Source organism: Rutidosis leptorrhynchoides, chromosome 2 (genome assembly GCF_046630445.1).
Source record: "Rutidosis leptorrhynchoides isolate AG116_Rl617_1_P2 chromosome 2, CSIRO_AGI_Rlap_v1, whole genome shotgun sequence".
NCBI classification, from domain to species: domain Eukaryota; kingdom Viridiplantae; phylum Streptophyta; class Magnoliopsida; order Asterales; family Asteraceae; genus Rutidosis; species Rutidosis leptorrhynchoides.
Genome location: NC_092334.1, coordinates 516294336 through 516366424, shown reverse-complemented (window position 1 = coordinate 516366424; position 72089 = coordinate 516294336). Strand labels below are relative to the sequence as shown.

The 72089-nt window shown below is 32.9% G+C and overlaps 1 protein-coding gene across 1 annotated transcript; it reads left to right on the top strand.

The window, feature by feature from the left end:
• The first annotated feature begins 29595 nt into the window (after nucleotides 1-29595).
• LOC139892844 (cytosolic Fe-S cluster assembly factor NBP35-like) lies at nucleotides 29596-32576 on the top strand. The gene is made up of 3 exons (XM_071875971.1): nucleotides 29596-29672; nucleotides 29792-29893; nucleotides 31526-32576. The coding sequence occupies exons 1-3, from the start codon at nucleotides 29627-29629 to the stop codon at nucleotides 32431-32433; spliced, it is 1056 nt and encodes a 351-aa protein (XP_071732072.1). The 5' UTR covers nucleotides 29596-29626; the 3' UTR covers nucleotides 32434-32576.
• Nucleotides 32577-72089: the final 39513 nt, after the last annotated feature.

The window sequence follows — 72089 nt, the reverse complement described above, 5'->3', positions numbered from 1 at the left end:
TATTATCGAGTGATATCTCAACTGTTACTATTATTTGATGATGCTCGACGGTTTCTACTCTTGACTCAACCTGAACACCATAACCATAATCATCACCTTAAGATCACCAACTTCATTGACGACTATCACTCTCATACACCCATCGGTAACCATCTACTAACCAAGGCCAATAACATCATCGAACACTCATTCGATCATCAACCCATTTAACCACCATGATCGATCCTCTCATTATTACCGGTTACTATTCGATTAAATCCCACTTTCATCTAAACCATAACCCGACGCCTTCTTCTTCATCTCTCTCACTTCTATCACTATTTTTGTAATGAATACCATCGACTATTACAACAACTACAACTGTTATATATTTTTTTGTTATATCTGTTCGACCCACAACTACACCAGGATGGTTGTCTACTACAACCTAGCTTCACGTATCTTTCTATTTCTATTTACAGTCCAAACCAAGACACAACAGTTACACCTGCCACATCCCATTGAGGTCACCTATCCATCTATTTCCTCACAATATGACTTGTTCATGATTTAAACAAAACCTTCTGCTGTACGTTTTTCTGTTTCTAACTAAACCGCTGCTACTCCATTTTTTTTATATTATTTTTTTTCTTCTTCATTTGAATATACTGCTACTCCCTTCGGTTACCAACCCAAACACCATGAAAAATGCTATTTCGCTTCTATTGTTGCAGCTGCTATATATTTTTCTGTTTTCTTGAACCGTCACCCAAATTACCACGAACAACCATTGATTACTACAGCGTTTTTCTTCCGTTTCTTCTATTAAGATAAAAAGTATATGATATGATAATGATGTATGGTGTTATGATGAAAACAAAAGATGATGATGTGAACCACTTGGAGTATTACTTTTTCCTTGGCCGACAAATTTTAAACAAATTAGATCCCACATGTTGTCCCACTTGTGTTCCTATTTTAGTTCTTGTTAGTTTATATTTTTTTTTCGGTCGACCTTGAGCCATAAGACATGGGCCGTGAACCTTGTTGTTAGAACTGGACTGAGAAATAGTCATTTAAACTTATGTTGGGCTGTGAGTTGATTTTGGGCCAAATGAATTGATATGAATGATGAAATGGGTACATATGCTCATGATAACATGATTATGATGATATGGTAATGACAATGGGTATAATGTTAGTGAACTGTGAATAAATATGAATGATAATGATGATGTATTTGATATGAGATTAATCACGATATGGTATGATGATATTAAGATAATGATGAAGTGATTATGATGGTGATAATAGACATGGTCACGATGATGATATATTGTGATGATGATTATGATATAAGAATGAGGGTGATATTAGACCATGATAATGATAAGTGTTTGATGAAGACGAACTAATTAATCATGCGGGTTAATACCAAAGCAAATCGTTGGTTCGTTGATTTAAAGGTTTTAACGGGTTAGCGGGAGGTCGCGGGTTCAAACCCGGGCTTGGGCATTTTTTTGAAGGACTACTTCTTTGAGGTAGAATTTCTATTTACTTATTATTATTACTTTTATTATTATTATTATTATTATTATTATTATTATTATTATTATTATTAATATTATTATTATTATTATTATTATTATTATTATTATTGATATTATTATTATCACATCATTATTATGATTAAAAGATAAATATTATTATCACCATTAATATTATTATCATCATTATTATTAACATTATTATTATTATTATTATTATTATTATTATTATTATTATTATTAATATCATTATCATGATTATAAATATAAATATACATGATTATTATCATTATCTTGATTATCATTAATAATATTATTATTATTATCATGGTTATTGTTACTATAATTATTTTTATTAATAAGTATTATTACTATTATTATTATTATAAGATAATACAACTTTTATTTATTATTATTATTTCACCAAATAACAATTAGTTACATAAAACTATAATTAATACATATAACATATAATTTAATAAGTATATCACTAAAAATATATATATATTTGTTCAATTACAATTATTTGTGTTAATATATATATAAATGATATAGGTTCGTGAATATGAGGCCAACCCTGCATTATTCAGTGTCGTCGCATGAATATTTTTACTACAAAATATCGTATTATGAGTTTCATTTGCTCCCCTTTTAAATGCTTTTGCAATATATATTTTTGGGACTGAGAATACATGCGCTTTTATAAATGTTTGACGTAATAGACACAAGTAATTGAAACTACATTCTATGGTTGAATTATCGAAATCGAATATGCCCCCTTTTAGTCTGGTAATCTAAGAATTAGGGAACTGGCCCCTAATTGAGGCGAATCCTAAAGATAGATCTATGGGCACTAACAAGCCCTAGTCAGAGAATTTGAACTGCTTTAGTACTTCGAATTTATCATGTCCGAAGGGAGTCCCGGAATGATGGGGATATTCTATATGCATCTTGTTAAGGTCGATTACCAGGTGTTCACCATATGGATGATTTTTATCTCTATGTATGGGATGTATATTTATGAGAAATGAAAATGTAAATCTTGTGGTCTATTAAAAATGATGGAAATGAATATTGATGATAAACTAATGAACTCACCAACCTTTTGGTTGACACTTTAAAGCATGTTTATTCTCAAGATTGAAAGAAATCTTCCGTTGTGCATTTGCTCATTTTAAAGATTTTTTTTTTGAACGGCAAGCTTGCATCAGCGTATCATTTTAAAGATATTACCTGGAGTCATTCATGGCATATTTCAAAAGACGTTGCATTCAAGTCGTTGAATTCAATAAAGATTATTATTAAGTAAATGACAGATTATGTCATTTATAGGTGGATATTATGAGATGGTATGCATGCCTGTCAACTTTCGTTGTAATAAAATTTTGTCTTTTAAAAACGAATGCAATGTTTGTAAAATGTATCATATAGAGGTCAAATACCTCGCAATGTAAATATATGTTATTGTATTCGTCCTTATGGATTAGGATGAGTCGCTTCAATCAACACAAGAACCATCAGCTGAACCCATGCCAATCGACAAATAAAGGGTGAAATCTGCTCCTAGGGACAACCAACCCCTAAGGAAAGGACCCCTATTTGAGGCAGCCGATGAAGATACTGTGGCAGTTGTGCCAGATGATACTAATCAGTCAGCTGGTACTGAAGACACAGCAAGGAGTACTGTGATAGAAGACCCAGCCAGTAGTGTGCTGCTGGGTGAAACAAGTGTTGAAGACCCAGCTAAGGCGGCTGTGCTGGGTGCTAAACAAGATGATGATACTGTTGATCCTGCTGACTTCACAGTCTGGGGTAGAGGAGATCACTTATTTGTTCAATCACCTATCTCTCCTCGGACTCTTGCTTATTTTAACAGAACACATGATGAACGTATTAATCAGTTTTTAGTGAGTTCTTCGGGCATATCAGAATCAATCATGTATCCTCCATCTTCCCCAAAACCACATGATAAACACACAACTTAGGAAGATGATTCAGTTACCCGTGGTGAGCCGTATCTATTAAGGATGAATCCAGATGAAAGAGAGGCTTACAGGCTGGAGATCATTGTACCTAAATTGCTTGAGCAAAGACAAGCAGCTATTTCTAAAAGGATACGCCAAGTTAGATTGCTGCATCATCCTCTTGATCAGCCATTCTACATCACTGCCTTAACTTATGGCATTGAAATTGGCGTGTATCTAAATAACGGTGGTCAAAGGCTACATACTGATGAAGAGAAAGCTCAATTTTATGAGGCTCGGTAACTGGGTATGGATCTAAGGCAGTATCGTGATGCCCTTAGAACTGATGAGGGAAGGAAAATGATTGAAATAGTAAAGTCCCTGAATATTACTGCCGATGATTATCTTTTAGGCTTAGAAGTTGAAAGGCAAAGAAGGGAGGATGCTGATGCTGAATATGCTGAAAGGGTAAGGCTTCAGGAAGTAGAAGCTAAATTGGCTGCTGATAGAAAGCAAGAAGCTGAGTCCCTCAAGCTAGCCAAAGCTATTGTTAAGGAACAAGATAAAGCTCTTGATGAACTGGAAGCTGCTGAGAAAGCACCTGCTACTGCTCCTATAGAAACTGAACGAACAATTGAGCTGTCTGATCACTATTATAGGAGCAAGTATGGTGATGTACTGACCAAAAGATCAAATCCCAGCAAGATCATTAAAGTGCACAGAGGCACAAAAAGAGCTTTCAGTATTAGCAGGGAAGATAACATTCAAGAGAGGGTAGACTACACTGATTTGAGAACCTTCGAATTCAGTGAATGGATGGAGATATTGGAGTACTTCATTGGTAAGGCTGAAAGTGGTATTAAAAATACATTGAAGCCAGAACTCTAAGAGCTCTTCAACAAAGCAACAAAATTTAAGAATGCACCAGTAGTAAACGTAGAAGAAGTTCTCTCTCAAAAGTCTAAAAGAAAGAAATCTACTGGTGAAGGCCCACACAGAAGAGATCCCATCATTCTACCTCCTCATGTTCCAGTCTATGACCCTGCTGAGCTGCCTTATTTGTTTCCTGAAGCCTGAGCTGCCTTGAAAGTGAAAGAAGAAGAGTTATCTGGTGATGAACTAAAAAAGGATAAAGATAGGGACAGATAGCATTCTAGTGCTCAAATTGTATCTTTTGTTACTTCATTTTTCATTATGATGCTTTATAATTACTGTATATACTCTGTTGTAATGAAGATGAAATGAGTTAATCTTCAAAATCATATTTAAGTTATAAGATATAGATAACTCTGTAGTGACCCGAACTTTTCCATGTTTATATATATTAATTGAGATTGATATTTACATGATTAAATGTTTCCAACATGTTAAGCAATCAAACTTGTTAAGACTTGATTAATTGAAATATGTTTCATATAGACAATTGACCTCCCAAGTTGACCGGTGATTCACGAACGTTAAAACTTGTAAAAACTATATGATGACATATATATGGATATATATATATAGTTAACATGATACTATGATAAGTAAACATATCATTAAGTATATTAACAATGAACTACATATGTAAAAACAAGACTACTAACTTAATGATTTTTAAACGAGACATATATGTAACGATTATCGTTGTAAAGACATTTAATGTATATATATATATCATATTAAGAGATATTCATACATGATAATACCATGATAATATAATAATTTAAAATCTCATTTGATATTATAAACATTGGGTTAACAACATTTAACAAGATCGTTAACCTAAAGGTTTCAAAACAACACTTACATGTAACGACTAACGATGACTTAACGACTCAGTTAAAATGTATATACATGTAGTGTTTTAATATGTATTTATACACTTTTGAAAGACTTCAATACACTTATCAAAATACTTCTACTTAACAAAAATTCTTACAATTACATCCTCGTTCAGTTTCATCAACAATTCTACTCGTATGCACCCGTATTCGTACTCGTACAATACACAGCTTTTAGATGTATGTACTATTGGTATATACACTCCAATGATCAGCTCTTAGTAGCCCATGTGAGTCACCTAACATACGTGGGAACCATCATTTGGCAACTAGCATGAAATATCTCATAAAATTACAAAAATATGAGTAATCATTCATGACTTATTTACATGAAAACAAAATTACATATCCTTTATATCTAATCCATACACCAACGACCAAAAACACCTACAAACACTTTCATTATTCAATTTTCTTCATCTAATTAATCTCTCTCAAGTTCTATCTTCAAGTTCTAAGTGTTCTTCATATATTCTACAAGTTCTAGTTACATAAAATCAAGAATACTTTCAAGTTTGCTAGCTCACTTCCAATCTTGTAAGGTGATCATCCAACCTCAAGAAATCTTTGTTTCTTACAGTAGGTTATCATTCTAATACAAGGTAATAATCATATTCAAACTTTGGTTCAATTTCTATAACTATAACAATCTTATTTTAAGTGATGATCTTACTTGAACTTGTTTTCGTGTCATGATTCTGCTTCAAGAACTTCGAGCCATCCAAGGATCCGTTGAAGCTAGATCCATTTTTCTCTTTTCCAGTAGGTTTATCCAAGGAACTTAAGGTAGTAATGATGTTCATAACATCATTCGATTCATACATATAAAGCTATCTTATTCGAAGGTTTAAACTTGTAATCACTAGAACATAGTTTAGTTAATTCTAAACTTGTTCGCAAACAAAAGTTAATCCTTCTAACTTAACTTTTAAAATCAACTAAACACATGTTCTATATCTATATGATATGCTAACTTAATGATTTAAAACCTGGAAACACGAAAAACACCGTAAAACCGGATTTACGCCGTCGTAGTAACACCGCGGGCTGTTTTGGGTTAGTTAATTAAAAACTATGATAAACTTTGATTTAAAAGTTGTTATTCTGAGAAAATGATTTTTATTATGAACATGAAACTATATCCAAAAATTATGGTTAAACTCAAAGTGGAAGTATGTTTTCTAAAATGGTCATCTAGACGTCGTTCTTTCGACTGAAATGACTACCTTTACAAAAACGACTTGTAACTTATTTTTCCGACTATAAACCTATACTTTTTCTGTTTAGATTCATAAAATAGAGTTCAATATGAAACCATAGAAATTTGATTCACTCAAAATGGATTTAAAATGAAGAAGTTGTGGGTAAAACAAGATTGGATAATTTTTCTCATTTTAGCTACGTGAAAATTGGTAACAAATCTATTCCAACCATAACTTAATCAACTTGTATTGTATATTATGTAATCTTGAGATACCATAGACACGTATACAATGTTTCGACCTATCATGTCGACACATCTATATATATTTCGGAACAACCATAGACACTCTATATGTGAATGTTGGAGTTAGCTATACAGGGTTGAGGTTGATTCCAAAATATATATAGTTTGAGTTGTGATCAATACTGAGATACGTATACACTGGGTCGTGGATTGATTCAAGATAATATTTATCGATTTATTTCTGTACATCTAACTGTGGACAACTAGTTGTAGGTTACTAACGAGGACAGCTGACTTAATAAACTTAAAACATCAAAATATATTAAAAGTGTTGTAAATATATTTTGAACATACTTTGATATATATGTATATATTGTTATAGGTTCGTGAATCAACCAGTGGCCAAGTCTTACTTCCCGACGAAGTAAAAATCTGTGAAAGTGAGTTATAGTCCCACTTTTAAAATCTAATATTTTTGGGATGAGAATACATGCAGGTTTTATAAATGATTTACAAAATAGACACAAGTACGTGAAACTACATTCTATAGTTGAATTATCGAAATCGAATATGCCCCTTTTTATTAAGTCTGGTAATCTAAGAATTAGGGAACAGACACCCTAATTGACGCGAATCCTAAAGATAGATCTATTGGGCCCAACAAGCCCCATCCAAAGTACAGGATGCTTTAGTACTTCAAAATTTATATCATATCCGAAGGGTGTCCCGGAATGATGGGGATATTCTTATATATGCATCTTGTTAATGTCGGTTACCAGGTGTTCACCATATGAATGATTTTTATCTCTATGTATGGGATGTGTATTGAAATATGAAATCTTGTGGTCTATTATTATGATTTGATATATATAGGTTAAACCTATAACTCACCAACATTTTTGTTGACGTTTTAAGCATGTTTATTCTCAGGTGATTATTAAGAGCTTCCGCTATCGCATACTTAAATAAGGACGAGATTTGGAGTCCATGCTTGTATGATATTGTGTAAAAACTGCATTCAAGAGACTTATTTTTTTGTAACATATTTGTATTGTAAACCATTATGTAATGGTCGTGTGTAAACAGGATATTTTAGATTATCATTATTTGATAATCTACGTAAAGCTTTTTAAACCTTTATTGATGAAATAAAGGTTATGGTTTGTTTTAAAATGAATGCAGTCTTTGAAAAACGTCTCATATAGAGGTCAAAACCTCGCAACGAAATCAATTAATATGGAACGTTTTTAATCAATAAGAACGGGACATTTCAGTTGGTATCCGAGCGTTGGTCTTAGAGAACCAGAACTTTGCATTAGTGTGTCTTATCGAGTTTGTTAGGATGCATTAGTGAGTCTGGACTTCGACCGTGTTTACTTGAAAAATGATTGCTTAACAAATTTTGTTGGAAACTATATATTTTTAACATGTGAATATTATGTGATATATTAATCTCTTAACGCGTTTGATATTATGTGATAGATGTCTACCTCTAGAACAAGTCCCATTGACTCACCTAATAATAATGAAGGGTCAAATGTAAATTGGAATGATTCGTGGACTGATTCACAAGTTCCCGAAGAGGAACCGGAAGAAGAGTCGGAACCGGAAGAAGAATCGGAACCGGAAGAAGAATCAGAACCGGATGAAGAAATAGAACCGGTGGGGGAAATAATAAAACGGTTAAGTAAAAGAAAATCCTCAACCAACCGACCAAGGTTAATTATGGCCAATGGTGTTTCCACCAAGGAAGCAAAATATTGGGAGGATTACCAATTCTCCGATGAATCGGATTCCGACGAGAATTCTGATGATGTTATAGAAATTACTCCAACTGAATTTAAAAAGGCAAAAGAAAATAATAAGGGAAAGGTCATAAAAATAGAGAAATCTAATTCCAACCCCGATGAACTTTATATGTATCGTCAACCCCCGAAGTCCTTAAGTTGTAACAATGACCCGGGAACCTCTAAACCACCAGGTTTTTCTAAACCAATGTGGAAAACGACGGCTCGTATTAGGGGAACATCATATATCCCTAGAAACTTGGAAAAACGAACCAAAACCGAAGAAGAAGAAACAAGCGAGTCGGAATAAGATAGTTGTATTCGTGTGGTGTAATATATGTAATATAGTGTGCTTATGCTTTATGATATATGTAAAAATTGCTTGTATTAATAAGTATTTTTTTTATGAATCTAACTCTTGTCTATTTTACAGTATAAAAACACAAAATGGATAGACAACCCAATATTTTAAGAGACCTACCCGGAGACATGATTGATGAAATCTTGTCTAGAGTCGGTCAGAATTCTTCGGCACAACTATTTAAGGCGAGATCAGTTTGTAAGACATTCGAAGAACGTTTCAAGAATGCCTTGGTTTATAAAAGGCTTTCGTTCGAAAGATGGGGGATATCACATTGGGAAATCCATAAGTTACGATGTGTTTACTTTGACGCATATATTGCGGGGAACCCAAATGCTATTTTACGCAATGGGTTAAGAAATTATTTTGACTCAATATATCCGAATATTGGACTTCGTGATTTAGAAAAAGCGGCTAACATGCAACATAAAGAAGCATGTTATGCTTACGGATTAGTAATGTTCGCTTCTCACCAAAGTGAGAACAAGAACATCGGGCTACAACTATTAAACAAAACGTTCCCACAAGTGACGAAGTCGGTAATTGGGGTAAGAAATGAGGTTTTTAGATTGTTACGGGACTGTTGGACATTACATAACCCTCGTCCCTTTGACGACGTTACAACACGCTGTCTTATCAACGGCCATAACGGTTATGTTCCACAAGACCAAGGATGGGAAGTAATCCTAGTAAAACCAGAATGCATGACTTGTTTCTGGACGTATGAATTACGTGTCTTTATTGCCTTTGCTGAACGACTTGTGTACTAGCTAGAATTATCTTCACAACCATCTTGTATCAAATTTATTGTGTGCTATATTTCATGCTATATGTAAAATAAGCGGTATTGTAAGTTTGTAAAATATTGTGTAAAAGTTTGAACGCGAAATATTATTATAATCAGTTTTTCATATAGAATTGTAGTAGTTGAATTGTATATTAGCTACTAAGTATGAACTTAACGGGTAGGTACTACCCGAATTTAAACTTATAAAACGCTAATATGAAGAAAAAGCTTTTATAAATGAGTTCATATTATGCTACGAAATACTTTTAACTACTCTTAATATTCTGTATGATTAACTTGTTCCATTTGACTATTTTGAAGGAAATGGCACCGACTACTCGACACACCGTGAATATGAATGAAGAGGAATTCCGTACTTTTCTAGCTTCAAACATAGCCGCAGTACAGGCTGCGCTACATACCAACAATAACCTTGGATCTAGCAGTACAGGAAATTGTGTAGGATGCACCTACAAAGAATTCACTGCCTGCAAACCTTTGGAATTTGATGGAACCGAAGGATCGATCGGATTGAAACGGTGGACCGAGAAGGTCGAATCGGTGTTTGCCATAAGTAAGTGTACTGAAGAGGACAAAGTGAAGTACGCTACGCATACCTTCACAGGTTCTGCGTTAACATGGTGGAATACCTATCTAGAGCAAGTGGGACAAGACGATGCGTACGCACTACCGTAGTCAGCATTCAAGCACTTGATGAACGAGAAGTACCGTCCCAGAACCGAGGTCAATAAGCTCAAGACAGAACTTAGAGGGTTACGAACCCAAGGATTTGATATTACCACGTACGAAAGACGATTCACAGAATTGTGCCTATTGTGTCCGGGAGCATTCGAAGATGAGGAAGAGAAGATCGACGCGTTTGTGAAAGGATTACCGGAAAGAATCCAAGAAGATATAAGTTCACACGAGCCCGCCTCCATACAACAGGCATGTAGAATGGCTCACAAACTAGTGAACCAGATTGAAGAAAGAATTAAAGAACATACTGCTGAAGAGGCCAATGTGAAGCAAGTCAAAAGAAAGTGGGAGGAAAACGGTGATAAGAATCACCAATACAACAACAACAGCAATTACAACAATAATCGCAACAATTATCCCAACAATCGCAACATCAATCGCAACTACAACAAACGGCCCAACAACAACAACAACAGCAACTACAACAATCATCCCAACAACAATAATAACCGCAACAACAACAACAATCAGAAGCAGCTATGCCAAAGGTGTGAAAAGTATCACTCGGGGTTCTGCACCAAATTTTGCAACAAGTGTAAAAGAAATGGTCATAGCGAGGCGAAGTGTGAGGTCTACGGACCAGGGGTTAATAGAACAAAAGGAACAAATGGTGTCGGAATGAGTAATGGCGGAGCAAGTAGTGTCGGAGCAAGTTATGCCAATGTAGTTTGTTATAAATGTGGAAAACCGGGCCACATTATTAGAAATTGCCCGAACCAGGAGAACACGAATGGACAAGGCCGCGGAAGAGTTTTCAATATTAATGCGGCAGAGGCACAGGAAGACCCGGAGCTTGTTACGGGTACGTTTCTTATTGACAATAAATCTGCTTACGTTTTATTTGATTCGGGTGCGGATAGAAGCTATATGAGTAGAGATTTTTGTGCTAAATTAAGTTGTCTATTGACGCCTTTGGATAGTAAATTTTTACTCGAATTAGCAAATGGTAAATTAATTTCAGCAGATAATATATGTCGGAATCGAGAAATTAAACTGGTTAGCGAAATATTTAAGATTGATTTGATACCAGTAGAGTTAGGAAGTTTTGATGTAATAGTTGGCATGGACTGGCTGAAGAAGGTGAAAGCAGAGATCGTATGTTATAAAAATGCAATTCGCATTGTACGAGAAGAAGGAGAACCCTTAATGGTGTACGGAGAAAAGGGAAACATGAAGCTACATCTTATTAGTAATTTGAAGGCACAAAAACTAATAAGAAAAGGTTGCTATGCTGTTCTAGCACACGTCGAGAAAGTACAAACTGAAGAAAAGAGCATCAATGATGTTTCCATTGCAAAAGAATTTCCCGATGTATTTCCGAAAGAATTACCGGGATTACCCCCACATCGATCCGTTGAATTTCAAATAGATCTTGTACCAGGAGCTGCACCAATAGCTCGTGCTCCTTACAGACTCGCACCCAGCGAGATGAAAGAACTGCAAAGCCAATTACAAGAACTTTTAGAGCGTGGTTTCATTCGACCAAGCACATCACCATGGGGAGCTCCTGTTTTGTTTGTCAAGAAGAAAGATGGTACATTCAGGTTGTGTATCGACTACTGAGAGTTGAACAAACTTACCATCAAGAACCGCTACCCACTACCGAGAATCGACGACTTATTTGATCAACTACAAGGCTCGTCTGTTTATTCAAAGATTGACTTACGTTCCGGGTATCATCAAATGCGGGTGAAAGAAGATGATATTCCAAAGACTGCTTTCAGAACACGTTACGGTCATTACGAGTTTATGGTCATGCCATTTGGTTTAACTAATGCACCAGCTGTGTTCATGGACCTTATGAACCGAGTGTGTGGACCATACCTTGATAATTTTGTCATTGTTTTCATTGATGACATACTTATTTACTCAAAGAATGACCAAGAACACGGTGAACATTTGAGAAAGGTGTTAGAAGTATTGAGGAAGGAAGAATTGTACGCTAAGCTTTCAAAGTGTGCATTTTGGTTGGAAGAAGTTCAATTCCTCGGTCACATAGTGAACAAAGAAGGTATTAAGGTGGATCCGGCAAAGATAGAAACTGTTGAAAAGTGGGAAACCCCAAAAACTCCGAAACACATATGCCAGTTTTTAGGACTAGCTGGTTACTACAGAAGGTTCATCCAAGACTTTTCCAGAATAACAAAACCCTTGACTGCCTTAACGCATAAAGGGAAGAAATTTGAATGGAATGATGAACAAGAGAAAGCGTTTCAGTTATTGAAGAAAAAGCTAACTACGGCACCTATATTGTCATTGCCTGAAGGGAATGATGATTTTGTGATTTATTGTGACGCATCAAAGCAAGGTCTCGGTTGTGTATTAATGCAACGAACGAAGGTGATTGCTTATGCGTCTAGACAATTGAAGATTCACGAACAAAATTATACGACGCATGATTTGGAATTAGGCGCGGTTGTTTTTGCATTAAAGACTTGGAGGCACTACTTATATGGGGTCAAAAGTATTATATATACCGACCACAAAAGTCTTCAACACATATTTAATCAGAAACAAATGAATATGAGGCAGCGTAGGTGGATTGAATTATTGAATGATTACGACTTTGAGATTCGTTACCACCCAGGGAAGGCAAATGTGGTAGCCGATGCCTTGAGCAGGAAGGACAGAGAACCCATTCGAGTAAAATCTATGAATATAATGATTCATAATAACCTTACTACTCAAATAAAGGAGGTGCAACAAGGAGTTTTAAAAGAGGGAAATTTAAAGGATGAAATACCCAAAGGATCGGAGAATCATCTTAATATTCAGGAAGACGGAACCCGGTATAGGGCTGAAAGGATTTGGGTACCAAAATTTGGAGATATGAGAGAAATGGTACTTAGAGAAGCTCATAAAACCAGATACTCAATACATCCTGGAACGGGGAAGATGTACAAGGATCTCAAGAAACATTTTTGGTGGCCGGGTATGAAAGCCGATGTTGCTAAATTCGTAGGAGAATGTTTGATGTGTTCTAAGGTCAAAGCTGAGCATCAGAAACCATCAGGTCTACTTCAACAACCCGAAATCCCGGAATGGAAATGGGAAAACATTACCATGGATTTCATCACTAAATTGCCAAGGACTGCAAGTGGTTTTGATACTATTTGGGTAATAGTTGATCATCTCACCAAATCAGCACACTTCCTGCCAATAAGAGAAGATGACAAGATGAAGAAGTTAGCACGACTGTATTTGAAAGAAGTCGTCTCCAGACATGGAATACCAATCTCTATTATCTCTGATAGGGATGGCAGATTTATTTCAAGATTCTGGCAGACATTACAGCAAGCGTTAGGAACTCGTCTAGACATGAGTACTACCTATCATCCATAAACTCATGGGCAGAGCGAAAGGACAATACAAACGCTTGAAGACATGCTACGAGCATGTGTTATTGATTTCGGAAACAGTTGGGATCGACATCTACCGTTAGCAGAATTTTCCTACAACAACAGCTACCATTCAAGCATTGAGATGGCGCCGTTTGAAGCACTTTATGGTAGAAAGTGCAGGTCTCCGATTTGTTGGAATGAAGTGGGGGATAGACAGATTACGGGTTCGGAGATTATACAAGAAACTACCGAGAAGATCATCCAAATTCAACAACGGTTGAAAACCGCCCAAAGTCGACAAAAGAGCTACGCTGACATTAAAAGAAAAGATATAGAATTTGAAATTGGAGAGATGGTCATTCTTAAAGTTGCACCTTGGAAAGGCGTTGTTCGATTTGGTAAACGAGGGAAATTAAATCCAAGGTATATTGGACCATTCAAGATTATTGATCGTGTCGGACCAGTAGCTTACCGACTTGAGTTACCTCAACAACTCGCGGCTGTACATAACACTTTCCACGTCTCGAATTTGAAGAAATATTTTACTAAAGAAGATCTCACTATTCCGTTAGATGAAATCCAAATCAACGAAAAACTTCAATTCATCGAAGAACCCGTCGAAATAATGGATCGTGAGGTTAAAAGACTTAAGCAAAACAAGATACCAATTGTTAAGGTTCGATGGAATGCTCGTAGAGGACTCGAGTTCACCTGGGAGCGTGAAGATCAGATGAAGAAGAAATACCCGCATCTATTTCCAGAAGATTCGTCAACACCTTCAACAGCTTAAAATTTCGGGACGAAATTTATTTAACGGGTAGGTACTGTAGTGACCCGAACTTTTCCATGTTTATATATATTAATTGAGATTGATATTTACATGATTAAATGTTTCCAACATGTTAAGCAATCAAACTTGTTAAGACTTGATTAATTGAAATATGTTTCATATAGACAATTGACCACCCAAGTTGACCGGTGATTCACGAACGTTAAAACTTGTAAAAACTATATGATGACATATATATGGATATATATATAGTTAACATGATACTATGATAAGTAAACATATCATTAAGTATATTAACAATGAACTACATATGTAAAAACAAGACTACTAACTTAATGATTTTTAAACGAGACATATATGTAACGATTATCGTTGTAAAGATATTTAATGTATATATATATCATATTAAGAGATATTCATACATTATAATATCATGATAATATAATAATTTAAAATCTCATTTGATATTATAAACATTGGGTTAACAACATTTAACAAGATCGTTAACCTAAAGGTTTCAAAACAACACTTACATGTAACGACTAACGATGACTTAACGACTCAGTTAAAATGTATATACATGTAGTGTTTTAATATGTATTTATACACTTTTGAAAGACTTCAATACACTTATCAAAATACTTCTACTTAACAAAAATGCTTACAATTACATCCTCGTTCAGTTTCATCAACAATTCTACTCGTATGCACCCGTATTCGTACTCGTACAATACACATCTTTTAGATGTATGTACTATTGGTATATATACTCCAATGATCAGCTCTTAGCAGCCGATGTGAGTCACCTAACACATGTGGGAACCATCATTTGGCAACTAGCATGAAATATCTCATAAAATTAAAAAAATATGAGTAATCATTCATGACTTATTTACATGAAAACAAAATTACATATCCTTTATATCTAATCCATACACCAACGACCAAAAACACCTACAAACACTTTCATTCTTTAATTTTCTTCATCTAATTAATCTCTCTCAAGTTCTATCTTCAAGTTCTAAGTGTTCTTCATATATTCTACAAGTTCTAGTTACATAAAATCAAGAATACTTTCAAGTTTGCTAGCTCACTTCCAATCTTGTAAGGTGATCATCTGAAAGGACCCGTCCTAATCTACCTGGACGAAGTCATCAACATTTGGTCCCATTGCGATGATCGGCTCCAAGTAATGTCCTTATATTGAGCAAATGCACAGCGGAAGACTTAATTCGTACCTGAGAATAAACATGCTTTAAAGTGTCAACCAAAAGGTTGGTGAGTTCATAGGTTTATCATAACAATCATTTCAATATGTTAATAGACCACAAGATTTCATAATCATAAACATAATACACTCGCAAGTGTATGTAAAGCATTCTAAGTGGTTGAGCACTTGGTAACCATACTTAACATTTAATCAACGTCGCATATTCCCTTTATTATGAAATCTCACTACACCGTACCAAGTGTAGTCACCAAAACGAAGTACTGTGCAACCGTTGAATACTGGTCATCCAGTCCGGTTGGGGTTGTCAGGCCCGATAGATCTATCAACAGGATTCGCGTTTACAATACCCATGTAAATAGTAGTTACCAAGCTACAGGGAAATATGCCAGTGGTACAACTCAACGTAGAATATATTTTTAAGTACTTGTATCTATTTTGTAAACATTTATAAAGCAGCGCATGTATCCTCAGCCCAAAAATATATATTGCAAAAGCAATTAAAAAGGGAGCAAATGAAACTCACTTTTGCCTTGAAGGTATTTAATTCGACTTGGTCTCCGATAGATATCACGAACCTAACCATATATATAATATACCAACATATTTTCTTTTTAAGTAATCGTTACATATATATATATATATATATATATATATATATATATATATATATATATATATATATATATATATATATATATATATATATATATATATATATATATATATATATATATATATATATATATATATATATATATATATATATATACTTTTAATACTTCTAATATTTTCTTAGTCCGTGGTTAGCAGACCGATGTTAGTGGTCCACAATTAGTTGCTTAAATAAAATAAATAAAGACCCCATTGTATTCGTATTGATCAGAATTAATCTCGACCCATGGTACCATGTTGTCAAATGACGTGTTGCGTACATAAAGTACCGTGTTGTCAAATGACGTGTTGCGTACAATCATGAGGTCTTATGATTAATCTTCTCGTGTTGTTTACGGGTGGTCCTGAAATATATAAAATTAAATCGTAAGTAATTATATATAAAATATCATATTAATTAGAAAATATATGATTAATTTACTTTTTCTCCAAATATTTTCGTAGCTAAACTAGCTTCGGATACCCAATCTTGTTTTAGTCGTAGTTTCTTCATTACAACTCCGTTTTTGTTGGTTCAACCTGACACTTCCTTGGATCGAGTCAAATTTTAAGAATATGAACTGAAAATACCTTAGTTTATATTCGAAATGATAGGTTATAGGTCAAACTTTGGTGAAACTTATGAAAGTGATCATTTTCCATCATAAAAACAACATTTAATGATCATTTTTCTAAAAATACTTACACTTTGAGTTAAACCATGAAATTTTTATGAGTTAACATATTCATAAGAAATATCATTTTTCTAGAACATGAATTTCCAATTCAAAGTTCAAGATGGTTTTTAATTATCCAACCCAAAACAGCCCCCGGTTGCACTCCGACGACGTAGATTCAGTTTTAAGATGTTCTTTGTAAAACCAAGTTATATCTTGTTAGGTTAGCATATCATTATGATATATTACAGGTCTTGAAGTGTTTTAAAAGTCAAGTTAGAAGGATCTATTTAGTTTGCGAACAAGTTTGAAATCATTCAAACTATGTTCTTGTTGTTAAAATTTTATACCACAAAATAAGATAGCTATATGAATATGAATTGAATAAGATTATGAACAAGGTTAATACCTCAAGTTACTTGGACAAAGTTACTGAAAAATATAGGAAATAATCTTGTAATCAAAGAGTGGTGGAGTTAGATCAAAAGGTTGGAAGTAAACTTCTTCAAATGGGTGGTTATTTTGATATGTTCTTGAAAGAGTTTTCTTATGGTGTTTAAGGCTTGTAATTGAAGCTAAATGATGGGGAAAATTCTTGGAGATGATCAAGTATGAAGTTAGGAGTATTTTTAGAGAGAAATGAGGGTGTAGGTATGAGAAAATAGAGTGAAGAAATGGTGTTCATTTATAAAAACGTTTTTAGTTTATAAAGAAAGAAAAGGATTCCTAATTTTGTTTTCTTACTAATAATTCATACTACTTGACAAATCCTAGTTACCTCATATTTAGGGTAGTAATAATGTTGATTAGGATGCTGATTTGATGTGTATATACCAATAGTAAATACGTATAGAAGCTGGGTATGATACGGGTACATATACCCTAGATATACGTATAGAAATCTTGAGGAAACAGAACGAGAATTCAAATATAGCTATCTTTTGTGAATATACTTATATTGTTTTATGTATTTAAGTCCTTAAAAAGTGATTAAATACATTATATATACGATACATGTATAAGCATTATAGATTATAAGTATATATATAAAAGAATGTTACGTATAGTTATCGTTTTGAAAACTTAAGTTAGTAGTTTCAAAATATACTTATAACTCATTGTCATTAGTACACAATGAGATGTTAAACCATCCTTAGATCATGTTAAATATATATAAATACATATATATACACAAACATATAATTATCGTATGTTATATAGTTCGTGATATCATCGATCATATTGGACGGTCAAACGTTGTGTAAAAATCTTTTCAAAAACACAAGTCTCAACAATTTGGATTGCTTATCATGTTGGTATGGTTGAATTTATGTAAATATTAATCTCATAAGTATAATTTGGTCAGAAAATTCCGGGTCATTACAGTACCTACCCGTTAAAGAAATTTCGTCCCCGAAATTTGATAGAGGTTGTTATGGATAACAATAAGAAGGTTTTCATGACAAATATAAGGTGATAATGGAGTTTTATCATCATTGAGTAATGTAGATAAAACGATTCGATTATGCGAAGAATATAAATGAGACTATCGTAAAAGAGTGAGATGAGTAAAATATATTCGTCTTAACCGATGACGTAGTTATGATTGATTTCCGGGATTTAAGGAATTTAAAGAGAATCTTACGTAATAAGATTTGGTTATTTGGTGATTAAAGAAATCAGGATCTTCTTTGATTATATGCAATAATCTGTTTCGATTGCTCTGTCGGATATTTCACTATAAATTCACCCCTTCATTTTCTTATTTTCCACGACTCACACCTTCTATTCTTTCTCCCTTGATTCTTACTTTAAAGCATTCATCAATATGCTCCATCCAGTCCTGATTCTTGATATACTCCTAACTTTTATATCTGTCATTCTTCTTTTTTATCTACCACCAGAAGAATCTATTTACTTCTACTATACTCTTGTGTTTATAGTGTTTCTAATTCTCCCGTGTCTCTATATTGCTATCTGCATCGATATACACGGTTTGTAATTTCGGGGTTATTATCGGAGTTTATATTCTTCATTATTTTTCAGAGCTTCATGCTTTCGTTTTCTCTTCCCGACTTCGAGTCAAGCGAGTAATGGTCCGGAATTTGTAGATATGAAATTCAGAATGAACATAGCTAATGCTCTAAGAAGAAAATGGTAATAGAACGATTTTGATTTGTTAAATTACCAGAATACCCTGGAGAAGACCGAGTCATCCAGAAAAATATTCTCTTGATATGTTTAGAGATTAGATAGAATGTAAGAGTCGTGTAAATGGCACATGATGACGGTACTGTGAATCATCATGCTTCATTAGAAACTCAGCATGACTTACTGTAATATAATGACGTTGATCAAGTGTCATTATATTATACTAATCCATGCTTCAGTTCCCAACACTACTTCAAAACATTCATATTTTAAACTCGAAGGTTTCAGAATTTAGAAACTAACACAGTTTCTTTTATGTTGCAGATATTACGGAGAGATAAATGATCTCAGATAAGTATAGTTGTGAAAATATCGCCAGAAATATGGAGGATATTTATAATAGAACATACTAGAATATCTTAGAATTTCTAATATCAATGGATGATGAAGAAGATTTGTCTGTGAAGGTTTAGAATGAGAAATAAGATGTTTGCTAACGATTTCAGCAGGCACATAATCATTTGGATTCTTTGAAGGCAAACTTATTCTTTGTGATTTGTCCACGGCTTTCTTCATAGTTTCGCATAATCCGCTTTTCGGTACTAAATTTTCTATCGAGCGTTCCTAACACTCCTTTCTTTATCATCAAACTTTAGGCCATTAAGATCATCTACAACATGCTGCTTCGTCAGCATTTTCAAAGTTAACTGATCTGGGTCATCGGTTATCAAATCGAGGTAGTTTCAGGAGAATTGTGTTTTTAGAATGATTAATCGCTGATGGTAATATTGTGGAATATAAAAGGTTCCCCAGTAACAATAAAGAGTACGCATATATATCGCGGTTATAATAAAGTTGTTTCGAATGAAAAGTCGGAGTTGACTTGCTGGAGCTGTGACAAAATTAGCTACTTTGGAAAGGGATTGCAAAACGATCTTCGGTAATAACAATGTCAAAGGAACTAGAACAGATACGTGTCAAACGTTTACTCAGTTTCCGAGGGTTTTTCAGGTGCATAACTATATGCATCAATCTTTTCTTCCGTAGATGAAGTGCGGTTGGTTTATCCTCTCGATTGAGGTGTTTTTAAGAATCATGATAGATTTGAAGGCTGATTGTAATCGTCGAGATACAATGAGGTTTAAGATGAAATCAAGTGGCAATCTTGAAGAAATGTTTAGTTTCATATGTTATAATCAATATTTTAATTCATTTAAATTGTCCAATGTCATTAGTCCACAGTCGATAGTCCACAGTAACAGTCCAATAATTCATATATAGTTTAATATATAATATACGAATTAATTAATACGTGTCGTGACCCGTATACGTCTCAGACTCGATCATAACTCAAACTATATATATTATTGTAGAATCAACCTCAACCCTGTATAGAGAACTCGATCATTACTGCATATAGAGTGTCTATGGTGATTCCAAATAATATATATAGATGCATCGATATGATATGTCAAAACATTGTATACGTGTCCCGATATTTAAAGTGCGTAAAATAATTACAGAAATTAAATGACGATAAATAAAAGTGCGATAATTAAATTGCGATAAATAAACTGCGATAAATAAAATGTAAGCAGTTAGCTAAGAACAGTTAGCTAGAACAGTTAGCGTGGATTCTTAACAAAAATTTTCATAGTTAATTTGTTTGTTTCTAACAGATTTTATTTTGTCATATGTTTTCTTCATATGCCACTTGTTGGATTCTGGGAAGTCAAAATCCAAATATGAAATTGAATGAAAATGGTTATTCTGTGGTGAACGGATACGTATATCGGTGGTTGTAAGTAGGATAGTAAATGACTGTTGAATCAGTTTCGACGAATGTACAATGTAACTTATTAAGATGAAATCTAATTATTCCTCAGGTATTACCTACCCGTTAAAAAAAATTTTCACCATTAATATTTTGTACAAAAGAACTTTTAATTACAATCTTTATGAAAACATATATACATATATATTTTCTTCAGATGAAATCATGAATTTAATGAGTTAATATGATATTAATCTCATTTGCTTTTCGGTTTGAGCTAGAATAAGTAATCTCTAAAACTTTTTGAAACCACATATTCTTCGCAGAATATCAATGAAGTTATGGATCAATACTTCATCGTTCATTATTGTTGGTACTCCTTGGTATCTATGGTGCGTATGATGTTGATGTTTGTGGGACAGATTATGATGTCGAGACGTGTGATGCGGATGTTGTTTGTTAGTGGTGATGATGGTATTGTTGATGTTATTGATGGTGGTGCTGATTATGCTGCTGGTGCTGGTGTTTGCAACTTTCGCACCATGTTCTCCAAAGCCGTCACGCGAGCGCGAAGTTCGTTAACTTCTGCTAGTACACCGGGATGATTGGCGGTTGGAGCGAGCGAATGAACAAGATTTGTAATATGGGATAGTATATAATCGTGATGAGATAGTCTAGAAATGAGAGAGAAAATGGTGTTTCGAATAGGTTCGCCGGTAAGTGCTTCAGGTTCATCGCCAAGAGGGCAATTTGGTGGATGGAATGGATCACCTTCTTCTTGTCTCCAGTGATTTAGTATATTACGAACCCATCCCCAATTCATCCAGAATAGATGATGGGAAATTGGTTGATCTATTCCGGTGACGCTGCTTTCGGAGCCCGAATGGAAATCCATATCGGCATAACTGTCGGAATCTGAAGAATTCGAACTAGATGCGGAATCCATCTTGTATAATGGGGAAAATGAATTTTTGGTATGGAATAGATTATAGGAGTTAGATTTGGTACTCTTCAATACATAATTTACATATGTATATATAATACCAAAATCCCGTAAATTACGGAGAATCTTTGAAAAGATATCAGTCAAAGTTCGCAATAACAGATATGCTAAGATAAGAATTCGTCTATACACTATCAATGCAGTAAATTCAGTAAAACGTGTCTAGACTTATGAATGATAAGCAGGTAATTTCCTAAGGATGATAAGTAGATGATTTCCGACTAGAAATGATAAGCAAAACTTTTGACATGTAGACACGGTCGAAGTCCAGACTCATTAATGCATCCTAACAACTACTAGTTAGACACACTAATGCAAGACCTGGTTCGCTACGACCACCGCTCTGATACCAACTGAAAGGACCCGTCCTAATCTACCTGGACGAAGTCATCAACATTTGGTCCCATTGCGATGATCGGCTCCAAGTAATGTCCTTATATTGAGCAAATGCACAGCGGAAGACTTAATTCGTACCTGAGAATAAACATGCTTTAAAGTGTCAACCAAAAGGTTGGTGAGTTCATAGGTTTATCATAACAATCATTTCAATATGTTAATAGACCACAAGATTTCATAATCATAAACATAATACACTCGCAAGTGTATGTAAAGCATTCTAAGTGATTGAGCACTTGGTAACCATACTTAACATTTAATCAACGTCGCATATTCCCTTTATTATGAAATCTCACTACACCGTACCAAGTGTAGTCACCAAAACGAAGTACTGTGCAACCGTTGAATACTGGTCGTCCAGTCCGGTTGGGGTTGTCAGGCCCGATAGATCTATCAACAGGATTCGCGTTTACAATACCCATGTAAATAGTAGTTACCAAGCTACAGGGAAATATGCCAGTGGTACAACTCAACGTAGAATATATTTTTAAGTACTTGTATCTATTTTGTAAACATTTATAAAGCAGCGCATGTATCCTCAGCCCAAAAATATATATTGCAAAAGCAATTAAAAAGGGAGCAAATGAAACTCACTTTTGCCTTGAAGGTATTTAATTCGACTTGGTCTCCGATAGATATCACGAACCTAACCATATATATAATATACCAACATATTTTCTTTTTAAGTAATCGTTACATATATATATATATATATATATATATATATATATATATATATATATATATATATATATATATATATATATATATATATATATATATATATATATATATATATATACTTTTAATACTTCTAATATTTTCTTAGTCCGTGGTTAGCAGACCGATGTTAGTGGTCCACAATTAGTTGCTTAAATAAAATAAATAAAGACCCCATTGTATTCGTATTGATCAGAATTAATCTCGACCCATGGTACCATGTTGTCAAATGACGTGTTGCGTACATAAAGTACCGTGTTGTCAAATGACGTGTTGCGTACAATCATGAGGTCTTATGATTAATCTTCTCGTGTTGTTTACGGGTGGTCCTGAAATATATAAAATTAAATCGTAAGTAATTATATATAAAATATCATATTAATTAGAAAATATATGATTAATTTACTTTTTCTCCAAATATTTTCGTAGCTAAACTAGCTTCGGATACCCAATCTTGTTTTAGTCGTAGTTTCTTCATTACAACTCCGTTTTTGTTGGTTCAACCTGACACTTCCTTGGATCGAGTCAAATTTTAAGAATATGAACTGAAAATACCTTAGTTTATATTCAAAATGATAGGTTATAGGTCAAACTTTGGTGAAACTTATGAAAGTGATCATTTTCCATCATAAAAACAACATTTAATGATCATTTTTCTAAAAATACTTACACTTTGAGTTAAACCATGAAATTTTTATGAGTTAACATATTCATAAGAAATATCATTTTTCTAGAACATGAATTTCCAATTCAAAGTTCAAGATGGTTTTTAATTATCCAACCCAAAACAGCCCCCGGTTGCACTCCGACGACGTAGATTCAGTTTTAAGATGTTCTTTGTAAAACCAAGTTATATCTTGTTAGGTTAGCATATCATTATGATATATTACAGGTCTTGAAGTGTTTTAAAAGTCAAGTTAGAAGGATCTATTTAGTTTGCGAACAAGTTTGAAATCATTCAAACTATGTTCTTGTTGTTAAAATTTTATACCACAAAATAAGATAGCTATATGAATATGAATTGAATAAGATTATGAACAAGGTTAATACCTCAAGTTACTTGGACAAAGTTACTGAAAAATATAGGAAATAATCTTGTAATCAAAGAGTGGTGGAGTTAGATCAAAAGGTTGGAAGTAAACTTCTTCAAATGGGTGGTTATTTTGATATGTTCTTGAAAGAGTTTTCTTATGGTGTTTAAGGCTTGTAATTGAAGCTAAATGATGGGGAAAATGCTTGGAGATGATCAAGTATGAAGTTAGGAGTATTTTTAGAGAGAAATGAGGGTGTAGGTATGAGAAAATAGAGTGAAGAAATGGTGTTCATTTATAAAAACGTTTTTAGTTTATAAAGAAAGAAAAGGATTCCTAATTTTGTTTTCTTACTAATAATTCATACTACTTGACAAATCCTAGTTACCTCATATTTAGGGTAGTAATAATGTTGATTAGGATGCTGATTTGATGTGTATATACCAATAGTAAATACGTATAGAAGCTGGGTATGATACGGGTACATATACCCTAGATATACGTATAGAAATCTTGAGGAAACAGAACGAGAATTCAAATATAGCTATCTTTTGTGAATATACTTATATTGTTTTATGTATTTAAGTCCTTAAAAAGTGATTAAATACATTATATATACGATACATGTATAAGCATTATAGATTATAAGTATATATATAAAAGAATGTTACGTATAGTTATCGTTTTGAAAACTTAAGTTAGTAGTTTCAAAATATACTTATAACTCATTGTCATTAGTACACAATGAGATGTTAAACCATCCTTAGATCATGTTAAATATATATAAATACATATATATACACAAACATATAATTATCGTATGTTATATAGTTCGTGATATCATCGATCATATTGGACGGTCAAACGTTGTGTAAAAATCTTTTCAAAAACACAAGTCTCAACAATTTGGATTGCTTATCATGTTGGTATGGTTGAATTTATGTAAATATTAATCTCATAAGTATAATTTGGTCAGAAAATTCCGGGTCATTACATCATCCAACCTCAAGAAATATTTTTTTCTTACATTAGGTTATCATTCTAATACAAGGTAATAATTATATTCAAACTTTGGTTCAATTTCTATAACTATAACAATCTTATTTCAAGTGATGATCTTACTTGAACTTGTTTTCGTGTCATGATTCTGCTTCAAGAACTTCGAGCCATCCAAGGATCCGTTGAAGCTAGATCCATTTTTCTCTTTTCCAGTAGGTTTATCCAAGGAACTTAAGGTAGTAATGATGTTCATAACATCATTCGATTCATACATATAAAGCTATCTTATTCGAAGGTTTAAACTTGTAATCACTAGAACATAGTTTAGTTAATTCTAAACTTGTTCGCAAACAAAAGTTAATCCTTCTAACTTGACTTTTAAAATCAACTAAACACATGTTCTATATCTATATGATATGCTAACTTAATGATTTAAAACCTGGAAACACGAAAAACACCGTAAAACCGGATTTACGCCGTCGTAGTAACACCGCGGGCTGTTTTGGGTTAGTTAATTAAAAACTATGATAAACTTTGATTTAAAAGTTGTTATTCTGAGAAAATGATTTTTATTATGAACATGAAACTATATCCAAAAATTATGGTTAAACTCAAAGTGAAAGTATGTTTTCTAAAATGGTCATCTAGACGTCGTTCTTTCGACTGAAATGACTACCTTTACAATAACGACTTGTAACTTATTTTTCCGACTATAAACCTATATTTTTTCTGTTTAGATTCATAAAATAGAGTTCAATATGAAACCATAGAAATTTGATTCACTCAAAACGGATTTAAAATGAAGAAGTTATGGGTAAAATAAGATTGGATAATTTTTCTCATTTTAGCTACGTGAAAATTGGTAACAAATCTATTCCAACCATAACTTAATCAACTTGTATTGTATATTATGTAATCTTGAGATACCATAGACACGTATACAATGTTTCGACCTATCATGTCGACACATCTATATATATTTCGGAACAACCATAGACACTCTATATGTGAATGTTGGAGTTAGCTATACAGGGTTGAGGTTGATTCCAAAATATATATAGTTTGAGTTGTGATCAATACTGAGATACGTATACACTGGGTCGTGGATTGATTCAAGATAATATTTATCGATTTATTTTTGTACATCTAATTGTGGACAACTAGTTGTAGGTTACTAACGAGGACAGCTGACTTAATAAACTTAAAACATCAAAATATATTAAAAGTGTTGTAAATATATTTTGAACATACTTTGATATATATGTATATATTGTTATAGGTTCGTGAATCAACCAGTGGCCAAGTCTTACTTCCCGACGAAGTAAAAATCTGTGAAAGTGAGTTATAGTCCCACTTTTAAAATCTAATATTTTTGGGATGAGAATACATGCAGGTTTTATAAATGATTTACAAAATAGACACAAGTACGTGAAACTACATAAGATGGTTGAATTATCGAAATCGAATATGCCCTTTTTATTAAGTCTGGTAATCTAAGAATTAGGGAACAGACACCCTAATTGACGCGAATCCTAAAGATAGATCTATTGGGCCCAACAAGCCCCATCCAAAGTACAGGATGCTTTAGTACTTCGAAATTTATATCATATCCGAAGGGTGTCCCGGAATGATGGGGATATTCTTATATATGCATCTTGTTAATGTCGGTTACCAGGTGTTCACCATATGAATGATTTTTATCTCTATGTATGGGATGTGTATTGAAATATGAAATCTTGTGGTCTATTATTATGATTTGATATATATAGGTTAAACCTATAACTCACCAACATTTTTGTTGACGTTTTAAGCATGTTTATTCTCAGGTGATTATTAAGAGCTTCCGCTATCGCATACTTAAATAAGGACGAGATTTGGAGTCCATGCTTGTATGATATTGTGTAAAAACTGCATTCAAGAAACTTATTTTTTTGTAACATATTTGTATTGTAAACCATTATGTAATGGTCGTGTGTAAACAGGATATTTTAGATTATCATTATTTGATAATCTACGTAAAGCTTTTTAAACCTTTATTGATGAAATAAAGGTTATGGTTTGTTTTAAATGAATGCAGTCTTTGAAAAACGTCTCATATAGAGGTCAAAACCTCACAACGAAATCAATTAATATGGAACATTTTTAATCAATAAGAACGGGACATTTCAAACTCAGCAAAAGATCCCAAAAACAAACTTAAGAGGGGCAAATTTACTGCCTATTTTTCATTAGGTCCCTCAGTACTGGCTTTAGTATTTTCTCTAAAGGTCATAAGTTTTGTCATCATCAAATAGGGGGAGATTGTTGAGTCCCCAAAATAATTAAGGATTTAATTATGACAAAACTGTAATTTATTTGCACTAAAATGTTATGTGCAGTCAGCATAAGTTTGTTTATGTATAGACAACAAATGTTGCTATGTCAAGTGTTCAGTATGCTGCCTAGTCTACCAGCACAAGGTAGAGTGTATTCTTCGAATCAGCACATGATGAGTACTCAGCAATTCAAGAATATCAAGTGACTCAGCATAAGAAGAACCAGTAAACCTGGTAAGCAGCATATAACACAAGACAGCCATGCTCCATTACAAGCATGGTGGTTTCCCGAGTGGTCTACATCAATTGTACTATTCAACAGAAGTCAAAGACAAAGTTGAACAGGAAAGGACACGTATCGGCAGCTGACAAGTGACCTTACAAGACCATGTGGGAATGCATAAGTTTAACGCATGTGCAAACATGTGCTATACTTTGTCAATGCCTAGGGAACACAACATTCTATTTGTTTAAACGAATAGTGGTGCCGAACTAAATTGGGGTGTTCCTGCAAATAGCTACCAAAGAGGAAAGAGGAGAGCACGCTCTCTGATGCAGTTGTCCCCACAAGTACAGACATCCTATGTACCAGTGGACAATAGAACCATTACACGGTTAATAGGACTACTATAAATTGTTGTATCCACTATTGTAACAACTAGTGGTGTGGGTTTATTTATTTAGAGTCCAAAACGTGTAATAGCTTTAAGTTTATCCTCATAGCTATACTTAGGTAAATCTGTATCAACCAACTATCATTTCGCCAAGGATAGTTGTAATTCTTTGTGATTTAATCAATAAAGAATAACAGTTGAAAAATTACCTTTGACTCTATTTAAATTACATGCTTGAATACTAAACTGCGTTTAATTGATTAGTTAATTAAAATAAATTGTATTCACCCCCCATCTACAATACTCCTGTTGTTATTCAAGGGACCAACAAATACTATTAGTTAATAGGTGGTTTTTTATTTATGAAATGTTATAATTTTGACGATAAATTATTATCATTATTGCTAAGCATCAACCAAACAACAAAGATGTAATGGGAATACTCATTATATTTCTATTATCATTCCTTTTTTCATTTCCATTTCCATTTCCATTTCCATTCCCCCTTTTAACCAAGCACACCTTGTTTGGCTATAAATAAAATATTATCATTATCATACCTTTTAATTGCCAAAATGATGAACAGTAACCTAGGGCAATTTCGTCATTTAACATCATCTGCCACCTGTCATGCTTATATGCTATGTGTTTTCTTCTCATCTTCTTTATTCTATACACCATAAAACACCTACCACTATCATCACTCTCACAAAACCAAACCCATCTCAGCTCTCCTCTTCTCTCCCCCTCTCACTATTTTCATCTTGACGTCAGCACCGTCACCACCACCACCGTCACCACTACTTATTCGCTGCCACCGACTCCACCAGACTACCCTCACTACCATCGCCACCTTCGCTACCGTCACCATCGCTGATTTGTTTTCTAGGGTTACTATTGTTGATTTTAGGGTTTTACTTCTTCTGACACGACCACTGCTCAACGTCACAAACTGTCACTGGGCGGTATCAATTGCGTACTTCATAAGGAGACTTAGGTATTCTTAACATTATGTAATGATTGCATTCGTAACTTAACAACTATATGTACATGTAATTCACAAACTCGGCGCAACGCAAGGGTGAATACACTAGTTATTACTAAGCATCAACTTAGTAGTGTGAAGTTGTGATGTGGTCCAGCGGTTGATGACCTGCTTCCTTTAGGGGAGGTTAGGAGTTCGACTCCCCGTTGACTACATATTAAAAACACAATTTTATCCCTGCCATGAAGTATCCACCCATAAAGTTTAGGTATATTTGTGTAAAATTATATTTTCCCTCTACTCAACTATACAAAATATAAAAGTTTTAGTAATAAGTACAAAGTTCAGGGTGGTTTTTGAAAATACAAGAACTGAAGCTAAATAACGAGTTGAGTTGACTCGTAAGGCGGTTAGGGCATATATTGTATTAACATATATCGTTGAACTGCCGTTTATAGCTTGCAAAACAAAATACTTCAGGAGTCAGCGACATGGAAAACGGAAACCACAAAGATGTCCCGGATAACGCCAATGAACGTATGACTATTTACTCTTGTTCAATCAATCAATCAATCAATTTGAGTATTTAATTAAGTTAGAATTTTGATTGATTTTGGGATAACAGTTTGATTGAGTTAATTTTGATTAATAATCAGATTGCCCGGGGACAGAATCAGAAGATGCAGGGAAATCAGATGCATGTGCAGGCTGCCCTAATCAAGAAGCTTGTGCTTCTGCTCCTAAAGGCCCCGATCCAGGTTTTTTTTTATATATATCTATAAGGTTTTTTATATCTATAGCTGCATATTTATGAAATAAAAAAAGCCCTAGAAATTGTTCAACTTGTACGAAATTAGAAGTTATAATATTGTGAAACTTTGCTGTGGAAGTAGCTTATATTAGTTAACAGAGTTAAGATTATGTTATGGTATTATAATTGATATAAGCCCTAGAAGTAGCTTATATTAGAAACATATTTCTATGTCTGAGTTGAGTTTGCAGACAAATGAAAACATTATTTTATCTTATGTCTTCACAAAAACAAACCGGCGCGATAACATAAGACATAATAAAATCTGCAGACTGATTAGAGTATAATGATATCAGCAATAGCAAATATCAAGGTATGTTAAGTTGGAGAAAAGTTTTATTAGTTTTTAATCTTCAATATCTAAAAAAATAATTAAATTTTTTTTCTCTAGAAAACCAACGAAAATAAAAACCATAAGATAGGAGAGACGGTATACATGAGAAAGGAAGAAAACTCATCGTCTTCTGAATTGTAGTAATAATAAACTTGTACAATGTGTTTTTGATGCGGGTGTGCTAGCTGATTTAACTGAAATAACATAAATGGTTGATGAGACTAATCAGCATGATATCACTAAATCTGTGATACACGAATTTGGTCAACCAATGACTATGTTACCATTTTTTCCCCACTTTGAAAGTGTGTTTGGAGTCGGCTTTGAGGGCTCGGGGATCACATTACTTCAGTGTTCAAGTGAAGTTGGCTAGTTTGTTATTATTTGTCCCATTTCGTTTACTTTCTCTTTTTTCATGTTTTGTAGAGTGAATTGTTAGCGTTTCTCTATACATAGATAGATCTAGTAATGAAAAAATCAAACTTGATTATTGAATGATATTGAATGGATCATATTCTCTTATAAAAATATGTTTAGGAGTGATTTCTTCATTGATATATGCGGTGGCTTTGCTTTTATTAACTATTGTGGTGAAATTTTTGAATCTTTATTTCCTTTATCAATAATTACGGTGGAAACTTTATCAGTTACACAGTGATCCATTGTAGTGTGTTCTTTATATCTGATTTAGTGTCTTTGCTCTTATCTTTATAAGTGGTGAATTCTTTATATTGGTTACTATGCTTCGGTGTTTTTACACTTTGATTATCTGTTTGGTTCCAAAATATTTGTTATTCAAGAAAGTGTTGCTTAAATCTGCTATTTCTTCAAGTAAAACACATAAGTTTCTCATTTGGTATAAACCAGCATTTTGTACCTGTCTGAGTGTTTGTTTGTGTTATTTGAAAAGAAGTGTTTGTTTTATGTAGTAAGAAAGTTTGATCAAATTGTGAGAGTTTGACAAAATTTGTTTCAAATAACAGTATTTTAACCGAAAAACCTATTTGGACACTTCGGCACTTCCCCTGTTTTCTGTGTATTCCTGTTTGAAATAATGAGCTCATAGAAATAGAATTGATGTAGGTTTAAAAGGTACCTTGTTTACTTAAAGATTATGGATTTACTCAACTGTTAATAATATAATATCTACTGTTTGCTTGCTATGTACTTTCGGGTTCGTTTCTTTACGTATGAACGATATTCACTTTATTCTTACTTCCATAGAATCATTTTCTCTTCGTGCAGATTTGGTAGCAATTGCAGAAAGAATGGGTACAGTAAAGCATAAAATACTGATTCTATCTGGTAAAGGTGGTGTTGGCAAGAGCACATTTTCAGCCCAGCTCTCATTCGCCCTAGCTGCAATGGATCATCAAGTAGGTCTACTCGACATCGACATTTGTGGGCCCAGCATCCCAAAAATGCTCGGGTTAGAAGGCCAAGAGATTCACCAAAGCAACCTAGGTTGGTCACCTGTTTATGTCGACTCCATTGGAGTCATGTCAATCGGGTTCATGCTTCCTGACCCTGATGACGCCGTCATCTGGCGGGGTCCACGTAAAAACGGGATCATAAAACAGTTTCTAAAAGACGTTTATTGGGGTGAGATTGATTTTCTAGTTGTTGATGCTCCACCCGGGACATCAGATGAGCACATCTCGATCGTCCAGTTTCTTAAAGAAACAGGGATCGATGGTGCGATTATAGTAACGACCCCACAACAAGTTTCGTTAATAGATGTTAGGAAAGAGGTTAGTTTCTGTAAGAAAGTTGGGATTCAAGTTCTTGGGGTTGTTGAGAATATGAGCGGGTTATGTCAACCCGTTTCTGATTTCAAGTATATGAAACCATCCAAGATTGGGGAAGAACAAGAAGACGTTACAGATTGGGCTATGTCGGTTATGAAAGAAAAAGCACCAGAATTGTTGGATTTGTTAGCGTGTAGTGAGGTGTTTGATAGTAGCGGTGGAGGTGCGGCGAGAATGTGCGTCGAGATGGGGGTCCCGTTTCTTGGTAAAGTCCCGTTGGATCCTAAACTATGTAAAGCTGCTGAAGAAGGTAAATCTTGCTTTGTTGGTGATGAAAGTGGGGTGAGTGCTCCTGCACTTTCGGCGATAATTAAAAAACTTTTGAATAATAACACTTTCGCATGAGTGTAAAATGATGATAGTCTATACCTGTTATCAATATTTCAATACATATTATGTTATTTTTGGTTTCGTTGAAGCTATGTAGCCGTGACGAATAAGTACTTCGATAATTTGGCGTTGTAATGTGAATTTTGATTTCTTTGTTTTACATATTCATCATTTTTTGTTTGATTTTGATCTGCTGTGTTTAGCTTGAGTTTGAGTATGCATTAAACCAAAATGGGTTAGTTGGGTTGGGATAGATTATGTAACAAGCTCGTGCTGGAGAGAGTCGATTTTAGCGCGTGTTGATACCGGGTGTTTTGGTTCCCACACTTGAGACAAAACAATAGAAATTTTGTGAGATTTAGTATTATATATATATATATATATATATATATATATATATATATATATATATATATATATATATATATATATGATGATTTTCTAATGTTAGCTCTTGGAGCTATACTTAAGAGAAATTTTCAGACTTTAATGATAGTACATTAGAAGTAATGGAGTAGTTAGACTACTCTCAACCATAACACCCGTCATACAATCACATTGTGCCACATCAACGCCACTTAGCAACTTTTTTCTATCAGTTAACCCATCACACTCTTTAATATTCATGACATACCCACCATAAAATGGATCCACCAAAATTAATTAATCAATACAATGTACCACTTTTTATCAGTAATGTACTTGGGCTCCGTCTTCAAATATTCTATCCAATGACTTTGTGTACCACGGTTTTCCAACGAAGCTCCAAAGACACTAGCTAGCAATGGAGCCGTTAGAAGGAAGCTCCAAAGAAGCTCCAACGGCGATGCCGTTGAGAGTAGTCTTACTTGAGGTGGTTTTTAAAAATATACAAAAAACTTATGCATGTTTTAAATTCTTAAGCATAGCCCTAAGGGTTTACGGCTATGTTTAGTAAAATTCATATATGATATATGAATAACAATAATAAATTATCATTGACTTACATTGTTTAAAAGTTTTAATAAAATCGTAACAAGTATTAAATATTATTCATATATACTTAAAAGGCTCGCCAAAATATGTCGTTTTGTTCGTTTTATTTTTGTTTATATACTCCCTTCCTCCACCTTTCATTTTGTAAAATAAAACGATAATGAAACGACAATAGAATGCTATAGAATTATTTTAATACTAGAAAATGTATGGACCGCGACGATGCAGCGGTTGTTTTTGGATGTCGTTTATCTGACTAAAAGTTGAAAAAATTGCTATGTATCGATACGTAACATTTGTTATCGTTTTTATTACATAAATACAAAAACCGTTAGCCTTTCATTTTTATTCTAACATCTTATCAAAGATTTATAACTTGCAGCCAACTTAAGTCAGACATGTATGTATGTACTATTCTTCCAGCCATAACCAAGCTAATGAAATCTAAATCAGTTTCTATTCAGGCAAGTTTAAATGAATATACTATATTTTCACAACAAATGACCAAAACGAAGTGTCCGTTTCAAACGTAGTTAGTTTCATTTTGTTCATAATTTTTTTTCGAGTGTAACGGTGCTGTTGAAAAAATTTAACTCGCGGCGAACAGAAAGATACGGGCTGTCGTTTATCGTTTTTTAAAAAGTGTCCGTTTCGAACGTAGTTACTTTCATTTTGTTCATAAAAATGTTTTGAGTTTAACGGTGCTGTCGGGAAAATTTAACTCGTGGCGAGCGGAAAGATACGGGCTGTCGTTGTGTTTAGTTTTTTTTTTTTTTAAATTGTCCGTTTCAAACGTAGTTAGTTTCGTTTTGTTCATAAGAATATTTCGAGTTTAACGGTGTGGTCGGCGGAATTTAACTCACGACGAGTAGGAAGATACGGGGTGTCGAAGTGTGTGGGTGGAGTTTTTATTTTAAGTAAGAGAAATTATATTTTACTTCCCTGAAGTTTAGTGTTTTTTTTGTAAGTTGGCTGTAGTTGAGGGGGGAAGAATGAAAAATGTTAGTGTGAAAGGGGGTGGGGTTGGTAGGGATGGCAATGGATCTAAAAAAATCCGAGATCCGCGGATACCCGCGCCCGTGATGGGTGGATAAAATCCAAAATCTTTACTCGCGGGTGGGCGATGGATGTAATTTTGTACCCGCAGACGGGTCGCGGGTGGGTGATGGATGTAATAGATCCGTTGCGGGTAAAATCCGATCCGAAAATCCATAATACCCTTTTGAATAATCCGCGGATATACCCGTTCTAAATGAGTGAAAATAACTCTAGTAATTCGTCAACGTACTTTATGATTAGTTTTAGCAACTCAATTTTAATTGTTAATTTTAAACATTCTAACTTCGCATATATTAGTAAGAAAAGTATAACTAATATTATATATTTTCTCATTTTATTATATCATAAACATGAATATATTATTGGATGAGGTTTTTTATGTCACTTTGAATTACGTAATGATATTTATTTTTGAATATTTTAATTTATATATACTTCATGAATAAGATCCGCGGGTAAACCCGTGACCCGCGAATATCCGTGAATACGGGTTATGGATCTAAAAATAAATCTGTTAACCAAGATCCGCGGATTAATGGATTTTAAAAAATCCGCGGGTGCGAGTGACGGATGCAGTGGATCCGCGCCCACGACCCGCGGGTGCCATTCTGGGTGTCGTTTTGCCCTTGAGGCCACGACCAAAACATGGGTGGAATTTAGTTTATAGAGAAAAGAAATGTTACAGTTTGTTTGGTATATATTATATAAAATTAATAATCTGCATAAACTAAATTTTATAAGATCTAAAATCGGTTGAATCAAGAAAACAAATGGTGTGGGTTTTACAATGTTAAGGAAATCGTTTTTTGGGCCCATGTTTAGAATAATAGCTAAAAATATTGGGTTTTAAACTGTTAGTCCAAATAAGATTGAAGATGACTCAATTGAACCTATATTTTATTAACAAGCCCAAAAACGATCTAGCAAAATACTTTCAAAATCATCCTTTTCCTTTTCCTCTTACTCATCTATCATTTCATGATTAAACGACTTTTCTAAGGTCACTCCCTATCGTAACTAAACTATTCATCCTCTTAATCTTCCACATCAGCGCCACATCAACACCAATATCCTATAACTAACTCATAATTAAACACTCCCTATAATGGCTAAAACAGTACTCCTCTTAATATACAACGTACAAGCAATAAAGCATCAAGTCCAACAATAAAAAGCCACTGGACCCACAATTCCTATAACTAAACTTAAAACTTCCGTTAAATTCATGGTGAATGCGGGTAACTAAAGCGGGTAATGAGCCCGTGCCTATGGTTAGTTACTGGTAATGACGGGTAATGTGCGGGTAACGAACGGGTAACTAACGATAAGGGGTGGTCTAACTACTTAAAACTTTAAGGTTGATGCTAATATACTCTAAAACTGTTTATCTGAATAATAGTCGCCTAAAAATAATAATTAGCCGTTAGGTGACAAAAAAAAAAAAAATTAGTTAGCCGTTGCCATCCCACAAAAATTGTCTGGTTTAATCGTTTGTTGAATCTAAGATAAATTTTTGAATTGACTATTGTGCCCTTCATTACATGAGTTATTTTTTATTTTGATTAATAATAGTTGTTAGAAAGAGTAAATAATAAATTAGTTGCTATATTAAATGGGACAATTTCAATAACCATGCATAGTAACATATTAATATTATATTTATTATCATTATTATATTATTATTATTATTGTGACGACCCGAAAATTTTCGACCAAATTTAAACTTAATCTTTATATGGTTTCGACATGATAAGCAAAGTCTACTAAATTGAATTTCAAAAATTTTAAACTATTTTATGAAATCATTTGACCTTCGACCAGTTCCGACGATTCACGAACAATTAATTGTAAATAGATATGTGTGTGTGTGTGTATATATATATATATATATATATATATATATATATATATATATATATATATATATATATATATATATATATATATATAATAATTGAAAATATAATTTGAAATATTATATGTTGTTGTTATTAAAATTAATTATGTAAAATAGAATAATAATATGATATTATGATAATTATTATTTACAAACACATCTATATAAATAAAGTATATTAAAAATAAATATTAAATGATTGTAATACTCGTTTGATATTTTGATTGATATTAAGCAAGTTAAATTCAAACTTATGTAATTTTAAAATAAACGGTGATACGAAAATGAGCTCTATAAATTTTAGGCTTATTAAAAATGTATTTAGGAACTATTTGTTAAGTTTTAACACCTTTTATATTTCACCCATAAATGAGAGGGACAGTTGATGTAATTTTTATTTAATAGTTAATGATCGAATTTTATACCATAATGATCAAAATAAATAAATATATCTAATTTAAAAATATAAAATTTATCTGAGTACTTTTTATTCGCCCCTGATTTAACAACGGACTACGAAATAATAGCCCGTGAAAATTGTCGGTAGAATAAACCAAGAATTCCAACTACTGTACTGTTTGATCACGATTCAATTCTTATGAAATTGATTTATGATTTATTATTATATATTAATTATTAAAATATGTTTTTCTTTTGTCTGCCATCTATCAAAATCTATATCTAAAATATCTCTATTCTATATATACATAACTTATATGTATATTTCACATAGCAATTTATATATCAATCAAGAACGGACCATCTTCTTCTTACATTGTTTCGTGAACCAACCCTCAGCTCTACCTTGATCACCACCGTCTCCAACACAAAGGCACCGCCACCACCATAAGCTTTTCGCCACCAAACCACCTTCGGTATTATTTTTCTTTTCTTTTAGTTCCATCGTGAACACACCATGAAACCATTCGGAAACCACCATCCATTATCCATTGTTTCGTTTCTGTATATAAGCGAGAACTCACCACCTTCTGTTTAAACACCCCATAAACCATCACCAAAACCTACCATTATTGAATACCCACTACTATTCATCATCACTTTCGTAAACCGTTGCTACTATTTAACCGTCTCATATTTCTGTGTCGACCACCATGACAAACCACTCTATGATCACCTTCATCCCGCCACCATCAACCCCTCTTGTTTCTTGATGCAGGTTGTCATGCTAAATCACCAACACAAACGTAACCCACTTGTTGCTACTGTTCATCATCTTGTTCAAACAATGAACACCTGCACCATATGTTTCTTACTATTTTTCTGTCGCTGGTTACAACCAAGACTCGAACACCACACAACCCTTCAACATGCTAACTGTTTCTTTTATTTATATCTTTCTTTTTTCTTGTTGACTACAAAAACCAAAACCAACCGGTAATACTGTTACGATCAACCCACTCAAACATTTTTCTGCTACTGCGTTTCTATTCGACAACCAAACCAAACATCCTTCTTACTGCTGCTCCTAGTTTCATTACTAAAACCTGCAACAACGAGATAATATAACAATGGCAGTGAAGATATTACAACGATGATGTTAAAGATGAATAAGATAATACGATTATGATATTGATAATCTCTGTCGATTTCTACTACTGCTATATTATTGTTTGTTACGATATAACGAAGATAATGATGATGGTAACTATGATTATTTACGATGATGAAGATGATGATGGATGATGACGATCTGCTACTACGATGATGATCGTGAAGATGAGTGATGACAACGATGATGTTATTGATGATGATGTAGTAAACATGAAACCCAAGATGTTGAAGATGACCGTATATTTTTTTATACTCCTGCTGCCGTTCGATGCCAGACCCAAACCCACGATAAATGCTATTGGGCCATTAATTTATATATGGGCAGTTATGATCTGATTATAATCTGTTTGGGCCGAAAACAGTTATGATCTGTTGGGCCAAAAGCGATTATGATCTGTTGGGCCGAGGAAACAAGAATGGGTTATGTTAGAGATACGTGTTAAAAGAAATTATCGAGTTATATAAATAAAAAATGAATGGGTAGCGTAATGGTTAAGGGTGTTTATGTGTGAGCGAGAGGTCTCAGGTTCGAGCCCTGTCCGTGGCACTGTTTTTGGGAAAAGCTATAAGGTAGTATTATTATTATTTTTATTATCTTTATTACTATTAGTATTATTATTATTAATATTAGTTATTGTTATTAATATTATTATTAATATCATGGTTATGATTAAATGATAAAAGATGATTAATTAAGTTGACAAGGTAAAAGATAATGGTAAAAATGATGAAAATGAAAATAAGTATAAGATAATATATAATCATGATAAATATTATAATTATGATTATTTTTGGTATCATTATTAATATTATTATTTTATTATTATTAATATTATTATCATTATTATTATTATTAACATTATTATTATATTTATGATTACAAATATAAAATTATAGATACAAATATTATTATGAAAATGATTAAAAATTACAATTAAGTTACAATTCAATGAATTACTAATATTATTATTATCATTACTATAATACAACTTTTTATTTATATTTTATCAAATAAACAATAGTTATATAAAAATATAATTAACACGTATAAGATAATTATATTAATATATTTATGATAAATATTAAGTATTTATTTAAATATATAAAATAAATATAGTTAATTAAGTAATGAAACATTTAAATTATTAATATAAAAAGTATATCACTAATAATATACGAATCTATTCGATTACCATTATATGTGTTAATATATATATAAATGATATAGGTTCGTGAATCCGAGGTCAACCCTGCATTATTCAGTATCGCCGTATGAATATTTTTACTACAAAATATTGTATCGTGAGTTTCATTACTCCTTTTTTAAATGTTTTTGCAATATATATATATATATATATATATATATATATATATATATATATATATATATATATATATATATATATATATATATATATATATATATATATATATATATTGGGACTGAGAATACATGCGTTTTTATAAATGTTTTACGAAATAGATACAAGTAATCGAAACTACATTGTATGGTTGAATTATCGAATCGAATATGCCCCTTTTTAGTCCGGTAATCTAAGAATTAGGGAACATACACCCTAATTGACGCGAATCCTAAAGATAGATCTATGGGCACTAACAAGCCTCAGTCAGAGAATTTGAACTGCTTTAGTACTTCGAATTTATCATGTCTGAAGGGAGTCTCGGAATGATGGGGATATTCTATATGCATCTTGTTAAGGTCGATTACCAGGTGTTCACCATATGAATGATTTTTATCTCTATGTATGGGATGTATATTTATGAGAAATGGAAATGAAAATCTTGTGGTCTATTAAAAATTATGGAAATGATTATTATGATAAACCTATGAACTCACCAACCTTTTGGTTGACACTTTAAAGTATGTTTATTCTCAGGTATGAAAGAAATCTTCCGCTGTGCATTTGCTCATTTTATAAATATTACTTGGAGTCGTTCATGGCATATTTAGGACAGTACCTCGCAATGGGACCAAATGTTGATGACTTCATCCAGGTGGATTAGGACGGGGTATGACAGGTGGTATCAGAGCGGTGGTTTTAGAGAACCAGGTCTTGCATTAGTGTGTCTAATTGATAGTTGTTTATATGCATTAGTGGGTCTGGACTTCGACCGTGTCTGCATGTCAAAAGTTTTGCTTATCATTTAGTGTCGAAAATTATTTGCTTATCATCCTTAAAGTCTAGACACATCTTACTGCCTCTATTGCATAGACAGTGTATAGATAAATTCATATCTTAGCGTATCTGTTATTGTTAGCTTTGCCTGACAGCTTTCGTAGATTCCTCCGTAACTTATGGGATTTTAGTATTATATATGCATATGTAAATTATGTATTGTAGGGTACTAATCTACATCCTATAATCTATTTCTTATCGAAAATCCTTCATCTGATCGTACGAGATGAATCCCTCAACCAGTTCGAATTCCTCAGATTCCGACAGCTATTCCGATATGGAGTTTCACCCAAGCTCCGAAAGCAGTGTCACCAGAATGAATCAACCAATTCATTTGATGGGTTCGTAGCCTACTTAATCATTGGATACAAAAAGAAGGTGATCCTTTCCATCAACCAAATTCACCTCTTGGCGAAGAACCTGAAGCACTTACCGGTAAACCAGTCCGAAATACCATTTTCACCCTCATTTCCCGAATATCTCTTCATGATTACATACTATCTCAGATTCTAAACCTTATTCATTCACTCGTTCTTACCGACAATCATCCCGTAGTAATCGAAGAAGTCAACGAGCTTCGTGCCTGAGTAATGATTTTTGGAGAATATGGTGCAAAATTTACCAGCTTCAACAACATCATCGGCACCAACAGTACCATCAGTAATAGCACCAGTACCATCAACAATCCATGCCTCAACATCTCATTCTGTACCTCGAGTATAATCATCGTTCTACGTATTGTTCTACATCAATTATCTTCGTTCTTCATGGCGATTATGTAATCTCTAATGTTATAGAGATTATGTATTCTAGTTTTGACGGTAAACCAACTGAGTTTAATACTATATTAACTCATTAAATCCATGATTACATCTGAAGAAAATATATATGTAAGTATATTTTCACAAAGATTGTAATTAAAAATTCTTTCGTACAGACTGTTAATGGTGAAAATATTTTAACGGGTAGGTAATACCCGAGGAATATTTAGATTTCACATTAATAAGTTACACTGTACATTCTTCGAATCCGATTCAACAATCATTTACTATCCTACTTACATCTACATATATATGTATCCGTTTATCGCATAATAACCATTTTCATTCAATTTCATATTTGGATTTTGACCTATCAGAATCCAACAAGTGGCATAATGAAGAAAACATTGACAAAATAAAATTTGTTAGAAACAAACAAATTAACTATGAGAAATTTTGTTAAGAATCCACGCTAACAAAATCCTAGCTAACTGTTGCTAGCTAACTGCTAATTCCTTATTACATTTTAATTATCGCAATTTATTTTATCGCAATTTTATTCTCGCAATTTTATTTATTGTCATTTAATTTCTGTTATTTATTTTACGTACTTTATTTATTGTCATTTAAATACTGTTAATTACGCATTTTAAATATCAAGACACGTATACAAGGTTTTGACATATCATATCGACGCATCTATATATATATTATTTGGAATAACCATAGACACTCTATATGCAGTAATGCTCGAGTTAGCTATACAGGGTTGAGGTTGATTCTAAAATAATATATATACTTTGAGTTGTGATCGAGTCTGAGACATGTATACAATGGGTCACGATACGTATTAATTAATTCGAATATTATATATATAAATTATTGAATTAGTAATTGTGGACTACTAACTGTGGACTGCCAACATTGGACAATTAAAAAATGAATTAAAATATTGATTATAACATATGAAACTAAACATTTCTTCAAGTTTGCCACTTAATTTCATCTTAACCTCATTTGTATCTTGACGATTACAATCTGCGTTCAAACCTTTCATGATTCTTGAAAACACCTCAATCGAGAGGATGAACCAACCACACTTCATCTATGCAAGGAAAGATTTATGCATATAGATTGCACCTGAAAAACTCTCGGAACCTGAGTAAACGTTTAACATGTATATGTGCTCGCTCCTTTGGCATTGTTATTACCGAAAATAACTTTGCAACTCCTGTTTGAGATAGCCAGTTTTGCCACAGCTCCGGCAAGTCAACTTCGACTTTTCGTTCGAAACAACCTTATTATAACTTTGATATATATATGTGCTCTTTTATTGTTACCGGGAAACCTTTTATATTCCACCATATTACCAGCAGACGTACCAGCAATCTCGTTGCTTCTTGGCTTAAATCTTTTCGAAAAATCATTATATTTATCTATTGAAACCCTATCATATACTCATCCGCATCTTGTAACGAGAATTGACATATCAATTACTGAGAATCAGCAATTAGTATTTTGAATCTCACAGTTTTTCTACATCAATAGTTATATGTATACATATAATATTTATCTCCTAGAATTTTAATCTTCCATTCTGAAATTCTGAAAAGCACCCAGTCTGTGAATCAATACTCTGAATTTTAAAAAGATGAATGAAGCAGCAAAAACTGTAAATGACCTTAACAGCCAAAAGTTTAATGATAAAGAATTGTATGTTGGCAAAGCTCAGAAATGTTGGAACTGGAAAATGGACAAATCACAAAGACTAAACCCGCCTTCAAAGAATCCAAATGATTCAGTATCTGCTGAAGTCATTAACGAATAACTTGTTCCTGACTCTACACTTTTACAGACAAATCTTCATCATCATCCATCGATATTAGAAATTCTAAGATATCATCGAATCTTTCATTATAAATATCCTCGATATTTCTGAAAATATTTTTATAACTATTCTTATCTGAAATCATTTATCTCTTCGCGATATCAGTGTTACATCAGAAAGGAAACTGTTTTAGTTTCTAAATTCTAACAATTTCGAATTTAAAATATAAATGTTTTTGAAGTAGTGTTGGAAACTGAAGCATGAGTTAGTATAATATAATGACACTTGATCAACGTGATTATATTACAGTAAGTCATGCTGAGTTTCTAATGAAACGTGATGATTCACAGACCCTACCGTCATCATGTGTCATGTTACACGACTCTTACATTTTATCTAATCTCTAAACATATCAGGAACATATATTCTTGATAGTTCTATCTTTTCTCTTGAATTCTGGTAATTTAACCAATCAAGATCGTGTTATTACAATTTCTCTCTTAGAACGTTAGACATGTTCATTCGAAACATCATACCTACGAATTCTGGACCATCATTCGCTTGACTTAAAGTCGGGAATAGAAAACAAAAGAATGAAACTCCAAAATATAAAGGAAATGAGAAGGGTGTATTTATAGTGAAACATCAGACAGAGCAATCGAGACAGATCATCGCATTTAACCAAAGAGGATTCTAATTTCCTTAATTACCGAAGAACCAAATCTTACTACAAAGATTTTCTCTAAATCCCTTGAATTCCGGAAATCAACTGTATCTACGTCAAGAGATATTGTGAAACCCAGTACTAAATCAACATGTACGGACCATCAACAACAGGATCATTACAAGGTCAAACACTATATGCGTTTTCAAAACAAGTTTGCATTCATGATAAAAGGCGACGTCATAACCAACGTCGAATGTTTTACAACCAAAAGTATGCTTCTATGAATAGAAGAAAAGTTAATAGTACGTGACCCTTAGGTCGTTACAAATCATCGTTTCAAAAGTAATAAAGTTTGAATGCAAATAAACGTTTCATGCGGTGACAACTCTAGTAAGCGCAGCGGAGTCTACAAGGCATGACTAGTACAATAGCGAAAGCAAGCAACCTTAAGCACCTGAGAAAAACATGCTTAAAAGCATCAACACAAAGGTTGGTGAGCTATAGTTTAAGTATAACAGTAACGTAAGGTAGGCCACGAGATTTCAGTGCTACAAAGAGCGTTTCAAAACAATATGGAAAGTATATGTTTAACCGTGGGCACTTGGTAACTAACTTAACGTTTATAACCTCCTGAAAGTACACTTGGTGAGTGCGTATGTTTACGAAGTATTAAACACCCGTTAAATGCTAGCGCGACTAGCCCGAGTGAGGATGTCAAACCCTATGGATCCATATCTAAGATTCGCGTTCACCGGTTCAAAAACCAATGACTAAACGTTACCGAGCTAAAGGGAATGTTTATGCCGTTGTATAACCCACACATATATAAAGTTTAAATACTCGTGCCTAGTATGTAAAATGTAAAACGCGCATGTATTCTCAGTTCCCAAAATAGTTAAAGTAAAAAGGGATGCTATAACTCACAGTGGTAAAGTAGTAGTAAAGTTGATTCGGGAAAAGTAAGCAAGTATGTAGGTCCGGAAAGTCCTCAACCTAAGTCAAAAGTTATTAAGTCAGTAAATCGTCCCAATAGGTTTAAATGTATGTAAATTAGGTCTTAAGCATCATCATCATTCATCATCAAACAAAAAGTGTAAAGTAAGTTTCATTCAAGAAAAGAGTTTAAAACAAAGGCTGACTTCGATCAGTCACCACGGCCTCTATACCTACTGAAATGAGGTGAGACCAGTGGAAATGGCTCCGTATATGAGTCCTTTAGTTTCTATAAAAATTCCAGAACCAAATTCTTCTTCGTTTGACCGTGGCGATGGTTTAAGTGCGAGTAGGTCAGAATTTTCAGCACAACGTTAAAAGGACATAGTGACGTTCGGAGGGCCATAGATCCTAAATCGTAACTCGGATTAAGACGAGTCTTAAACGAAAAATTATCAACTCGAACAGAGCTAACTGAAAATTAACTTTACAGTAGCCCAGGTATTCTGATCAGACCCGAAAAACAGTTGGTTTAGTGTTTCGGTGGGTTCTTGGTGCTCGATGCTTATCACGGTTCTCATCCTTGATGCATATAGCTTCAAGTGTACAACTCGTTGATGTGTTTACATCATCTTTACCAAGTTTTGACCATCATAACACAAATGTAAGTCTAAGACATGTAGCACAACTCACTTAAGAGTTATATGAAGTTTGATGAACCAAAGTTACATCCAAATCTTAGATCCAACACATACAAGAGTTATATAAGTAATATTAAGCTACAACTTGAAATTAAACTTAAGCAATCAAGATCTTAGGTTGTGGAACATAGTTCTTAGTTAGATCTTGAAGATCCTAGACCCAAAAGTCTAGATCTAAAGTTCTTAAGTTAAATCCAACACAAGTATATGAAGTTGTAACTAGAAAGTTAAACTTCCATGTTCTTGAACTTACAAAGTTAACTTTGGTTTTAAGAAGTATGAGATCAAGTTTTAACTAGTAATACTTGACCATGAACAATCAAACACAAATTTAAAGTAAGTAAAAATGAAGAAATAAACTAGATCTACAAGTATTATGTTTATATTTGCTTCATACTTGAGAAGATTCAAACTGAAGTTTTGAATCTTAAGAATTCAAGTCTACAAACATGAAAACAAAGAAGATTATAAACTTATGAACTTTTAGTCTTGAAAACACTTAAGTATAGAACCACAAACTAGTAAGTTTTAGGTTCTTTGTTCTTGGTTTTCATCAAATAAGAGATGGAAAGTAACCAAGATTTATGAAGATGCAAACTAATAAGTTTGATCTTTAATAACAAACAACAACAACTAGTAAGTAATTAAACATTAAGCAAGAACATATAATGATGATGATGAGTATATGGGTTACGGTTTTTAAGAGGAGAAAAGAAGATGAATTTTGTTGTTACTTACTAATTCTTAGAGAGAATAAGAGAGAAAATTGAAGTGGTGTTTGTAAGTGTGTGAAATGGAAATGAAATACAAGAGTTTATGTATCAAAAATTGAAAAATAAAACTCTCCCCATGGTGTGTAGAAGCCGACGGTTTTGGGGATAGAAATGGGGAGTCAACAAGCAACTTTCTAATGTGGGAATGAGGTGAGAGCTAAAATGGGTAACAAGTTAAAATAACTCTTGCATGCTTGAGACAACCTGGTCTCCTAATTAGTTTAATTAACCTTGATTAACCTTAATGTAATACTAACTTAAAACATGGGCTTACAAGTCCATTAAAAGTGTAGGGTGGGCTTACTAGTCCAAGTTTATTAATTAAAGGCCCAAGTCCAAGTAAGGATGCAATTAAATACATAAAGCCCAAGTAATTAACCACTAACCTTGGTTAATTAAAAATGACTAATATTAATTAATCATGAATGTAAATAATATTCAAAAATATTATTCGTGAAAAGTACGCGTGTCACAAAGACTAGTCGGGCCATGGAAATTTAAATACGATAACAAGTAAATGTTTATAAATACATTTATTAAAGCGCAAGTATTAATAATAAATATTAATAATAACGTTGGAAAATTCCGGGTTGTTACAGATATGACGAAACGTTATTTACTCATTTCACTCTTTTGTGATAACTTCACTCGTACACTTCACTTAAACAAATTGTTTTATCCATATTACTTGCTGATGATAAAACTCTAATTTCTAGCTCGTATGCGTCATGAAAACACACTTATTATCAACCATGACCATCCCAATCAAATTTCGGGACGAAATTTCTTTAACGGGTAGATACTGTGACTACCCGGAAATTTTCGACTAAATTTAAACTTAATCTTTATATGGTTTCGACATGATAAGAAAAGTCTACTAAATTGAATTTCAAAATTTTTGAACTATTTTATGACATCATTTGACCTTCGACCAGTTCCGACGATTCACGAACAATTAATTGTAAATAGATATGTGTATATATATATATATATATATATATATATATATATATATATATATATATATATATATATATATATATATATAATAATTGAAAATATAATTTGAAATATTATATGTTGTTGTTATTAAAATTAATTATGTAAAATAAAATAATAATATGATATTATGATAATTATTATTTACAAACACATCTATATAAATAAAGTATATTAAAAATAAATATTAAATAATTGTAATACTTGTTTGATGTTTCGATTGATATTAAGCAAGTTAAATTCAAACTTATGTAATTTTAAAATAAACGGTGATACGAAAATGAGCTCAACAAATTTTAGACTTATTAAAAATGTATTTAGGAACTATTTGTTAAGTTTTAACACTTTTTATATTTCACCCATAAATGAGAGGGTCAGTTGATGTAATTTTTATTTAATAGTTAATGATCGATTTTATACCATAATAACCAAAATAAATAAATATAGCTAATTTAAAATTTTGTAATTTATCTGAGTATTTTTATTCGCCCCCGATTTAACAACGGACTACGAAATAATAGCCCGTGAAAACTGTCGGTAGAATAAACCAAGAATTCCAACTACTGTACTGTTTGATCACGATTCAATTCTTATGAAATTGATTTATGATTTATTATTATATATTAATTATTAAAGTATGTTTTTCTTTTGTCTGCCATCTATCAAAATCTATATCTAAAATATCTCTATTCTATATATACATAACTTATATGTATATTCACATAGCAATTTATATATCAATCAAGAACGAACCATCTTCTTCCTACATTGTTTCGTGAACCAACCCTCAACTCCACCTTGATCACCACCATCTCCAACACAAAGGCACCGCCACCACCATAAGCTTTTCACCACCAAACCACCTTCGGTATTATTTTTCTTTTCTTTTAGTTCCATCGTGAACACACCATGAAACCATTCGAAAACCACCATCCATTATCCATTGTTTCATTTCTATATATAAGCGAGAACTCACCACCTTCGGTTTAAACACCCCATAAACCATCACCAAAATCTACCATTATTGAATACCCACTACTATTCATCATCACTTTCGTAAACCGTTACTACTATTTAACCGTTACTACTATTTAACCGTCTCATATTTCTGTGTCGACCACCATGACAAACCACTCTATGATCACCTTCATCCCGCCACCATCAACCCCTCTTGTTTCTTGATGCAGGTTGTCATGCTAAATCACCAACACAAACGTAACCCACTTGTTGCTACTGTTCATCATCTTGTTCAAACAATGAACACCTACACCATCTGTTTCTTACTATTTTTCTGTCCCTGGTTACAACCAAGACTGGAACACCACACAACCCTTCAACATGCTAACTGTTTCTTTTATTTATGTCTTTCTATTTTCTTGTCAAAAACCAAAACCAAAACCAAAACCAACCGGTAATACTGTTACGATCAACTCACTCAAACATTTTTCTGCTACTGCGTTTCTATTCGACAACCAAACCAAACATCCTTCTTACTGCTGCTCCTAGTTTCATTATTAAAACCTGCAATAACGAGATAATATAACAATGGCAGTGAAGATATTACAACGATGATGTATCGCGAGTTTCATTACTCCCTTTTTAAATGCTTTTGCAATATATATTTTTGGGACTGAGAATACATGCGTTTTTATAAAGGTTTTACGAAATAGACACAAGTAATCGAAACTACATTCTACGGTTGAATTATTGAATCGAATATGCCTCTTTTTAGTCTGGTAATCTAAGAATTAGGGAACAGACACTCTAATTGACGCGAATTCTAAAGATAGATCTATGAGCACTAACAAGCCCCAGTCAGAGATTTTGAACTGCTTTAGTACTTCAAATTTATCATGTCCGAAGGGAGTCCCGGAATGATGGGGATATTCTATATGCATCTTGTTAAGGACGATTACCAGGTGTTCACCATATGAATGATTTTTATCTCCATGTATGGGATGTATATTTATGAGAAATGGAAATGAAAATCTTGTGGTCTATTAAAAATTATGGAAATGATTATTATGATAAACCTATGAACTCACCATATGAATGATTTCGCTTTATATCACGTTAACATTTGGTTCAAATAATAATATTTATTATGATTTTAATATTTAATAAAAATAATGAAAATGTAGTATATTGTTAATTATAATATTATTTGTTAATAATTGTCATACCCCGTCCTAATTCATCTTGACGAAGTCATCAACATTTAGTTCCATTGCGAGGTACTGTCCTAAATATGCCATGAACGACTCCAAGTAATATCCATAAAATGAGCAAATGCACATCGAAAGATTTCTTTCATACCTGAGAATAAACATGCTTTAAAGTGTCAACCAAAATGTTGGTGAGTTCATAGGTTTATCATAATAATCATTTCCATAATTTTTAATAGACCACAAGATTTTCATTTCCATTTCTCATAAATATACATCCTATACATAGAGATAAAAATCATTCATATGGTGAACACCTGGTAATCGACCTTAACAAGATGCATATAGAATATCCCCATCATTCCGGGACTCCCTTCGGACATGATAAATTTGAAGTACTAAAGCAGTTCAAATTCTCTGACTGGGGCTTGTTAGTGCCCATAGATCTATCTTTAGGATTCGCGTCAATTAGGGTGTCTGTTTCCTAATTCTTAGATTACCAGACTAAAAAAGAGGCATATTCGATTCGATAATTCAATCGTAAAATGTAGTTTCGATTACTTGTGTCTATTTCGTAAAACATTTATAAAAACGCATGTATTCTCAGTCCCAAAAATATATATTGCAAAAGCATTTAAAAAGGGAGTAATGAAACTCACGATACAATATTTTGTAGTAAAAATATTCATACGACGATACTGAACAATGCAGGGTTGGCCTCGGATTCACGAACCTATATCATTTATATATATATATTAACACATATAATGGTAATCGAACAAATTCGTATATTATTAGTGATATACTTTTTATATTAATAATTTAAATGTTTCATTACTTAATTAACTATATTTATTTTATATATTTAAATAAATACTTAATATTTATCATAAAAATATTAATATAATTATGTTATATGTGTTAATTATATTTTTATATAACTATTGTTTATTTGATAAAATATAAATAAAAAGTTGTATTATAGTAAAGATAATAATAATATTAGTAATTCATTAAATTGTAACTTAATTGTAATTTTTAATCATTTTCATAATAATATTTGTATATATAATTTTATATTTGTAATCATAAATATAATAATAATGTTAATAATAATAATAATAATAATGATAATAATAATAATAATAATAAAATAATAATATTAACGTTTTTCGACAAAATAATAATAATAATAATAATAATATTATTGACAAAAATAACATTCAAGATAATATTGTTCGTGAAGAATATGAACGTTTTTTTTTTTCATGTTTTGTGAAGTAAAATTTAGCCTGATTTAGAGTTTAGGGTTTAGGGTTTGGTGTTTTGGGTTTATTCCATAAACTCAAAACACCAAACCCTAAACCCTAAACTCTAAACCGTTCGTGTTAAAAACTCAATCTAAATCCTAAATCTAAACCCTAAATCTAAACCCTAAACCCTAAATTTCTAAACCTTAATATCTAAATCCTATAAATCCTAATATCTAAACCCTAATATCTAAACCCCAATAGCTAAAACCTCAACATACGCTCGAAAAACACGATAATTTTTATATATTACTTCTTCGAGCGTTTTCCCGCCAAAATAAAAACATTTATCACAAAGTGTCTCTACTAAATGTTCATATTTTCATCTCATCTATAATGTTCGTGAACAAAGTTTTTTCAAAAAATGAAAAATTTTTTTTTTTACTTCCCCCCGCTTCCCCCCGATTGGTTACTTCCCTCTTGATCCTACCACTATATATATATATATATATATATATATATATATATATATATATATATATATATATATATATAAAGAACAACAACAAAACTCAATACCACATAAGTGGTGTATGGGGGAGGTGAGATGTAGACAATCCTTCCCTATCCGGGAATAAAGACAAGTCATTTCTCCACCCAGAGTGAAAACACTCTCAAAAGTAGAGAACGTCATCCCTCTCTCTGTTCGACGGATAGAGAGATTGCTTCCGAGTGGACCTCCGGCCAATAAGTAGGAAAAAGTTTTTTAAAAAAATAAAATAAAATTAAAATTGAGACGCCATGAAAATGGTAAAATCAAATTTCCATGGGTTTTAAATCGTGCCTGAAATTTGATTTAGGCTCTTAGAGTCAGTCAAGTCGCCAATAAATCGACGCAGCTGTCGACTCAATAATTAGAGCCTTATATATATATATATATATATATATATATATATATATATATATATATATATATATATATATATATATATATATATATATATATGTATATATATATATGTATATATGTATATATATATATATGTATATATATATATATATGTATATATATATATATGTATATATGTATATATATATATATAAGCTTTATTGGAGTGTAATCGTCGACGTGTTATAGAGCGAAACTATTTGTCGTAGCCTCTTTAAAAATGTTTCAGTTTCTTTTGTACAATTTGTTTAAACTCTATTTTTATAAATTTTAATGGAGTCTATGCGTATTTTTTAGTTTTGTATCAGTCGTCGATGCGCGAATTGTCATTATAAAGATATAGAGCGAAATTATGTTTCGCAACAACGCGCGAGCTATCATCCCGCTCATTTAAAACATAAGTTCGACAAGCTCTAGTACTAAAATCAACAAGGAACTTAATGTTCTATAAGTTTAAGGTCATGCAACATCTTTTTCGAGAAGCAAATGCATGCTTCAAGATAACACAATCAACTTTCTTTTATTTGTTCTTTTCAAGATCGCTTCAATCTATCAAACGATCACGACATCGAAAAACTCCCCCTTTTTTCCTTCCAGACACTTTTTGCCTTATTATCATTTATTTATTATTTATTATTACCCTATTGAAATTGAAAATAAAAAAGAGAAAAAAAATAAGATGAACTCTTTTATAAAAGTTTGAATAGTTATTCCTTTGTTCGATCTTCTTTGTTTTTGAATTTGAATCATTGGAAGATGTCTCTTTGCAAAAGATACTACAAAGTACGAAATTATTATTTAAAATCAAGCTTACATATTACTCTATTACTAAATCATTATATTATATGTGTGTTTATATAGATATAGATAATTTCGTACTTTCGGAAGCAATTTTTCTATCCGTCGCATAGAGAGAGAGATGACTTTCTTTACTTTTGAGAGTGTTCTCACTCTGGGTGGAGAAATGACTTGTCTTTAGTCTCGGATAGGGAAAATATTGTCTACATCTCAGTTTCTCCATACACCACTTATGTAGTATTGAGTTTTGTTGTTGTATTTGTGTTAGAGAAAACTAATTTAAAGAGATAACTAAAAGACCTATACACACATTAAATTATTTTAAATTAAATTAAATTAAATAACGCTTATCTAAAACACAAAGTGTAATGAATAGTCTACTTTTCAAGATATTTAATTTCACACAAAATCTTTTATTTTTTACAAATCAATCCAAAATTAATAGTCTACTTTTCAAGATTTTTAAATTGACACAAAACTATTTTTTTTACAAATCAACTCAAAAATTTTCAATTATTAAAAATCAGCCACAAAAATTTTTCAATTACTACAAATCAAACTCATGGAGTAATTTTTTACTTTTGTATTTTTCAATATATATATATATATATATATATATATATATATATATATATATATATATATATATATATATATATATATATATATATATCACGAGGAAATCATTTATTTCTAAAAATGCTCCGTTGATTCGTACCATGAATATATTTTTTAATATCATACATATTAATTATTAATTTAAATAAATAATAATGATAATGATAAGATTTAATAATTAAATGATTAATAACAATATTAATATGCAAAATTATTTATTAACATATGTTTTCTATTGAAGAAGTGAATATATTACTCTGTATGTGACAATTTAAGTAATAAATTTTGTGATGAATATTTAATTTTTATTATTTGTACTTGATATTCCAAAAGAAACTAACTAACATATGCATCGATCATACTCTAAAAAAAAAAAAAACTAATACTTCGTATATTATCATTTCAATTGTGTCAATATTATCGAAAGTTCAATTGATTTATTCATACCCTTGCTTAACCATTTTATTCATACTCATCGATAGAGTGGATTTTAGTTCCCAAAACTACGCGCGCGCGCGCGCACACACACACACACACACACACACACATATATATATATATATATATATATATATATATATATATATATATAAAATATCCTTAAATAACTTTTAACTTTTAATTTGGTGATGACACATCACCTTTAACTTTTTGTTTGTGAAAAAAATGTAATTTGCAGTTCATATTGGTATGTAAATAGCGATATAAAAAAAATAGAAAAAATATAACAATTATTTGCAGTTCATCCAACATTGATAACAAAATAAATTCGAATTCAAGTAAATCACCAACATATAAAATATTTAAGGTGATTAAATCTCAAACAAAATTTGGTGTAACTAATGTGTTTTATAATTATAATAAATTATAATATATGATATTGATTTTTTCAAATAATTATTCTTTTGAGTTTATGATGAGGATCAAGACACGTTGGAAGACAAACGCTCTTCGCAACCAATAATTAAAACACAAACGTGATTTAACTTAAAGAAACCTCACGTAAACAATAAGAGTATAAAACTCGAGCTTTATTTAATTCATTAAAAAGATGGAGAGATAGTTCTTGACCTCATACATGCAGGAGTATATATATATATATATATATATATATATATATATATATATATATATATATATATATATATATATATATATATATTATAAATAAACAAGACTCGTAACCGATTAAGAGTCTAGAACTCTTATCCCAATTATAATTTAAGGATAATATATTTAAACTAATAAACAAATAATAACAAAAATAACTCGTAAGTTTTGCTTTGTGGCCAAGAAACTTTGACTTCAAGCTTGGTTTCACATCAGTCTTTCTCACCTGAAAAGAACTCGCCCTCGAGTTCTAACTCAAATAAAGAAGATATAACCGGATCAAAGATAAACCAATCAATGACAACTCTGTGAACAGTGCAACTCAGATAAAATGATATGCCCGGGTCAAATGCAAACACACCAATTACAAATTCATCATTGTCATTCCAAATAAGACTGCAACGACCTCTAGAAAAAATATTATGCTCTAAAACCCTTTGACTCTTCTCCCCTTCTTGAAAAGAACTCGACCTTGAGTTCTCAATGCTCGGTTTAAAGACGAACAAATCTCCTTTATTAATCCTCTTGCTTGCATCTATGGAGTTATTCAAATAAACATATGATAATCTTTTGCCTCCATAATCTTTTGAAACCGCTACAACCTCACCTTTATCAAAAATACCTTCAGAACTCGCGGTTACTTTACATATGGAAAAATTCCCCTTTTCTAAACCAAAACCTAACAAGTCAGAATTTTGTGTTGCAGATTCTTTGCCTTCTTTAACACTAATAACTAATTCATCACTCTCCATCTCCTTGATATTACTTTCTTTTTATGGACACAAGGACATACTTTCTACCTCTATCTGACTCGCTTCTTCAACTATTTTATCATGATTCTCCATACGATCTGATTCTGATTTCTTCAACCTCGAGATTAAACATTTCATCGAATCAAAAAACTCTTCCGTATCGAGATTCTCCTTAACAGGTTGACTCTGCTGGTAGAGTGGTGGTTGATAGTAGGGTTGATGGTAGGGTAGTGGTGGGTAGTAGGGTTGATGGTAGGGTTGTGGTTCATAGTAAATGGGGCATTGGTGGTATTGGGGTAGACCATATTGGTAGTATTGTTGTGATTCGACCCAAGGTTGTACACCATAAGTAGCTCTTCGGTTTTCTTCTTCAATACATCGTTATTTTACACGTTTGTTGGATTCGTTAACTATGTCTAACGTGTTCGCGAGTCTTTTGAGGGCAATTGCGATATAATGATTTTGATTACCCTTATCGTCGGTCATTGAAACAAGAAAAGAAAAAAAATCGTTTTTTTTCTTCAGATGAACAAGTAAAGTCTGACGATGAATAGTAATCTGACAGATGAACAGTGTTTCAGACGTGAACAGTACTTGATGAACAGTTCGAATATATATATATATATATATATATATATATATATATATATATATATATATATAGAATATCAAAACTCAAACGTGAGAGAGACCCAGCTAATCAGAATTAAAATATGTGAGATAAATTATCAAAATCCAAACGTGGGAGAGACCCAACTAATCGGAATGATGATAGGGTGGATCGATTGCTCTGATACCAATTGATGATGATCAAAGGAACCGTTGGAAGACAAACGCTCTTTGCAACCAATAATTAAAACACAAACGTGATTTAACGTAAAGAAACCTCACGTAAACAATAGGAGTATAAAACTCGAGCTTTAAATAATTCATTAAAAAGATGGATAGATGGTTCTTGACTTCATACATGCAGGAGTATATATATATATATATATATATATATATATATATATATATATATATATATATATATATATATATATATATATATATTATAAATAAACAAGACTAGAAACCGATTAAGAATCTAGAACTATTATCCCAATTATAATTTAAGGATAATATATTTAAACTAATAAACAAATAAATAACAAAAATAACTTGTAACTTTTACTTTGTGGCCAAGAAACTTTGACTTCAAGCTTGGTTCCACATCAGTTTAAGAGCCCGTGATGTTAACAAATTTTAAAAGTTCTTTTAGTCCATGATGTTGACAAATTTTAAAAGTGATTTTAAAGTTTAATTATGAAAATTCCATTTAATCATTGCTTAACCTAATGGTGCCAACTAAACAGAATATTTTTTTGTTTATATATAAAGAAAAACAATTTAATTTTTTAAAAATGATTCATTCATCAAAATAATTTGTAATTATTATAGTAATTATCCAATATACTAATCTTCATAGTTGCCTACTAATGCTGTTGAGTTACTGTTTCATTTGGACTAATTTGTCCTTTCACATACTTTTTAGGGTATTTTGGTCATTTCGCCTCTCTCATATTTAAAGCTTTTAAGGTTCTTTTTAACATTCATCAACCAGACACCAACTAGTTTTCACGGTGGGTTTAATCCCTTCGCCTGAATTCTTCGATTATGCCTCAGTTTTCAGGGTTTTTGTGACCCCCATTACGTTGTTTCATCTACCGACAATTTCTTTAATAAATTTTAACATCTTTGACGGTTGTTTCGGCGGTTGAACGTCGTATCGTATGTTATGGTTGATTTTTTCTGTCGGGTTGGTTGTTGGCCTTGATTTTCGTATGGTTTTTATGTTTGATTCTGGATGTTGGGTTGTTGGGCCTAATTTTAGCCGTCGGATTGTTGGGCTTGATTTTTGGCCCTCGGAATGGTTATTGCCATTGGTTATTGCTGCCGGATTTTTATTTGTAGTTTCTGTTGGTTGAGAATCCAATTATAATATTCAAAAGTTAATCACTTTGTTTTGATGATAACACAAAAGAGATAAGTGCTTAATCATATGTAAGACGACATGAGTTCATAAGCCTACACTATCTCTAGCAAAATATCAATGCATAAATAATTAACTTGGTAAAACTGCTATGCGGCAGCACCACGGTCGACCGTGAGTCTGACCGTGGATGCCCTGTACCAACGGCTGCACCAATTTGCAAAACTGTCAATTTGCGGTCAACCTCACGGCAGACCGTGGATCGACCGCAGTTTTCTCTGTTACAAAATTCATCCACTTTAAGTTAAACCAGTTTGAGGCATCTATAATTTACAAAACCTTTTTAAACATACTTATAATAGTTATCCTCTTTGATCTCAAAAGAGTTTTGAACCAAAAGATGTTAATTTTCACTAATCACACCTAATGACATCTTAATGACATTTTAAGCTCAAATAAGGTTAAACACAATAGTCTTTTATTTTTTACTTGTTACAAAATACATACTAATGATGGTCATTAAAATTCCCAACAAAAGAGATGCTCTCCCATGATTATTATGTATCATTTTTATGTATGTGTTATTAATTATGAACTAGTAAATTGTTGTAATAATTTCCAAGTAAGTTTCAAATAGATTCATACTAGTTCATTTGAGATGTAACAATGTTCTAAAGAGCAAGATACTTCCATTTAACAAAAAGACAAGTTAGTCAAGGACATTGGACTTTCCTCTTTAGCTAGCACATGTCAACCTCCATGCATATGTCCAAGATCAAAGGGGTAATGAAGTTAACTTTTAGGTGTATTAAGCATATTTTGAAGGCTCTATATTAGGTAAAGAAGCCATAAATTCAAAGAAAAAGGAGCTCAAACGGATATGTTGAAATGCTGACAGAAGTTGTAAGGTCACCCGCACGGTCGACCGTGCTTAGACCGCAGTTTTGTCTGTCAAGTTTTTCTTTGAATATAAATACACCTCTTTACCAAACTAGAAGACCACCTCTTTCCAACATTCTTTCAAAGTCATATCTACTGATCTCTCAAGCCTCAAGCACATATCTATGGAGAGATTATAAGAGAGAAAGAGAGATTCTACTTACACTAAGTAGAATTGAAATGTAAACTTTGTACTTATCATTTGTATCTTTAAGCTTACTTTGTAAGATACTTCCTTAGGGGGTCAAGGAAGTTAGATAGTTCTTATGATAGGACACCATCTTGCTAATGATTCAACTTCCTTAAAGGGATCTAGGAAGTTGATCAATTCCATTGGGAATTAAGTTGGTGTGACCTATTGAAGAATTATGAGTGATTGTAAGCTTAACTATAAGTTTACTTGTGAGCTATCTTCTTAAAGGGATCTAGAAGGTAGTTGTAATTTTACTAGGTTAGAGCTTTAGGATCTTGTGTTAAGAGCATTTGATGTTTGCGAATTCTTCAAAGGGATGTAAGGGTTCATAAGTAGCGGCTTACCGAGGAGCTAGTATTGTATCCGGACACTCCACCGGGTTTGGGTATCATAGTGAAGAAAAATATCAATTCTTAGAATTGGTGAGTGGATTAAGGACGATTAGTTAACATCCTCCCGAACCACTATAAATCCTAGTGTTTGTGCACTTACATTCTTTACATACTTGCATTAATAAACACGGACGCTTCTGCACTTAAAACTTATCTTTTAATAGCTAAAGATTTTGAAAAAGTTTTAAGAAACCGTTAAGTAACTATTCACCCCCTCTAGTTACTTACAATTGGTATGAGAGCGGTTGCTCGAATCTTTGCTCTAAAAACATTTTTGCTTGAGTCAAAAAATCATTTTGTGCAAAAACCCGAGTCAAAGATCTTGGAACTAAAAGCTACTTGTTTGGAAAATGCAACAGAGATATTGGATGAGTTAGTCTTGAATCAAGATGAAAATTTACATATGAGAAGCAACTTCAAGACACTTGCGGTGTGTGAAGTCAAGGATCGAACCCGAATGCTCAAACTTACATCCATTACATTGAGGGAAAATACCACCATTCACATGGTATGTTATAGGTTTGTTAAAAAGTGTGGTGGAAGATAATGTAATCACACGCACTCAAAACACATGTCCATGATAAATATGTCACACCAAGCACAACATGATGATGGTGATGTAATATTGGATGGACATATTTGAGGAATAATCATCGGTGAAGGTAACTTTACTTACAAATGAGATGGTCTTAAAAGTGTGCTATTTGATCTCTATAAGTATTTAATATGCAAATATCTTAACATGCTAGTTAAAGTCATATTCCATTTAAGAAAACAAGTTACAATTAGGTAGAACGTCTTATATGCTTACAAGTGAAATTGGTGAAAAGATAAAAATATTTCAACATATGTTTTCCAATTTGATGGCATAAAAGATTGGATCACACGACCATGAAACTAATCATTAGAGATCTACCTAAAAACAATATAGATGATCACTAAGTGAGCTAACGTGTTAAAAAGATCATCCTTAACAAAGTAAATATTTGAGAAATGATGATAACTAAGAAAGGATAAATGACAAGATCATAAAATGAATCATAACAAACAAATCTTAGGAGACATCGATAAGCGACAAATTAGATCTTAAGTGTGTAGTATAAATTCTCCGTTTTCTAGGTATAGTATAGATTTCCAAAGTTCAACTTTGTAGTCTTACTAAATGGGTTGTATATGATTTCTATCATCTATGCTTAATGCGATACATTTTTGATGATAGAACTCATTCTAGGCTAACACTTAAAAGATATTATTCTTATATAAATTGCTAGAGTAGTAGTCATTGATAACAATTGTTAGCTAAATGCATAAGCGTTTGTTGAGTTGTTGAAGTATTTAAAACACACTTAGACATATTAGGATGAATGAGGTTAGAAAACCTTAAGAATGATTCGTGCTCTTAAATTCTAAACTAGGATTAAGTTTGTGTAAAACGAACATCTAGAACAAACGAGTTAAATGAAAAGTTTCTCCAACCTTTTATACGTTAAAGAGATAGATAATCTTACCCCACACAAATGTTTATTTAAACTATTTATCTTGAGTCTTAAACTTACACGCAATGAGATTAATGAAAGAATGATGAGTGTTCTAAAAGCCTTACTCAACTCGTGAATCAAAGTAACTCTAAGATAGCACTCTTATAAATCAACCTAATGAATACACTTAAAGTTTTGGTATGATAAGTGCTAAGGTATTAGATACACCTATGGAAATTAATGCTAGATTTTTACTCAAAGATGTAGGTGTGACTCTAAAGGTAGGTACGTCTCTAGGAAACTCTTTAGAAATCAAAACCTTACAAAGTCTAATTAGACATCCTAGCAGGCTAAAGGAATAATCAAACATAACACATGAAAAGTTCAACAATGTGATTAATAGTTAAGAATGTTCTTGAACTTGAAACTAGAACTAAACCTTTTCAATTATCTAGTTTAACAAAAGCTAATCACATTAAAAAGAAAAGAGAAGATGTTGAAACTAATCATAATAAAGAACATCAAGAATGTAAGATATCATCTTATGAGTGATCTTAACATAAGAATAACTAGATCTCAAGCTCTTAATGAAAATTTACGTTGTGCATTCATGTTTCACTTAATAAAAACTGGGCAATAACCAAACCATAAGAATTATTTTAATTCTTAAGAAATAATGTACATGATCTAGTGTTTATGTATAAGGGAACACACAAAATAAGAATCAAATGATAATCTAGGATTTAGTCTACATAGAGAAAAGAAATTAGAAAATAAATTTTGCTCTAGTTGTTAGATTAGAACTCACAAGGATTTTAGTTGATTATGTGTGAATAATGCATATATACATGGAAATGCCTATTCTCTACTACTGCCGTTTCTTGAAAGTTTTGATAGACTTTGGGCATTCTTACTTGGTCATGCATGTGAAATGGTAAAAAGTTTACAATACATTATTTTCTAAGAAGTATTAGAATGAAATCTTAAAATATGCAAATAGATTTTCATTGATCCAGTTAACCATTTTCCTTGTGAAAAGTTCTTTGAACTCACGGATGATAAGTTTGAAATATACTTGATAGAGAAACTTGAATGCTTTATTGTATGTTTTACACTCTAGGCTTAACTCTAGGCTTCCGCTCATTATACATTAGGTGTAAATTGCATAATCCTTGTTTATCTCTCGCATATACCATATATGTTCTCATTGCTTGTATGCTTAAATGTGCAAATCTACATGTCATACTTGTATGCTCATAGTATTATCATGCTTGACAACTTGAGTTCTCTCTTCGTAACCAATGTTGGTTGAAATTACCCTGTTAAATGCTATACTACACACCTAAGGATCATTAACTTACCGATTGAACTTAATTTGTGAGTGTATTGTGCTTAATAATTTGCTACATCCAACATGCCATATATTTTTCACCATGCTTATGTGCTTACATGCTTATGGTTTATTAACATGTTGAAAAATTATGCTTGGTTGTTTTTATGCTCATGATCTAATAGAACACTCCATATTGTTAACATTATTCGTAGTCAAGTTAATAACATATGTTGACATGATGATACTTATCTTAGATCATAATTGTTGAGTGCCTGATAAGTAATTGGATATTAGCTTGTTTGCCATGAATTCTGTGATTGCTTGTTATGTTATATCATTTAAGTGCACGCTGGGGCTATATTTGAAAATATAACTAAATAAGTAGTGATTTAACGTATATCGTATTTTGATATGAATTGCGAGTTAAATGCCTTCTTGATCTAGTTATTTAGGTTATGAATATGCACATCCAAATTCATGCTATGGAACATGCCTCTATTTGGTTATCATGATTACTTGCTTGCTATTCATGATTGTTACTTGTATTGTGAATTTTAATTGAGCTTATTATGCATGATTGCTTGTTTTGATGTGATATATACTTACTATAATTATTCTTGAGTTATATGTATGCATATATTTCTAACAATGCTTGTGAGACTTCAAACGCACTGTTATGCTCATCACCCAAGCAAAGAAAAGCCCAAATATATCACACTTTCAAGCCATTAAAAGGATCTTTAGAGAAATCTAAAGGGTTCTATGCATCATGAATATCTTGTGCCTTGGAGATTCGGATAATGATGGATAGCTACTATTTAGAAGATTGGTGTATGTGCATTAGTTGGTTTATGCATAACCTCTTGGCTCTCAAAGAAACAAACACTTGTAGCTCTTTCTCTACTACCAAAGTCAAGTATATGCAATTGAAATATCATGTGCTCAAGGCTTATGGATGAAACAAACTTTCCTCGATTAAGGTACCACTTCTTCCAAAACTAATATATGTGTGCATCCTCTTGCTAAATTTGGACTAGTCAACCTAATAAGTGATTATTTGAATACCAATTTAGCTTTGATCATTACAAGTAAAATATTACCATGCTCTAAATGTTTAGGTTATATATATGTTCATCACTAAGTATACAAAGAGATATGCTCCTAGTTGAATAACTTGAAACTTAGTGTATGATTTTTTTTGGGTGATAACTTATCATGTGAATAACGTTTTGACTTATCATATATGCCTTATTGATCACTATTGCTTGACATGCTATGCTTATAATATGTTCCATATGTATGCCATGCTTGTGTCCTTACATGCTTCTTGAAACTACTATGTTAGTATCTATAGTATTACATGATATGATTATGTGTGATGCTCTTACTTGTTTGTCATGCTATGTTATGCTTGTGTTTTAACATGTTTGTTTGAACTTATTTTCATGCTCTAGCATCTAAGCTTATAAATATGATTGTTATGCATGATTGTTTGCTTGACAATTGATCTCATGTATATTAGCCTTTTCATGCTACTCTCACTTATGTCTCCACATTGTGCTATGTGCAATATGTATACCATGCTATGCTATATGGTTCTACATGCTTGCTTAAACCTACTGGTTTCTATACATGCCTAAAATTGGTAGAACTAGTGGAGTAATACTGGTACTTAATGATAATGTTGCATGATATACTAAGGCTTCTGCTCACTACATGTTATATCACACATTCATGCTATACTATTTATTAACTCTGATATGTGGTGGTTCATACGCACTTTTGATCTTACATGCTCTCTAACGATCACATATATTGGTCAAAGTGCTCACTCCACTATCTTTGTTATCTACGACACACAATAATTCTTATGCTTGCTATATATTATTATGTGTGTGTACTAACCCTTGATTGAAGGTTTATCCAGCTCGTTGAGTTCATATCACTCCTTACTTGATATTATGACTTATGTAACGACCCGTCAAAATCGCTATTGACGCGGCACGTTAATCATTGATTTCACAGTGAGGTTTTGACCTCTATATGATACGTTTTGATAAAATATTGCATTCATTAAAATAAGTGACTTTCTAAACATAGAAAGTTATAAACATATGGGCGAGTGCTTAGGTATAAGCAAAACCCCAAAATACATAAGTCTTTAATTTACAGGTTGACATCACAGTCCAATTATTTATTACACAACGCAGTTTTATTTTGAATGCAATAAACTTTGTACAAAGCATGAGAGACTCCATGCAGGCAACAAGCACATCACAGCGGAAGCAGTCTAAAGACCTGAGAATAAAACATGCTAAAAAGTCAACACGAATGTTGGTGAGATATAGGTTTAATTGCTCGAGTCATAAGTATATAAAGATTGACCACAAGATTTCATCAAAACTTTATCAATAGATTCTACGTAACAGAGCACCCTGGTAACTAAACTTAACGCTATAATAATAATTACCCCATTCGTTTTAATACACGCAAGCCAACGTGTCATAAACTCAAATAACATACGTCCGTTAAAAGGCTAGCGCTCTAGCTCGGACGAGGATGTCAAGCCCTATGGATCCATATACAATTATTCGCGCCCACCAGTCCATATCCTATGTACTGGCAGCTACTAGTTACCAAAGCTAAGGGATTTTTGGTTTAACTCAGTGTAGAATTTAGTATGTACTTGTGTCTTATTGCGTTTAAAATAAATTGCATGTATTCTTAGCCCAAAAATATTTAAAGTATTTAAAAAGGGATCTATAAACTCACAGTTCAATATTGAGACTCAATATTGTAGGAAAATTGCGTAGATGTAATGATGGTAGACGACTGTATGGTTAGCCTTGGATTCAAGAACAATACCCCGAACAATACCTAATATTTCCTTAGCTTAAAGCGGTTTGAAACCCGAATTAAAAACACCCTCGTATATACCTTATTATTATTAAACATAAATTTAAAATTATAATTAAAATATAAATATAAATAAATTACAGAATAACATGGAAAGAGTTGTGAAGAAAATCGTCAAGCAAACTGGCGTATTTATAATACTTTTCCATTTACTGTAGTTCATGCGATCGCATGAGTTTTCAGAGTTTTTTCCATGCGATCGCATGGCCGCCTTTTCCGTTTTTGTTTGCTTGTTCGTCGACATCAAACAGTGTTTCACTGTAGCAAATAGTGTGTTACAGTAGCAAATAGTGTTTACTGTAGCAAATAGTGTTTTACTTGTACATCTTATAATATATATATATATATATATATATATATATATATATATATATATATATATATATATATATATATATATATATATATATATATATATATATATATATATATATATATATATATATATATTTACATAATATTAAATCATATAGAGAATTGGTTTAAATTAGTCGAAATTTTCCGGGTCATCACAGTACCTCCCCGTTAAAGAAAATTTCGTCCCGAAATTTTGAGTAGTACATGTTTTATGAGCGATCTTAGTGAACAAATGTGGATACTTTTGCTTCATTTGATCCTCACGTTCCCAAGTAAACTCGGGTCCTCGTCTAGCGTTCCAACGAACCCTAACTATCGGTATTTTGCTTTGTTTTAATTGTTTGACCTCACGGTCCATGATTTCAACAGGTTCTTCGATAAAATGGAGTTTATCATTGATTCGTATTTCGTCAAAAGGAATTATGACATCCTCTTCAGCTAACCATTTCTTTAAATTTGACACGTGAAATGTGTCATGAACACTACTAAGTTCTTGCGGTAGCTTTAATCGATAAGCAACTGCTCCAATTCTTTCAGTGATTTCAAAGGGTCCTACATACCTAGGACTTAGCTTTCCTCGTTTACCGAATCGTACAATGCCTTTCCAGGGTGAAACTTTCAACATAACTTTGTCGCCCACTTGAAATTCTAGCGGTTTTCTTCTTACATCAGCATAACTCTTTTGGCGACTCATGGCCGTTTTCAATCGCTGTTGTATTTGAATGATCTTGTCGGTGGTTTCATGAATAATTTCTAGTCCAGTAAGTTGTCTTTCTCCTACTTCACTCCAACAGATAGGAGATCTGCACTTTCTACCGTAAAGTGCTTCAAATGGCGCTGCGTTGATGCTCGTATGATAGCTGCTATTGTATGAAAATTCTGCCAATGGTAAGTGTCGATCCCAACTGGTTCCAAAGTCAATCACGCATGCCCTGTAACGTATCTTCAAATGTTTGTATTGTTCTTTCACTTTGACCATCTGTCTGTGGGTGATAAGCGGTGCTCATATCTAATCGAGTTCCCATTGCTTTTTGTAATGACTGCCAAAAATGTGACGTAAATCGGGTGTCGCGATCAGATATGATAGAGATGGGTACACCATGCCTGAAAACTACTTCCTTCAAATATAGGTGTGCTAATTTCTCCATACTGTCTGTCTCCTTTATTGGTAGAAAGTGAGCTGATTTAGTTAGACGATCAACTATCACCCAAATAGTATCATGACTACTTGCAGTCCTTGGCAATTTCGTAATGAAATCCATGGTTATTCTTTCCCATTTCCACTGCGGAATTTCCAGTTGTTGCAGTAATTCTGACGGCTTTTGGTGCTCAGCTTTGACCTTTGCACACGTAAAACATTTGCTTACATAAGTAGCAATTTCTGTCTTCATATTAGGCAACCAATAGAACTTCTTGAGATCGTGGTACATTTTCCCATTTCCTGGGTGAATTGAGTACCTCGTTTTGTGTGCTTCATTTAGTACTAGTTGCCTTAGGTTACCATGTCTTGGTACCCATATCCTACCAGCAAAATACAGGGTTCCATCGGCTTCTACTTCAAGCTGTTTTTCTAACCCTTTGCTCATTTCGCCTTTTTCATTTTCTTCTTTTAAAGCCTCTAACTGTGCTACTTGAATTTGCTTTGTGAGATCAGTACGAATTGTATTATTCAAAGCTCGGACCCTAAGAGGTTTTACTCTTTCTTTCCGACTTAGGGCATCAGCTACAACATTAGCCTTTCCGGGGTGGTAACGGATTTCACAATCGTAATCGTTTAACAACTCTACCCAGCGACGTTGCCTCATATTGAGTTGTTTTTGATCAAAAATATGCTGAAGACTCTTATGGTCGGTGTACACTGTACACTTGGTGCCATATAGATAGTGTCTCCATATTTTGAGTGCAAAAACTACTGCTCCAAGTTCCAAATCGTACGTCGTATAGTTCTTTTCATGAATTTTTAGTTATCGTGAGGCATATGCAATAAATTTTGTGCGTTGCATTAATACACATCCTAAACCTTGGTGCGAAGCATCACAATAGATCGCGAAATCATCATTTCCTTTCGGTAATGACAAAATGGGTGCAGACGTTAACTTCTTCTTTAATAACTGGAATGAGGATTCCTGTTCCGAGGACCAATCATACTTCTTTCCCTTTTGAGTCAATGCAGTTAAGGGTTTTACGATTCTAGAGAAATCTTGAATGAATCTTCGGTAGTAACCAGCAAGACCTAAGAATTGGCGGATTTGTATTGGAGTCTTCGGTGTTTCCCATTTACTAATGCCTTCGATCTTGGCAGGGTCAACTTTAATTCCATGTTTACTGACAACATGGCCTAAAAACTGTACTTCTTGTAACCAGAAATCACATTTTGAAAATTTTGCGTACAATTCTTATTTCTTGAGTATCTCTAGTACCAGTCTTAAGTGTTGCTCATGTTCTTCCTTGTTCTTCGAGTAAATCAATATGTCGTCGATAAAAACAATGACAAATTTGTCTAAATACGGTCTACAGATGCGATTCATTAGATCCATGAATACTGCTGGAGCATTAGTCAATCCAAAAGGCATGACTAAAAATTCATAGTGACCGTAACGGGTTCTGAACGCGGTTTTAGGAACAACTTCTTCCTTCACTCTCAGCTGATGATATCCGGAGCGTAGATCAATCTTAAAATAAACACTTGATCCTTGCAATTGATCAAATAAATCATCAATCCTCGGTAATGGGTACCGATTCTTGATCGTTAATTTGTTTAATTCTCGGTAATCTATGCACATTCTCATAGATCCATCCTTCTTCTTGACGAACAGAATAGGAGCACCCCAAGGTGAAAAACTGGGACGAATAAATCCACGGTCCGATAATTCTTGCAACTGGTCTTGTAATTCTTGCATTTCTGAAAGTGCAAGTCTATATGGAGATCGGGCTACAGGTGCAGCTCCTGGTATGAGATCAATCTGGAATTCTACACATCTGTGTGGAGGTAGCCCCGGTAATTCTTGTGGAAATACTCCGGGATATTCTCTTACAACTGGCATGTCATCAATGCTTCTTTCTTCAGTATCGATCTTCTTTACGTGTGCCAGAATAGCGTAACAACCTTTTCTTATAAGTTTCTAGGCCTTCATACAGCTGATAAAGTTCAGCTTTGAGTTGCTCTTCTCCCCATAAATCATTAATGACGTTTCATCCTTACGAGGGATGCGGATTGCTTTCTCAGCGCAAAAAACTTCCGCTCTTGTTTTGGACATCCAGTCTATGCCAACGATTACGTCAAAACTTCTTAATTCTACGGGTATCAAATCGATTTTGAAGGTTTCACCAGCGAGATTTAATTCGCAACCATGGAAAATTTTATCGGCTTTTATCAGTTTACCATTAGCTAATTCAATAGTATATTTATAGTCTAGAGGCAATGACGCACATTTTAGTTTAGAACAAAAGTCTTTACACATATAACTTCTATCAGCACCCGTATCAAACATAATAGAAGCTAGTTGATTATTAACGGTAAATGTACCCGTGACAAGATTAGGATCCTCACGTGCTTCACTGGTACTAACATTAAATGCCCTCCCACGTGCGGGTTCTTTGTTCTTCTCCTTATCAGGGCATTGATTTATAAAGTGACCAGACTTCCCGCATCCAAAACATTTCTTGACATCGGTCGGTTTTGTCTTTACTTCAGAAACGGTGGCATAACAATCTTTCGCCACATGTCCTTTCTTGTTGCACTTATCACAGACCACTTGGCAATAACCTGCATGATGTGTGTAACATCTTTTGCAGAACGGATGGGGTCCCTTATAGTTTGGACTTGCAGTTGCCCCATCTTGTTTACCTTTAAAAGTTTCTTGTTTCTTCAGGTTAGTACTTTTGCCCTTATAGTCTTCCCATTTCCTCTTTCCTTCAGTTGTCTTGACTTCGGTAATTGGTGCCTTAATCGAACTCTCTGTGATCTGGTCCATGAGTTGGTGTGCCATTGTCATGGCTTCCTGCATCGTATTCGGTTTGGACGATGTAACATTTCCTTTGATATTGATCGATAAACCGTCAATATACATTTCTATCTTTCGTTTCTCGTTTGGCACCAATTCGGGACACAACAAGGCTAGTTCCATGAAACGCTTTTCATAGTTATTGAGATTCGCGCCGAAAACCTTCAGATTACGTAACTCAGATTCCATTTTTCTGATTTCGTTTCGAGGACAGTACTCCTCGATTAGCATCTTTTTCAGTTCTTCCCAAGAGATATCATATGCCGTATCTACTCCTTCTGCTTTAGCATAATTGTTCCACCAAGTAAGTGCACCATCTTGCAACGTGCACGAAGCATACTTTGACTTGTGTCTATTCGCACAATTACTGATTTTGAAAACGGACTCCATCTTTTCAAACCATCGGGTTAGACCGACTGGTCCCTCGGTTCCACTAAATGTCTGTGGTTTGCATCCTTGAAAAGTTTTGTATGAGCATCCATTTCGTGAGTTTGTGTTTACGGCTGCTGCTTTGGCTGCTGCTTCGGTTGTTGCTTTTGCTGCCTCAGCTGCAGCAATTCTTTCATTCACACGTTTCTTGACTAGTTCCTCAAACTCAGCATCCGACATTTGAGACATGTTTCTTCAATAAATACAACAGAGATAATTTAATCATATAGAATATTATAGGTAAAATGAGTTGTCAATAGTTAATCGTAGCATATTAATAATATTAAGAAGAAAAGGCTTTGATAATTATTTCTAGGGTATTACCTACCCGTTAAGTTCATACATAATAGCTAGTACAAGGAATTAACTACTAAAATCCTAATAATATTCCACTATGAAAAATTATAGCGAGTTACTACGTTATTATGTAATAATAATAATAAGAAGTAGTAATAATACAAATAATCATTCCATGCATTTATTAAAAATAAACCAAAATAATACAATACCATACAATACAATACCGATATTTTACATATGCTTATTTTACATAACAAGATAGAGTAGCACACATAAGCAATAGAATAGCGCAAGGAAGATTTATGGTTGCGAGGTCGTTTATTCAGAACTATCAGAAACTTCTTCCCATTTGGTTCTCTCTGCCAATTGTTTGTGTGCACATGGTCCGACAGACATTCTGGCAGTGTATTTAATTTTTGGTTGGGGTTTTGAGGTACCCGTTGCCTCAGTGGGTTTAATACAATAAGGGTGGTTACAGATCGAATGGTCCTATTCCTTTTTAATAATTAAGGTCTTTTTATTACTGTGGTTGTTTTTATTATCTATAGCAAGTTGGAATTTCTCCTTAGTGACTTCTTTTATTTCATTAGCGAAATCCTCTTCTTCACTGATCTCGTCTGATGACGAACTGTCTGAGTCATGTGTAGGAGAATATGATGATGAACTGTCTGCATCATGTGTACAAGAATATGTACCGGTGGTCATGAACCGAAATCTGCCAGGCGTAATATTCACAACCTGCCCGTCGGCGATGTATCTGGCCCAATGTCCATGTTCGTTTAGAAATGGACGATCCTCGTTTACTCCAGGGATCATGGGTCCATGCCAACGATACCGTGGCTCCGGAAAACTAGAGCTGGGTGGAGCTGGAACCTCCTCTGGGTTTATCGGGAGTTGAGATTCCCCGGCTAACACAATTTCTTCTTTAATAGGTATTGGAACGCCCTTTTCAGTTGTGGATAGAATAGATTCAGTGTCCGATTCCGAGTCGTACAAAATGATAGGATTAGAAGAAGTCATATATCACATAATTTAAACAACAATTACGTTAGCATATAAATATATCACATATAATGTTTTTGACAAAATGATAAGTAAAAATCGGTAAAAACAGATATGGTCATAGTCCAGACTCACTAATGCATCCTAACAATAACCAGTTAAACACATTAATGCAAATTCTGGTTCCCTATAACCTCAAGCTCAGATACCAACTGTAACGACCCGTCAAAATCGCTATTGACGCGGCACGTTAATCATTGATTTCACAGTGAGGTTTTGACCTCTATATGATACGTTTTGATAAAATATTGCATTCATTAAAATAAGTTACTTTCTAAACATAGAAAGTTATAAATATATGGTCGAGTGCTTAGGTATAAGCAAAACCCCAAAATACATAAGTCTTTAATTTACAGGTTGACATCACAGTCCAATTATTTATTACACAACGCAGTTTTATTTTGAATGCAATAAACTTTGTACAAAGCATGAGAGACTCCATGCAGGCAACAAGCACATCACAGCGGAAGCAGTCTAAGGACCTGAGAATAAAACATGCTAAAAAGTCAACACGAATGTTGGTGAGATATAGGTTTAATTGCTCGAGTCATAAGTATATAAAGATAGACCACAAGATTTCATCAAAACTTTATCAATAGATTCTACGTAACAGAGCACCCTGGTAACTAAACTTAATGCTATAATGATAATTACGCCATTCGTTTTAATACACGCAAACCAACGTGTCATAAACTCAAATAACATACGTCCGTTAAAAGGGTAGCGCTCTAGCTCGGACGGGGATGTCAAGCCCTATGGATCCATATACAATTATTCGCGCCCACCAGTCTATATCCTATGTACTAGCAGCTACTAGTTACCAAAGCTAAGGGATTTTCGGTTTAACTCAGTGTAGAATTTAGTATGTACTTGTGTCTTATTGCGTTTAAAATAAATTGCATGTATTCTCAGCCCAAAAATATTTAAAGTATTTAAAAAGGGATCTATAAACTCACAGTTCAATATTGAGACTCAATATTGTAGGAAAATTGCGTAGACGTAATGATGGTAGACGACTGTATGATTGGCCTTGGATTCAAGAACAATACCCCGAACAATACCCAATATTCCTTAGCTTAAAGCGGTTTGAAACCCGAATTAAAACACCCTCGTATATACCTTATTATTATTAAACTTAAATTTAAAATTATAATTATAATATAAATATAAATAAATTACAGAATAATATGGAAAGAGTTGTGAAGAAAATCATCGAGCAAACTGGCGTATTTATAATACTTTTCCATTTATTGTAGCTTATGTGATCGCATGAGTTTTCAGTGTTTTTGCCATGCGATCGCATGGCCGCCTTTTCCGTTTTTGTTTGCTAGTTATCGACATCAAACAGTGTTTCACTGTAGCAAATAGTGTTTACTGTAGCAAATAGTGTTTTACTTGTACATCTTATAATATATATATATATATATATATATATATATACATAATATTAAATCATATAGAGAATTGGTTTAAATTAGTTGAAATTTTCCGGGTCATCACAGTACCTCCCCGTTAAAGAAAATTTCGTCCCGAAATTTTGAGTAGTACCTGTTTTATGAGCGATCTCAGTGAACAAATGTGGATACTTTTGCTTCATTTGATCCTCACGTTCCCAAGTAAACTCGGGTCCTCGTCTAGCGTTCCAATGATGTCATAGCCCGTCCTTAACCATAAGAACGTGTTAGATAACGTATGATTTTATTGCGAGGTATTGACCTCTATATGCGACATTTTTAAAAGAAAAACTGCATATATTATACATTACAAACCATGATTCTTATTTTTGATACAAGCTTTGGACAATAAAAAGATGATTATCGTTTAGCGATAATCTTCGACTTACAAACTTTACAAATTATGATAACAACACGATTTCGAGCATATTTTACAACACAAGTCCTTGGATATGCAGTTTTATTTTTGACACATGTATGCGTACGCAAGATCCTGCTCAAATTCAACATAATGCAGCGGAAGCTTCTAATTATCACCTGAGAATAAACATGTTTAAAACGTCAACATAAAGTTGGTGAGATATAGGTTTAGTGCCGGCAGCAATATATATATAGACCACAAGATTTCGTATATAAACAGTTTAATAAAAATATTCTAAGTGGTTGAGCACTTGGTAACCATACTTAACAATTAATCACGTCGCATATTCCCTTTAATATGAAATCTTACTACACTGTACCAAGTGTAGTCACGAAACGAAGTACTGTGCAACCGTTGAATACTGGTCGTCCAGTCCGGTTGGGGTTGTCAGGCCCGATAGATCTATCAACAGGATT

Coding starts and splice junctions, on each gene's coding strand:
- LOC139892844 (XM_071875971.1), top strand. CDS start 29,627: ATGGAAAACGGAAACCACAAAGATGTCCCGGATAACGCCAATGAAC. Junction 29,673..29,791: donor CCCGGATAACGCCAATGAAC/GTATGACTATTT, acceptor ATTAATAATCAG/ATTGCCCGGGGACAGAATCA. Junction 29,894..31,525: donor TCCTAAAGGCCCCGATCCAG/GTTTTTTTTTAT, acceptor CTCTTCGTGCAG/ATTTGGTAGCAATTGCAGAA.